The following is a 72,089-nucleotide window of genomic DNA, read 5'->3' on the forward strand; positions in this document are numbered from 1 at the left end:
CATTATAATATAGTCTTTGACTGTATGATAATACAAGTGAGTAATAATAGTTTACGTCTAGGTTCCGTCGCTGACTTATCCAAGTGCCCTCAACGTAGTTGACGTTCCAAGGTATACGCACGGCGGAGCGCGTCCAGGTGTTTAGAACGACGCGCTTCACTTAAGCATTTGTAGCGGCACTACAATATATTTTACACTACCAGGCTGTTAATTCATAACAACGACATATTGAGTATGTAATACATTTATTGTAAAGTAAATCGGAATGAAATATTTACCCATTTCTTCTCGAACTTCTTTCAAATCTGCCATTTTACAATAATATTTTCGCTTGCGAGATGCAATTTTAAACGGACGACTTAATACGGTGACGTCATTCAAAAGGAATATTCCATTATTATCGAGGGTTAATTCCATTATTACTATAACCTAAATTATTTTAAGGCCATTCCAACACGTGCGCTTAACGAATATTTTATTTTTCCTTTCCTTGACATAAAATGGTCGAATCATGAATTTTTAAGGAAAATTCCGCTCAATACGCCAGTTAAAAAATGTAGATCGCTTGACGACCATAGAAAATACATTAATAAATGATGTTTTATCGAATAAAATAATGATTTCGCTTCAATTTATTACCAAATTCGATTTGTTTTGATCATGCGCAGTGGGTCAAAATACAACTTTTTTCACGAAAATTGATATTTTAGACTGATAAACCTGTCCGTACCAGCCTTTTTACGCATCAAATTAAAGCTTATTCAAAATCTGATAACATACAAAAGAAATCACTCCGCTAGCTCTGACGGCCATCAAGCAATCGTGTTTTGAAAACAGGCTAGGGGTTTTCCGAAAATTTTTTATCGCGCAAAAATTCGCCGGTTTGCGTTTTAGACTAATTTTGAAATGATGTTTTCGCTGGAAATACTTAATCAATTTTAATAAATAACACATGTAAGTAAACAATAAAACATACTCTTTCAATATATTTAATTTTTATTAAAATACAATCAAAATTAGTGTAGACATTTTAACATCAAAGTTATATCACTTTATAGGATTTCGTCACTTTTTCAAAACTGTCACAACGCATCGCGCGTTCATTGGGATACCTACTGGTAGCAGAATACAGTTTTGTGCCGCAAAATTTAAGAGGAAATGAACGAACAACTTGAAGTTTTTAAAGCTGATATGGTTTTTCCTCTCCTTCCACCTAGAAATAAATTCAGTAATTTTAAGCATCATAATTGTATTGAAATTATTTTCATTCAAAATAAAACGAAGAACCAAAGAATTGTACACACAAGGAAGAGCTTCTACACCACAGGCATAGGCTCGGTGCTGTGGGGGTGGGGGTTGTGCAAAAATTAACCTCCTGACAAATAGAGCTACTAGGTCCCTGGAAATTGCACTTGTACCTATACATTAAAATATGAAACAAAATTAAAAAATCTATATGGGTTATAGTACTGAAATAAAATCATTATTAAGTGCCAACTGGCCACCAGCCTGTAAAACCATGATTGAAATTTTATCCTCACAAGCAAGTGAATTTTATATAAAAAAATGTTAGATAATTAATTTTTTTCATTTAAAAGGTATAATTACCTGATTTCTTGCGGCAAGGTACAAGGCCATGTGTATTGTACCATTGTTTTAAGTTTTTTAAATTTTCTGCACTAATACCTATTAGATGGAAAAAAGTGAATCAGCATATTCGTTTTCGAAAAAAGTACTATTGTTGTCTGGTTACATAACACAGTAAGTAGGTAGTTTAATAAATTATAATCTTTATTATGAAAAGACATTTTTATTTAAACAAAAACTGTATTTAAATTAGCATCTTGTACCTCTAGTTATAATGTAAATTTAAAACAATTTGTTTTTATATTAATTAAAGTTTTTATATTTTGTATGAACCTTATCTCTTCTTGTTCTTCCAGTGTGAATTGCCTATTGCATTTGTCCCCATTGTTCAGGGAACCGTTGCATTTGCATTCTTTCTTTTGAGGTTCAATGTTCTCCACGTCTTCTGCAATATTGATTGCTTCTTGAAACTCCTCATCTTCACTTTCTTCGTTAATATTAATTTCATCTTCTATGACATTCCTTTCTTCTTCTTCGCCCTCTTCATCTTCCTCTTCATTCTCGTAATCTTCACTTAATAGAGGAGGTAAATTTTCAATTAATGTATATTAAAATTATTTTAAAATTTATTTTGTTTATTTTATTATTAATTAGACCCTGGCCTGTATATTTTGTTAAAACTCTGGAATATCTATTTCTCAAGTGCGTGCTTCGTTTAACATTGTCGATAATTTGTTATCGTCATTTTCAGACATAATTGAGGACTGTGGTACACAACGTCAAACAAAAATAACACAAAATCTAAGTAAGAATTATTGTCTGCAATGATGCTTAAATTTCCTGCAACGCAAATAAAAAACAGTTGCGCGCGGCAAGTCTTGGCAACATACCCAGTTGTCGCCTTCGAAAAAACTTCGGGGCAGATTTTTCCGAATGTGTTTGTCATAGTAAAATGAAATTCCATTGGCCTATTGTCATAGTCTCCGCCCCAGAACTTCTATATTTGGAAAGTCAAATGCTATAAGCTTTATTATGATGTGCGGCTCGTGGTAATGGCGGCTTACATTGTGATGGTAGAATGCAGTAAAAATTTGCATGTTTCAACAGTTTTCACACATATATTAGTATGAAATGAAGAAATGTTATTACTATCAAGTAAACTACATGTTTTAAAACACATTATTTTGACACATTTTTATAAAGATTTCAATGAAGGTAGATGTATTCTTAAATAGTTCAATATTTTGAAAATGAAATATGCCTGGGTAGCCGATTTTGACATATATTGGCTGATAATGTGGTTTTCGAAATGCCGACAACGAGAGGGTTTTGCCAGATCGGGTCACAATTATTTTTTTTCATATAAAACGATTTTATTAGGCCAGTTAGTGCCACATCCATTTTTAAAAATTGATTATATTTATTATGTTTTATTTATAGTGGGGCTCCTAGACCCAAATTACTTCAAATTTGGGTAGAAGCATGACATTTGGTATGACTCGTAAACCGTACATCCTAGAACTACGAAAATAATGGCAAATGATGCAGAAGTACTACTTTCTATTCATTTTTAATATAAACATATGCATTTAATTCATTATGTGAGTTAATAACAAATAATAGATCTGGGCCTATCGGGTAAACATTCAAAATGGTAAAAAGATGCACTAATGTGATATTTGACCGTGTTGACACCGTATTGGTGAATGGTCATAGAAATATTAAAAAGGAAACTTTTTCATTAATATGTTGTTGGTTTAACGCTCCGGCACAAAAGAAATAACAATTAAAATAGATACTGTATAAAACATTTGGTACCCAAATCAAATATGTGTAATGAAAATTATGCTTCCATACCTATTTGATCCGAAAAAATTACTAGGGTAATAATGTGCAATAAGCGCTATATAAGAATGAATATTATTATTTATTATTAACTTTAAATTACAGCTATATGTTAATTACTGGTTGCTGGTCATAATCTATACCATACCATGCTTGGGCAACTGCATAGGTGACTACATGGTAACTTTGACCCAATACACTTGCACCGACCATGACAGTATTACAACCACATTTTGCACATTGAAGCTAGAAGTAAATGATCAGACCAATGTATGACCCATTTATTGTCTACTTCTTTGTTGAGAAAGGTGCAGGATTGGTCAAATGGGCAGTGGGTCTACTTTTAGCAGTGTTGTAGGATGGGTGTTTTTTTGCTTATTTGCTGCTTTTTTTATGAAAAAAAAAACAAGCTAATTTGCTTATTTGCAGTTATACTGTGTAAGTATGCTGTTTTTGAGCTGGTATTGTTGTGCAAGGCCTTGGTTAGGATAGGTCGGAAATGTGGTGGGGCGCTTCCTTCTGTTTGGTGTTGTTTTCCGGCCCTCTGTAACCTTTTCATAACTGAACATCTTTCTTAAGCTGCTATTCCTGCTTATTTTCCTGTAAACGCTACGATCTTTTCATTGTTGAACTTGTTGTTTTAGCTGTTAATTCCGCTTAAGCACTAACAACACACCTGATTGCTGTCTTGGTGCTGTAAATGCTATTATCTTTTCATTTCTGAACTAATTTGGTGGTGACGTATTGCTGGTGTCTGAGTACCACCAAGGTCACCAATGCTTTAGAGTAGATTTATTAAAGTCGTTATTTTGAAACTTATTAATTTTCAATAAAAACAATTATGTGGAGAAAGAACTGCAACTCTTTCATGCCCTACATTACTTTACTTCACTTTACAAATCATCAAAATAATGACACATTAACTACAGAAGTCATTTATCATTCAATGCATTTCACATTAATCTTTAAAACAAATTTGAATTACAAACATACAAATTTAAAAAAATCAACAGTCATGCAAAAGAAAAAGACCAAAATGCTGTTCCATTGTGTTGTAGTATTTACTAATTTGAACAGTTGTCGGTGTCGTCTATTCAGAGGTAGTTGGGAGCTTCCTTTTTTTGGAAGAGCATGTGTTGTAATCTTCCTCAGTGATGTTGAGGGACAGAAAAACCTGTCTGGTAAATCAGTAAAGGTACATTTAACAAAACGCTGCACACCATTGTCACTTAAGGAAATTCGGCCAAATCCAATTTCTGACAATTTCCTCTGGCATTCCACTGTGCTAGACGTGGGATACGCATTCCATTTAGCGGATTTGTCCGAACTGTGGGCTACATCTGGTCTTGCTGTAGGTGGCATCAAATTTACCAGCAACCAGCTTTATATTCTCGCTCAGGGATGAATTTGGTCAACAATTTGGCAACTTTACAGGGGTGTTTCTTGGTGATATTACCGAAAATTCCTTTATGTTTCTCTTCTTCTGCTGCAAGTGCTACTCCTGCAGTTGGCGCCATATTTTTGAATTTATGCTCAATGCACAATTCGACTGTTGCAATGGCATACTTCATTGTGGATTCTTTAATTTCTGTACATGACTGTGTGTCTTCGCTCACCCAAGGCTGACTCGGTGTAGGAGTCGACTGTACATCGTCCACTTCATTTTCTATGTCCAGTATTGAATTGAACAATGCTTCTAACACCATGGCTAGTCTTGCTACCTGGCCCGTGAGATTTTGCTAAAACCCCTTTGTGGTCGTCACAAAATTCTAACTGCAAAACAGAAAAAATGAAATGCAATTTATTTACAGACTGAGAAAGGTGGAGGAAGATTACCTTGTTCAAAAAATATTATATTGGTCACTAGTGAATGTTCAGAGGAATTACATTGGTCATACATTATATGGGTATTGCTAAACTTTGAAAAACTTGCTAATCAAGTTAGTTTTTTTATTTGGTGTTACATTGACTAAACTTTGCCTACCCAAGATTTCCATCAATAAACAACACTGGGGTTCATTAAATAATTTAAATATCTTTATTTTTAATGTTTTTTGTACATGAAATCTGATCCATTAAAAAAATATTTGAACACAGTTTGTTGTTGCTGTTATCTTTAACATTGGTTGAATATAAAAATAAACGTATTGCGTATTACTATGTAACAATAACCAAAATGGACCAAAAATAATGCTCTTACTAAAGAAATTATTTCAGAGGACATACAATCATGTAATACACTCTCTACTTTCAAATTAACCTTTTCTTTAGAATTACTTATGAAATCAATTATATCTTTATTATGAAAATAAATAGTACCAGCACGATAACAATTTTTAATAAACTTCATTCGAAATGAAGAAATGACAGATTTTATTTTCCTTTTAAAACAATATCCCTCCCATTCTTGCCTAACCCAATTCTTTTGATCCCCTTGGCCCTAAAACTTCATAAGCTGTTCTGATTACCCTAGATGTTGCTGATTTCCCACCTGATTGAAACCTTGCAAACTTCCCAAAAGCATCCCAACCCAATCCTACGTCTAATGAATCAATTAATTCTTTTTCAGAATTTTTAAAAATAAAATCTGATTTATTTGTTCTTGTTTAAGACAAAAAATGAGCATTACAAAAAATATCAAATCAGTGCATTTGATTTTTTTAAATTTTCTTAAATTATAATATATTTGCTCAAGATTTGTTACAGATTTATCCCTCTTCAATAACCTTTTTTCCATAATGGAAATATGTCGTTGCTTTCTTGTTAAGGCTTTCCAACCCTTCCTACTTTTTATTCCTTTTAATGTTGTATTTTAAATTTTAACTACTTCACACAAGATATTACAATCGTCATTTTTATGCTTTAGTTCTTTTTCTTGGTTTACCTCTTCCAACTTACATTCCATGTCTTAAAATGTCACATCTATTACTTTAAATTCTCAAGCATAATTTTCTGTTCTTTATTTAATCTGTACTCTACTTTTGGCTTTTCTAATTTACTTGTTCTGTTTCGTTCTACCACACTCTAACGTTTGCCTCTTGGTCTCCGTTACTCCCCTCTTTATACCAGACTTTGTAAATCTCTCTGGCCACAAGTTGACTCGGCTGAATAGAGTAAACCTATGAAAGTTCATAAAGAACTCCCTCGTTATTGGAAGAAACTGATTTTCTGGTTGTTTTTTTAAACGACTGATGATCTGAGATTAGTATGAAAGGAAGAACAAACTCAAAATGTTTAACCACAGTAGGCCTATCTACATACCCAAAAACAAGAGATCATGTTCTAATACTCTTGGCGCTTTTCTGCTGAATTTGGAATCTTTGAAAGCATCCTAACGATCATGCTCTTCCAGCTAATAAACTCATTTTCTGGTTACATTTTATACAAAATGTCTTCAATCTATAATATAAAAATATTTCAATGCTACAGTGTACGTTTTTAAATAGAACAATGAGTTTATAGTAATATTAATAAAAAATATACTGGTTAGGCCTAGTTTTCATCTACTTTATTTATTTATTTTATTCAATTTTTAGGCACAAAAATACATGACAGCAAGATAGCGGTGCAGCACCCTGAGGATTGCCATGAGTGCAAAGCACTCTCGAGATGGCTCTCCATATACTGCACTTGAACATATAAACAATAAAAATACAAAGATATAAAAATTTAAAAATTGCAAGGCATCAAATTGAACAATCATTAAAATTGAATCTAAAAATATATAAATATTATGTACAGATATGAAATGAAATATTATTATTATTATTTACCCTTTGCCATGGCTTTCCAGATGCATCTTTTGCAAAATGAATGAATAATTTCTTTAAACGTAACTGTTGCCTTCCTCGATACCATTGGCCTGCCACTGCCCCTTTAAAAGTGTGTGTTAAAAAACACCAAACCATCATCATCTGTGTAGGTGTTTAATAAAGTATGTCTATTTAAAACAAATAATTAGAGGAAACGTATAGAGACCAGGCATCAAGTAGTAGTACTTAAACCAATGCTTCTGGAGTTTTTTTCCTTTCCTAAAATATTGGAATGATTATTCTTTTGTATCATTCATCAAGTATACCTGCAATAGTACCCGTCATCAGGATTTACTTCTTTAAATTCTTTTTCTCATCCTCACTCTCTAAATCAGATAAATCATCCTGAAAGTGACATTTTGAAGAATCATCGCTTACATTTTGTGTAAACCGCCTGAACTAAATTATTGTCAAAATTGAATTGCTTTCTCCAACATTTCATTAGCCCCTTTGATGTCTATGAAGATCAGTTATATGAATAAATTTCTTTTTTGATACTGATGTCTTTTCTAATTTAACTTGCCCGGTCTGCCACTGCCTTTGTTAAAAAAAATCCCATTATCTGTATTGTTTTTTTTAAAGTAGTCTTACTATCTATTAAATAAAAATTAACCACTACCCCTGAATGGAGCTACTACTAGGCCTAAGGTTGAAGTCATTTATTAGCTCTACCAGAATCAAAGAATTATTTCCAGATGAAAAATATTGTCGTCTTTTCCACTTAATTGTTAGTAATTGAGGTTGCAAAGTTACAAATATATCAGAACCTTTCAAACCATACCTTCATATAATTTTCTGTATTCTTTTGCCTCTGTAGTTCTGTTTTTTTGTTTGTCCCTTTTGGCCTTGTATTGCAATGATCGCATAAAAGTATGCCTCAAAAATGTTAGTTTGCAGTTAGGGTGTACAGATAATAAATTTCTTTTTGTGTTAACATAGAAACATAGTAGAAGCAGCAGAGATAATATTTTTTAATGAACAACATTATATTTAGATTTGAAATTTGTTGGAGTGCAATTGTTTTATATGGTTTTATATTTGATGGCATTGCTCTTGAATCCCATTATCTCACAGATTTTCAAAATACCAAACTTACCAGCTCTGTGGAATGAGTTGCAATCCCAAACAAGAAATTCAACTAATTAAGTGAAGGACTGCATTTCAACATGAGATGAAAATGACTGTTTAAAGGCAATTATTTGATCCTAACCAGAGTCTTCTCAATATGTGATGGTTTCTGAGATTTTGACTACTGTATAATATAAAGAACAGAAGAAAGAGGTCGACTTAAATGTTCTACAACGATACATACGAATATGAATTTCAAACCAAAAAGTATCAACTGAAAAAAAAAGGAATACAAAATGTAACAAATTCAATTTGTGCTATAAAATACAGTCGTTATGTGTTCTTCAATCAATTAATCAAGGACATGCATCTTCATCAATTGAGGTATGAAATAGCATGTGCCAAAGAGCTTAATAATAAAAAGACTCTAGCATAAACTTCTATATGGTATCTGAAGGACTTAAAAAGTACACATATGTATTCTCTCAAGTTATGTTGCACAATAGAAGAAAAAAAAGAGGTTGGCTTAATACAGAAATGCATAGCAATTTATAATTTAGATGGTTTCACAGAGTGGAAGTTGTTATTGAAAAGAGCTGACATTGTCCCTTTATAAACACTACTCAATCACAGCCATGCTGTCTCCAGTATTGAAATGGAAAGTTACCACATTATATACAAATACATACAATTTGAGATGGTCTTAAAAAAGTGGAAGTTGAGTTTAAAAAAGAGCCAACATGTTTCTCTCGCAAGTGCACTTCACCAAAGTCTAATCAAATCATTACAAGTTGTAAAAAAGATGAGATATTGGGGTCTTAAGAGCTTTGCTTAAAATTAACCATTTATTACAATACATATAAGAAAGTATTAAATACAAATTATGCTATGGAAAAATAATAAATATACAGCTATGTAATAACATAATTATCTGAAAATGTGATTTTACTTAATGAAAAAAGGAATTTTAGCATAACATTGTACATAAAGAAATTTCAAAACAAGAGGCAAAAATATAAAATGTAATAATCATTGCAATACTGGCTGAAATTTAACAACACCTTCTGTTGAATCCTTTCAGATACTTTCCCACTTTCTTTTCATGTTTTCTTTGGGAGTGAAATTCGAATTTTTGTTTTCTTTTAATCGGTGCCTTAAGATTGATCTTTAATTGGTTATCACCTAAGATGACACCACACTATGCTTATCCTGACAAATTCAGATAAGTTAAATATTATTTTTGGATTTAAGAACAAACCCACAAGTTTTGTTTTCATTTTATTAAATTTTGTATATATACAAAGCAAAAATGTGTAAGAACCCAAACGTAACCGAGTTAAAATGGGAACTTAAGAAACGAATTAATGTTAAAACATACTCTTGTACTATAAATCAAAATAAGACATCCGTTTTAAACAAGAGTATTTTTAAATATTCTTTGTGGCTTTCGGAGGCAGAATTATTAAATGATATTTTACTGTATTATCCATGCCAAAGTGTACATTCATTCTTTGTTTCCTATGTATACTTTTTAATATTTTTCTTCTTGTCTTTCAAATGATTCATATTAATCATTCTTTCTTCTTCAACTTTTTTTTCATTTTACTTGTTAATATCTCAACCTTGCTCATTTTCTTTGTATAGCCCAGTGAACTTTCCTGGGCATAGTGTAGCATAGTCATCTCTTGTATAAAAGTAAAACGCTGGTTGGCTTTAAAAAAAGAATAATAATCTCTTCTAACCAATTTTGCTATAGAGAAATTTATTACTGTGTTGTTGATCAACGTTTATTCACCATTTATTCTGCAGATAGTGTGGCTCCTTGTTTTTCACGTTGTAATAAGATACAATTTTGTCTGATAATTTACTGTTTATCACTGCAATGATGGTGCACATACTTTAGCCACAACTTTTTATCTATGAATTTATAAACTCGCATTCTTTCTTTATTTCTTGCTCACAATAAGCTGCAATAAAACAATATTGAACCAAGGGGCTAAAAGTACAGTTCATATGAATCTCTTGAGCAACGAAATAGCAAATTGCATCAACACACTCCACTGGGACATGAATACCACTGATTTCGCATCGTGATATTCTACAAAACACTTGATTTTCATGTTCCCACCTAAATATCTCGGCTATTATAAATCGGATTCTTTTGGTTAGTAGCTCAAAATAAACTGTAGACAATACTGAACATTATTATATATGTTTGAAATTGTAAAGTTACAAAAAGTACGTGTCATTTTACGTTTTAAAACTTGCCATCCATTGCCCGCTGACAGTGTGAGGTCAATTTTTTACCTATTTTCTAAAGCACCATAGTGTTTTATTTGCAATTTAAGATCACTTGTATGTCATCAATCATTTTGGTTAGTTTCTTAAAAGGAAGCTGAATATTCATAGATTCCTTACATACTTTTCTTATGAGCATTGGCTTAAAATAGACTGTGTCAAAATAGCAAAATCTATTTTGAACAAATCTAAAAAATCCTCAAAAACGTGGCAAAATTCAAATAGGGTTTGCCTGTGTTATCAAGCCTTCACTTGACAGACCGTTGGATTGTAGCTAAGTTTGGGGTTAACTTTTCATTATATAATTTGTAAGTAGCATTTTAATTTTTATATCATTCTAATGTTTGATATATAAAGAACAATTATTAGGTGTTATTTAGTTCTATATATCGTGTTTTATAATCACAATTGCAAAATTAAGATACCTATTTTTTAATGCCAGCGAGCTCGTGTAGATATCTCGACATCCTTTGGGCTCAACATATGTCTACCTGGATGATCAAATATGATATGAACTTCTAAAGCTCTATATTTATCAAATGGTTTTTTAACCCATTGCCTGAAAATGAAATTGAAATAATCAATTCATTTGTCATGGGTTGGTAGGTAGAGGCTTGTGAGTATGAATGACAATCATACCTTATGCTATGTAAGCTGTTTCTGTATCTGTGCTAACATATGTATCTGCAAAAGATTCTCGATATACATATTATTTTTTCAGGGGGACAGTATATCTCCTAATTTTTGTCTGCTCGTTGAATTTTTCTTTTTGTTCTATGCTTGATAGAACGGCTGGGATTTTCTTGGATAAAGACAGAATTTTGTCCTTTCCTGATATAAAAATCTTACAATCTGGCAATATGAGTAAGATTAAGTATGGTGGAAATTAGGCTAAGTTTTTTTTTCTTATTCAGCAGTCTGGTTTAGTGGCCGACTGTTTGTAAAATAAAATCTTCAATATCACCTTTAAATGCTTTTCTTACACGGCAGCATCAGTTGGTGTCCATCTTGTATTGCACAATTTGTTAAAAACCTCATTTTGGTCTGCTTGTTGAATATCACTGAAAAAAGTTTTATCTTGTGTTTTGATAGCCTTTGTTATTTCTAAAATTAAAATATCAACAAAATAATTGTTTAACTTTTGTGAGTGATAACAATAATATCGACTCCATATGCAATAATAATTTCCAGTTACATACTTACAGTTTTGCTATTTAATTAAGGTATATAAATGAATTTTATGTAAAATGCCACCTAAAAAACAGTATCGAGCTCTGCTTAGGAAATGGTCAACTACCCAGTCTCCCTTTGGGTGATATTTAGATTCCCTCGACCATAGCAACTGTTGTAGATAACCAAGATAACTTCATCCGTAAAGTTTACCCATCTCTTCATACCAACTATAAAATCAAGTGTTGCAGGCCAAAGAGCAGTACTTGAACCAAGAAATGATGCTGGATGATATGAATTTTCAGCTTTTACAGGAAATCCTATTTTTCTATTGACACTGCACCTGAACTCTCTTTCCTTGCCAGGTGTACCACAACACAAACTTACTTTACGAGTTGGTGCTCCCATTATGCTGCTTAGAAATTTAGATCCACCGAAAATAACTATGTAACGGCACAAGACTTTCAGTAAAAGCACCCGCTGAAAAAAAGTTCGACGTCGAACTTGCAGTTAGTTACCGACAGTAATTCGATAGTATTTAGACAATGCGTCGATACTAAATCGACAGTATTTTAAGGATCTTTAAACAATAGAAGGAAGCAAAAACTAATTGGATTTACTATAAATAAACAGTTGGCACGCGCTATCCTAATTAAGGCGGTTTATTCAAAAGCAGTGTTTTCTTTGAAGAATGACAATACGCCGTCACATCGGTGACTTCCCTTACCCGCCTGATAAGATGATCCGCCCACACCATGTGCCGCATGTTGACCGACTATTAGCGTCCGATGTTTACAATTACAATCTTTGTGCGAGAAAATAAAACTTGGACCGTTCGACGAGCCTGTACAGAGCTGACGTCTTTTTTGTATATATACAATACACGTATAGGCCTAGCTTGCCGAGTACCTAGCCTACACTAGTATTAATAATATATTTATATAATGTATATTAATAAAAAATATAAAAAAATATATCAAATACTGTACATCACAGGACACGGTACAGAATTCCATTACGTTCTGTATAACTCCCAACCCAACACGTTTTATTAGCAAGGGCATGCCACGTTTGCATTAGCCTGTCCAGGGAGTTACAACTCCCTGGCCTGTCTATTTGCATGTTTCCTCGATTTTCAACTTAACCACCGGCAATTACAGTATTGTGAAAAAATATATATACCCGATAACGTATACATAGTCTTACGGTTCTTTTGAAAATGTATTCATAAACACGCCCCATATCATTATCATAACAACCCATCCTCTTTATAGTTTCGTAAAATAGTATAGTCCATTTTATAGACCTAACATGTTCCTAGCGCAGCACATGGTTTAACAGCAACGCATAGACTTCTCCCTTTTTAGCGGCGGCGTGTTAAAGACATTTTTGGCATTCCAGGAAATAGCCTATCCACTACTGCAACGTCATACTTCGTCACTAAATTTCTGTGTTTTTTTTATATTTTGAGTTCGTTTGGCTCAATCTCACTCAGACCAGGGAGTTGTAAAATAAGACAATATTTTTATTGTTAACAACAAACAGTAACGTAGGCCTATGTATGATTATGAAACTAATTTTAAATACATTTTGGTAATTAAACATTTATTAATTAAGTATATTTCTTCTATCCAGAGAATTCGACTAGAGCGCAAAACACATGTGATCGCCGCTGAGCTAGCGCGAAACTATAGCCTACTGCTGACACTGTTGATGAAAAAATGTTAATGTTTTGCCAATTTTGTCAGCAGAAACGGACAGGTACTATACAGGCATGAACACACATGTTAATTTTTTAGGGTGCGTGTGTGTACGTCAAATGGAATGTCCACAATAATCGTTCGTTCGGCGGCGAAACTCGCATGATGAACACACGTGGTAATTTCTTACCAGAGGGGCGCGTGTACATCAAGTGGAATTTTCACAGCACTCGTTGGTTCGGGCAACAAACTCGCATGGTGAACACACGTGGTAATTTCTTAAGCGTGGTTCCCACTGGAACGCAACGCAGCGACGTATTTGCGTAATCACAAGTGGGAACAAAATACAACAGTGCTGGAAACATCGCAGGTTTGATTTCATGCAGACGGGGCAAACACAATTATTAGAAGGGCATTTGCTTACGTTGCGCAAATTGCGTTACATTGCTTCGCCAGTGGGAACCAACCTATACCAGAGGGGTACGTTTACATCAAATGGAATTTCACAAGTCGTTTTATTTGGCGTTCGGATAACAAACTTGTTACTTGCATGATGAATATACATGTGGTAAATTCTTAACAGAGGGGTACATGTACATCAAATGGAATTTCACAACAGTCGTTCGGCGTTCGGGCAACAAACTCGCATGATGAATATACACGTGGTAATTTCTTACCATATGAGTGCGTGTACATCAAATGGAATTTCTACAACAATCGTTCGGCTCGCTCGGATTTGTTTTTCTAACGATTGGTGCGGCTCACGAACAGTAACACACATGGTAGTTTCTTACTTATGGAATTGTTTTTCTACAAAGATTCGCATTAAATACACGTACACTATTCTATACCATGATGATAGGGTTATTTTAAATAAAAAAACAATAGCCTACATTTATAAGTATAAAGCGTGAGAAAATTGTGATTTTTTATTGTAAATATTTAGATCAGACCAAAAAAAAATTTACAATGAAAATATGATAAAATATGTAAAACTATCATTACTGCACTTTACTATACTAAAAATAACATTGTATACAAAAACAGTATGTATGTACGTATGCATTTGTTTGTTTATTCATTTCAATGAGCATTAGCGAATTTACACAAATGTCACAGATCGTTAAGCTCATACCATTTATAAAAATGTTTTACTAAAAAGCTCACTCAATATTAAAATTGATTTTCAGTTATAATATCTCTATGGATGCAGATAATGATTAAAAACGTAATTAAGTCACATTACTACCGACAAACAGCGATCGGAAAAACATCCATTTCTTATTCGCCTTCCTACCAGTATACCAGCAACATTTGTGAATACAATTAATTGATTGGATCATTATAAACATTGTGCAAATGTCACGCATCGTCAAGCTCATTCATTCATAAAACGAATGCAGTGTTTTATTTTACTCACTAAAAGCTAATTGAATATTAAAGTTGGTTTTCAATTTCCACTGCAGTAATGACTATTAATTATTGATTTTTAAATCGGGTTTTTTTTTTTCGAAAAAGTATTTTTTAAATATTGGAATAAATTATATATTTATGAACAAATTCTTCTAAATTTTATATTATATATAATAAATATTAAGTGAGACCTATCGGTTAAATTGATTGTATTGGTTTTATTATTATACTATTAATTATTGATTTTTAAACCGGTTTTTATTAAGTATGACTCAAATTTATTTTGACCCCCAAAAACCTGCTTGCGCTATACATTAAGTCACACAGTGTTACGTCACATTACTAACGACAAACAGCGATCGGAAATCCATTCAAATTTCTTATTTGTCTTTCTATCTACCAGAATGTATACCAGCAACATTTGTAAATACAATTAATTGATTGAATCATTATAAACATCGTGCAAATGTCACGCATCGTCAAGCTTCATAAAACAAATGCAGTGTTTTATTTCACTCACTAAAATCTAATTGAATATTAAAGTTGGTTTTTAATTTTCACTGCAGTAATGACTATTAATTATTGATTATCATACCGGGGGGTTTTTTTTCAAAAAAGTATTTTTTAAATATTGGAATACAATTATATATATATAAACAAATTCTTCTAAATTTGTTTAATTTTCTGTTTAAAAAATATTAAGTGAGACCTATCGGTTAAATTGATTGTATTGGTTTTATTATTACTATTAGGCCTATAATTATTGATTTTTATGTCGGTTTTTTTTTTAAAGTATTTAATAAATATTGGAATAAAATTATATAGGCCTATATTTCAACAAAATTATTCTAAATTTGGACAAATAGTTTTAATTTTCTGTTTAAAACAAATATTAAGTATGACTCAAATTTATTTTGACCCCCAAAAACCTGCTTGCACTATACATTAAGTCACACAGTGTTACGTCACATTACTAACGACAAACAGCGATCGGAAATCCATTCAAATTTCTTATTCGCCTTCCTACCAGTATACCAGCAACATTTGTAAATACAATTAATTGATTGAATCATATAAACATCGTGCAAATGTCACGCATCGTCAAGCTTCATAAAACAAATTCAGTGTTTTATTTCACTTACTAAAATCTAATTGAATATTAAAGTTGGTTTTTAATTTTCACTGCAGTAATGACTATTAATTATTTATTATCATACGGGGGGGTTTTTTTTTCGAAAAAGTATTTTGTAAATATTGGAATACAATTATATATATATAAACAAATTCTTCTAAATTTGTATAATTTTCTGTTTAAAAAATATTAAGTGAGACCTATCGGTTAAATTGATTGTATTGGTTTTATTATTACTACAGTATTAGGCCTAATTATTGATTTTTATGTCGGTTTTTTTAAGTATTTTATAAATATTGGAATAAAATTATATAGGCCTATATTTCAACAAAACTATTCTAAATTTGGATAAATAGTTTTAATTTTCTATTTAAAACAAATATTAAGTATGACTCAAATTTATTTTGACCCCCAAAAACCTGCTTGCGATTAAGTCACACAGTGTTACGTCACATTACTAACGACAAACAGCGATCGGAAATCCATTCAAATTTCTTATTCGCCTTTCTACCAGAATGTATACCAGCAACATTTGTAAATACAATTAATTGATTGAATCATATAAACATCGTGCAAATGTCACGCATCGTCAAGCTTCATAAAACAAATGCAGTGTTTTATTTCACTCACTAAAATCTAATTGAATATTAAAGTTGGTTTTTAATTTTCACTGCAGTAATGACTATTAATTTGATTATCATACCGGGGGTTTTTTTTTTCGAAAAAGTATTTTATAAATATTGGAATACAATTATATATAATTTAATAAACAAATTCTTCTAAATTTGTGTAATTTTCTGTTTAAAACAAATATTAAGTATGACTCAAATTTATTTTGACCCCCAAAAACCTACTTGCACTATACATTAAGTCACACAGTGTTACGTCACATTACTAACGACAAACAGCGATCGGAAATCCATTCAAATTTCTTATTTGTCTTTCTATCTACCAGAATGTATACCAGCAACATATTTTGTAACAATTAATTGATTGAATCATTATAAACATCTTGCAAATGTCACGCATCGTCAAGCTCATTCATTATGATTGAATATTAAAGTTGGGTTTCAATTTTTTACTGCAGTAATGACTATTAATTATTGATTTTTATATCGTTTTTTTTTTTAAAGTAGTTGGAATTAAATTATATATATATATGAACAAATTCTTTCTAAATTTTGTAATTTTCTATTAAGTGAGACCTATCGGTTAAATTTTTCACATTGACAACATGGTATTTTTTAAGTGGTCATGTTTTAACATGACAAAAAGTATTTGATAAGTTAGAAATAAAGAAACATTCAAAATGAATTAAAATAACAATTTTGAAACAACGTTCAAGTAATTTCCTTAGAAAGGAAGTTATACAATAGACCCATCTATCAGCCAAATGTGCAAAATACAATTAATCACATAAACATTTTGCTAATGCCACGCATCGTTAAGCTCATGGCTGTTACGATACCCCTTCATGGTGACTTCTTTTCACTACTCCAATTTTTTTTAAATTTTTGTATCATGTCATGTGAATAAATCGATTGGTCAAACTTGCTTGATCAATATAATAAAGCATCATGAGTGTTTTATTTCACTAAAATGTTAGATTTATAAACACGAATGTCAATAATTCAAAATGAAATTTTTTTAAAGCAAAATAAATTCTTTTCAAGCCCGGTAAAGGTTAACGTTTGCATGGGGTTGTGTTTAAAATGTATTTAAAACATGTTTTTAACATGACAAAAAAAATGTAAAAAATAAAACAAAATTCAAAATGAATTCAAATGATAATTTGAAAACAACGTTAAAAAGAAAATTGAAAAAAAAAAAATGAAACAATTAAGGTTATTATCATATCGTACATGTGACCCTACCATGGAGTAATCACTCCATGGTACAAAATAGTCGATAACATTTCGACATCGAATTGCTATCGTCTGGCTTTACGTAATGATCCATGACGCTCATTCAGGGTACAATTTAAAAGTAAAAATGAATCGCTTGCTTTTACCAAACCCATCCCGAAATGTGTGTCCTGTATAAATAAAACAAGTATTAGGATTAATAATAATCTTAAGTTAACTCGTCGTAGAACTGTGATCCTGTTCTACTATGGAGTAATAGAACACAATGTCGATAACATTTCGACATCGAATTGCTATCGTCTGGCTTACGTAACAGAATCCACGACGCTCATTCAGGGTACAATATAAAAGTAAAAATGAGATCAGTTGCTTTTACCAAACCCATCCCGAAATGTGTGTCGTGTATATATAAATAAAACAATTATTAAGATTAATACTAATCTTTAGTTAACTCGTCGTAGAACTGTGATCCTGTTCTACCATGGAGTAATAACTCCATGGTAGAACACAATGTCGATAACATTTCGACATCGAATTGCTATCGTCTGGCTTACTTTTAACTATCTTCGAAATGCGTGCCGCGTATAAAAAAAATTAAAGGAATAATTAAGAATAATAACCTTCAGTTAACTCGTCGTTAAATCAGAAAAAAAAAGAAACAAAAAATCATTAAGATGAATAATCTTCAGTTAACTGTGACCCTGTACTACCATAAGTATAATAACTCCATGGTAGAACACAATGTCGATAACTTTTCGATATCGAATTGCTATCTGAATCCTTAGCTCTAGTACAATACAAAAGTCAAAATTAATGAGATCGCTTGCTTTTATTATACCCAACTATCCTCGAAATACATCGGAACAAAATGAAACTTAGTTAAACAGTTAACTTAGAATTGCGACCGTGTTCTTCAATAAAGTCATCACTGACTCCATTGTAGAACACATTATCGATAACTTTTCGACATCGAACTGCTATCGGCTAATCTAGCTAACGAAATCGTACTACACGACGCTTCTGGTCAGGGTAGATACACGTCAATGAGAGCATGTTTTATCACCCATCCTAGAAATGGATATGGGGTAAACTATATAAAAAAAATATTACAATAAATTGTAGGTTAACTCATCATTAGTTGCTATTAATAACTTAACAGTTCAACAACAATGTCGATCAATTTCCGACATCGAATTGCTATCGTTTATTAAATGGAATAACCAGGGCAGGGAGGTATAACAATAATATGGAAGGAGCTAATTTTGTATGTGTTTGTTATCGAAATGTGTAGTATGGAATACACAAAATAAAATTTTATTAAGGCTGTTTCAGTGTGCGGTTACATTAAAAATTGTACTCATTTTCGAGGTACTGTAGGCGCGCCTATGTTACAGCCACCACGCGTCGATACGTTCGTATTCGTAGACTACACTACTGACTGCACTCTGGCCACCGCCGCCGTGGCGACATCGGCCGTGGCGACATCGAACTGTCATCGTTTTGCTAACGAATCTGCTTAACAGTGCTTACCAATACCAGTAAAATACTGCTTTTTTTCATTATTTAATTAACTATTTTGAACTAAAAACATTTAAATAGCTAAAATCTAGTCTTATTCTTAGGCCATGGCCAGGTTTATAATACACACAGACCTAGGCCTAGCCTTGATTAAGTTTTCTTCCAAGCCTAACGTCGTGGGCCTGAGGAGGCTTAAAAGATAGCCTGATAATATTTGCGTAGCCTATAATTTTCGTTGTTAAACAAATATAGGGGGCACAATTGATGGAAAATAACTATGTTTAAGTCTTGTAAATGAAAATCTGTCAATCAAAACATAACACACCCAACAATTCGAAGGGAGATAAACAACTTATCAGCTCTTATCGGGTGTGAAGTGTGCCTGTATCGGAGCTTCCTGGCAACATATATTTGGTGATTTCCCTAATCTACAAAAAGACGTCGACGCGGTAGCGCGTTTGTGTCGAAACTGTCGAACTTTTTTCCAGCGGGCATCTCATGACAAATGATATTGAGGCTAAAACAAAACAACAAACATAGCATATAAAAAAAAACTGTACCATCAGAAAGTTTGAATCTATAATGTATATTTAATACATTGTTTCTTTTTTAATACATTTAAAAACTTTTATCATGCCAATATATATATATACGTATTTACCATTATCATTGTTTTCGTTCATTACTACTGGTAGGTCTTTGTTTGGCAAGATGGAAATGTGGATTGCCATTATTGTTTGGCAGCAACGTTTTGGCCTGTACTAGAGAGTACCACCACTGCGATGAACGCATCTAAAGCAACTTTTTATTACGCTGAAACACCTTTCTATAACGTTTCTTGCCTGTGCATGTCTGTTATAATTCATTCTCTGTATTGGGATTATTAATTGGTGTCATCAACCACTCACTAAAAGAATAAAGCATTACCTTAATAATTGATTGTGAAATTTAAAACATTTTAAATATATTTAATTTGTTATTAGTAGGCCTATTATATTATTATTTACATTAAATTCTAAACCACCTGGTAATAATGAAAATTAATTTGGAAACGAGGAAAATGAGGTGAGGTGCAAAAAAAAACTTTCTGTTTAACAAATTTCTACTTTTTTTTTCTTTTTGTATTTTCTCTTCCAGTTCTATCTTTTCTGTCTTTCTTTTCTCTCTTCCTTTTTACCTTTCAAAATAGGATGGGGTGCGGAGCCTGCTTTGCCCCTTGATATGCCTATGAATAATAATATACATCATGCATGATGCAAATGCATACGGGAAAACACTACCCAAAATAATTGTTGAGTTTATAGTGTGGTGGCTAACTTTGCACTTGATTTGTAGGACTTTTTTTTTTTGTCTTACGTGGGTTCCTCCCACTTTTAATTCCATAAATACATACTGTATATATATACATTAATACATAACATGTATATTCCGTCTATTAACATTTGTTTTAATCATGCATATTTGCTTTCTTTTTGAGTTCATCTTTTTCATTATTATCTCTTAACACTTATGTTCGTCTTGTTGTGTTTCCCTATAGTTACAGGGTTCGTACGCGTCCTTAAATTCCTTGAAAGTCATGGAAAAATAAATCTCTTTTTTCAAGTACTGGAAAGTCCTTGAAATTGGCATTTGTCCTTGAATGTCCTGAAAATTTTTAAAATACAATAAAGTTATATGAATTCTTTTTAATAAAGTTTTGAAAACACTGAACAATAAAAGTATTAAGTATGAAAGTACATGGAAGATAACAACGTTTGTACGTGCCGACTTTTCCGCCGCCGATAAATGCTCGTACATGAAATAGGCTTTCTTATCAGGTTGGTTGTTGACTGCAGAACGCCACTGGCCAGTGATGTTCAGATGACAATCACCTTGAAAAAACTTTGCCCAACTATTCTTTTGTTCCCCCACAGTACATTATTGCATAATAGCTATTACTATTGAAATAAATACTTGGCCCTTTTTGTGTTCCGATTTTGTTTAAACATTAATTTAACGAATGTAATATTGCAAACATGCATAGCATTTTAGCATTACACTTTAATTAGTGACTATACTCGCATTCTATTTATAGCCTCTGATAAGCTATAAATAGAATGCGAGTATAGTGACCTCTCTCAGCGAGGCTCTCTCACACCGCAAGCGCGTATATTAGCGGTCTCTATATGGCTGCCGATGAGTTTTTTATCGTGCGTTTCTCGTCAGTGGAAATCTATCCAACATGCCGCGTACATGCTTTTTTCAAGAGTCCTGGCTTTTTGATAGCAAATTTTCCCCGTGGATTAACCGTGCGTCAATAAAAACGGAGGCAAAGTGTAAACTATGTAGAAAAACATTAGATACTGTATCTCCAACATGGGACGGTCGGCGTTAATATCTCATCAAAACGGAAAAAAAGCATAAACAACAAATGGAGTTGAGGTTTAACAATACGACGCAAGAAGTTAATCAATTTTTTAGTAAGTCCAACCCAACAACATCCACCAGTAAATCTAATAGTACCATCACCAGTATTGAACAACAAGACATACCAGGAACTAGTGTTGATAATAGTATACCGAAACGTACGAACCCAAGTGGCCCGGCGACGATGCAGTATTTCAGTAGTAGTGAGGAGATTCGTAAAGCAGAAATATTGTGGGCCTTATTCATGACTAACCGGCACTATTCGAACAAGTCGATGGATGAAATAAATGAAGTATTCCAGGCAATGTTTCCAGATAGTGGAATAGCTGCAAAATTTAGTTGTGGTGAAAAAAAGTCTGCTTATGTTGTTAATTATGGGTTAGCGCCATATTTTAGGTAAGTTTTGTTTGATATTGATTGATATAGGCCTACAATTTAGATTAAATAAATAATTGTAATAGGCATTTCTGTATTGAGTAATAGCCTGGTGAGTATGAAAAACAAATGTTTTTAGTCTAAGTTTTGTTCATTTTAGGTCATTACTTCTGAAACGTGTTACGGATGAGTCAGATTACGTTCTACTATTTGATGAAAGTCTAAACAAAGGTACACAACTAAAGCAAATGGATATCCATGTCCGATTTTGGGCTAACAACCACGTGGAAACTAGATTCTTTGATAGTACATTCATGGGTTATGCTACTGCTGAGAAAGTCGTCACCGATTTTAAGATATGTGCAGACAAACTAAATCTCGCAAAATTACTTCAAATCGGTATGGATGGTCCAAACGTCAATTGGAAGTTTTATAAACTTCTCTCTGCCGATATAAAGACGAATTACAATACATCAGTTCTCAACATTGGGTCGTGTGGCCTTCATGTAATGCACAATGGGTTTCAAAGTGGTGTGCAGTCAATTGATTGGAAGGTCTACGACATACTGTCTAGTTTACAAATACTGTTCAAAGACACCCCTGCTCGTCGGGAAGATTTTGAGAACGCTACTGGCACACATGTGTTTGGCCTTAAGTTTTGTAAACACAGATGGGTGGAGAATGCTGCAGTTGCGAAGCGGTTTCTCAGTGTTTTTCCGCACCTTAAAACGTACATCAAGCAGGTGACCGAAATGAAAATAAATGACTCAAAAACAAAGTCGTATGACACTCTGAAGGCTGCTTCAGTAGACTTATTTACGGTGCCCAGAATGCACTTTTTTGTGATGGTGGCCACACAAATGGAAACGTTTCTTAAAAAATATCAAACAGATCAACCAATGATACCGTTTCTTGAGAAAGATCTAGTGGCATGTTTGAGAGGGCTATTGAGATTGGTCATTAAACCAGACGTCCTTTCCGGGCTCGTGAATGGCCAAAGTTTCACTAACTTTAATATAGATGAAACGAAAAACCATTTACTTGCTAACAAAGTAGACTGTGGAATATTAGCTTCAGAGCATATAAAGGAGTTGATCAAGAAAAAGAAGGTGTCTGAGTTACAAGAACTCAGGTTTAAAAATGAGTGCAAGACCATGGTTCTTACAATTGTTAAGAAAGTGCTATCTAAATGCCCACTTGGTTTCAGAATCGTTCAAAAAGCGAAATTTCTCGATCCAAGAAATTTTTGTTTAAGTGGTAATGCGCGATCTCTTAATGTTGGTAGACTAAAGGCTGTATTAAAAATATTAGCAGACAACCAAAAAATCAACCATGACATGTGTGATGAAATTGTTAATCAGGCAAACGAATTCTATGATTTTGTTGTGTTAAATAATTTATCAGATTTCACTGAATACGATCCTAAATGTAGAATTGACGAATTTTACTATGACCGCCTTAGCAAAACCACTAAGTATCACGCATTCTGGGGGGTAGTAAAATTGATTCTAATGCTTTCCCATGGCCAGGCGACTGTTGAGAGAGGTTTTAGTGTAAACAAGGAGGTAGCGGCTGTCAATATGTCAGAGAGTACATATGTTTCGAAGCGCGTTGTATGCGGTCACATAGCTTCAGTTGGTGGTGTTTTGTCTGTAAAGATAACGCCCCAATTAATTACTTCTGTGAGTGGGGCTAGGCAACGCTATAATCTCCATCTTGATAATGAAAAACGTAAAGCGGCAGAATCTTCAAAGGCTATTAAGAGAAAATCGACGATCGATGAGTTAGATAACTTAAAGAAAGCCAAAAAAAGATGTATTGCTGATATTATGGGTTTAGAAAAATCGTCTGCAAAGTTTTCCGATCAAGCTGAAAGTAAAGGTAGTCTTACCCTCATTGCCAAAGCTAATAGCTTGCGTAGAACCGCTTCTGAAAAAAAAGAGCAATTAGCTCAACTAGAGGAAGACATTAGACATAAATTAGAGGAAATCAAAAATAGCTAGGCTATTGTGTAGATTAAATTAGCAGAAATTGCTAAGTTGTAAAAAATAAACAATGTAAAAATCTCATGTGTTTATGATCGTTTTGAATAAAGTTCAGAGTGAATTAGAATATGGTTTGATTTCTTTTATTTATACCTTCTAAAAAAAACATACGATATACAGAAACGGCATTTAAACTCCGAATTCCGAACGAATTGTAGAACGTCATCCTATAGTAGTATCAAATTACCAAATATCGTCGACAGTGCAGTGACTATGGAAACATCAGCCTTTGTTCAATACACACCGTGACTACCCTCGATAGGCGCGGAAGTCTGGCGCGGTTCCACAAAGGCTTTACCAGGGAGTTGTTACAACTCTTTACGCTTTACTACCGTTACGTGTCATTTTACTCGATTTCCCACGCCTATGTTTTCAGTACTGTATGTTTTTTTAGTGGCTACAGTTAGTACTTGAATTTCTGAAAAACATCGTAACTACGAATTCATTTTTTTTTATTAATCTGTTGAACTTAATATTTAGGTATAATAATGTCCTTGAAATTTTAAAATGTTGACATTGAATGTCCTTGAAATGTCCTGGAATTTTACTAGCTCACAGGTGTACGAACCCTGTAGTTATTATACAATCCCTTTTGTTCTCATTTAATTTACATAGCCTTGATATCCTTTGATAACTTTGATACTCAATACTTACATAACACATAAATAATATTGTATCTTGTAGCTACTGATTGATTGACTTTTTTTTATGGAAATTTTTTGCATAGTAATATTAAACTAAATTACCGTAATGTTATTATATATTATATGTTATATTATTACTGGCTACGTAATTTTGGCCCTCCTACCTAACAAAAATCCTCATCCTTAAAAATCAATCCATCCTGAAAGCGACGTCCAATGTTTAGTATGTGCGCACGTTGGAATGTAGAATCATAGCCAATATAATAATGTGGTGGGCCCGGCTTTTTTTTTGCACCTACACAAATTTTGCAACTAACCAATATTTCCAATTCTTTACTGATGCCAAGTAGGACACAGTGCATCCAATTTATTGGAAAAGGTGTCGTCATGTCCTGCAATTTAGATAGCATGGTACGGTAAGGAAAGCAATCAATAATTTTATTTTTTCTTACCAACAAAATTGGGGATGGTAACCAAATGAGAACTTAACGTACCGCTTCTCCCTTTATGACTGCCATTTGTGAATTTTCCTTAAAGCCATCATTTGTTCGTAGCAACGATGTTCCTCCCATACAACCTTAGGCATATTTTGCACCCAAATGTTGTACTGCTTCATTTTTCAAAATAGCCGCCTATAAATAACAACACATTCACATATATCTCAGTAAAGATAGAGATGTATATTTGGTTCAAAATGTTCATAATCTATTTACTCTAATGGATCATTTTTTCCTAAAATGACAGGAAATATCGTTTTATGACCAATTGACCATTAACCTGAACTCATCAGTATTTTGCTAACTACTGGTCATGGATACCTCAAACTGGTCTCAATTTGTTCAGAATATTTATTTTTATATTTGCATATAACAATAGAACTTTTTCTCCAGCTGTTTTTTCAGCCCAGAAAATAAAGCCAACTCAATCAAGTCTGTTATACAAAATAAAAGATGGTATCATTAATATTGCATTATAAATAAATGAGTGAAAGCTTGGACATAAAAGCTCATCATTGATTTAATAAAATATGTTTTATGTGAAGATTTAATTTAATACCTGTGAGGCATAAAGTGCATTGGTATAATGTGTATAATTTAATACTCAACCTCTCTTTCCAAGATTAACACTTGCACCATCTGCTCCAAACCTACTACTTTCGACTTCCATCTTTCACCACAGCCTGTAGTAGAGTAGATTAATATAATAGAATATAATACTGTTCTGTGATTACTATCCAGGCCCAGGCTAAAGAATTTAATTAAACTTACCAGCTGCATGAGCATGTTCTACTTCTGTTCAACCAAACGATTTACAGGCAAAAATTACTATGAACCATCATAAAAATTTGATAGTGAAAAAGTTAATTTGCAGCCCTGCCACTTGACTGGGTTGGTCCAACTTTGTCCTGGTCCACATCGGGCTGCAATTACCATACGCTTGAATATGACAACCAGAGATAACCTCACAATTTCGTATTTTAGCCTATGATCAGGACCTCCGTATACAGAATCAAGACTGGTTTAGATAAATGTAATTCTCTTGTCAATGATGCTGCATGGCGGAATGGTTAAGATGCCTGAAAGACAGCATCATTCAAAACAACAGCGCACTGTAACAGCAATAATACACGAGGATGTGTGAGTGTGATGGCGCAGAAACTTGGCCAGTGTAAAAACTCTCATCGACTGTTTTTGGAATGTCCACCTGAAACGAAACTGATGTTGTTAAATTTCCTTCGCTGTTATGATCATTGGCAGCCAGAGTTGTGTTGATCCAGGCAAAAAGGCTGTATAATGGTTCCTCAATTCCTCAAGATTGTATACTTGTACAGTGCTGCACAGGAGTGATTTTCTGGATGGGTGGTTCTTAACTGTCGCTTTTGAAGATCAGAAATATTAAAATGAACACAGAAATATTGGGAGGGAGAAAATGTCACAAATTGCAATAAAATCAGTAGTAGAGTACAGAAATTATAACAAATTGTCTTACCCGTATCTTATACTGTACAGAAAATCTATTAGTAAAACTCATGGCAGTATGACTGAGAGTGTTGCGGGGCATAAACTGATAGATGGCACTGCTGTTCCCTCTTGGTATTTTTAAATTATCCTTTTCATCAGATCTGCCATTGCCATGAAGAGACAAATATATTACTTTTTTGTTAAACCAGTTTCCAAGTACTTACTTGCTACGTTTTGGCTATTTTCAGTAGCCTTGGTCACGCAAATGACGTTGAAATTTTTCGTCATTCGTCATGGTTGGGTGAATTGCGCTATCTCTCGTCTGATGTTCAGCTTTCTGCTGGTGTCCCCCTTTGGATGCTCGTGTGTCTCTTTTTATTATATCATTGTAGATATGGCTCAGTTGAATTATACCTCCACAAATCAGCAATGATGCCCATTTGCCCCTCAAGTATCACCTAACACACTCATCCATCACCGGGTTTTGGTCTGTTGAGGCATCAAGTGTTTGGTCACTGTATATAGCACGCATCAGATGTGATGGAATGTTTGCTAAGCGCGAAAATCTGCAAAGTATTGAAGAAAAAATAAATGTTTCATTAATATTTCATTCCAACCACCATTTATCATCGTTTCAAATGTATACTTTATATATACCAAAATATTAAAAAATTGGCCCTACAGTTTATTTTTTTAATGAAAACCTTTGCCTAAACTGCCTTTTCATCTTAAAGGAATAAAATTCTGGCAATTTTGAACACACAGATATACCATTTTACTCCATCCTGTGTTACTTCAGTTTGGGTTCAGTTTCTCTTACATGTTCAAACACAATTGTTGTGTGGCTGCCACAGTATCTAAAAACTCTGGAGCACTATTTTTACTCATTTTAAGCTGTACGTCAAAACTACAAAAAGAGGTGCAGTTTGTATTCATATTATTTATTAACATCTAACTTTATATCTAAAACGAAAAATATGGCAAGGTAATAAATATTCTTTTTAGGAATTAAAAAATATAAATTTTCAAAAGTCATTTTCTAGTTTAATGAATGCCATTGAAAACTGAATTTAATCATAACCTGTACGAACCTTGTTTATACTTTACATTGTAAATAAATAAAATATGTTTTTTTAAACTGCATCCTTCGTGGATTAGCTGACTAAAGAATTGACTGCCTCTGAGACATCGATATCAATGTTGAAGTGGATAATGCCGTCAATCAATCCTTATTCATGGTACCTGCATTAAGTTTAAACTGAAGTACACGCCAGTTTTAAAAGAACAAAGATGTTCAGGAACATTTCACTATTGAAATAGCATAAGAGGATGGTATGGCCGCTTTCTCCATGAACTTAGCCCTCCACCTGATCATTTCTGCAGAGACCAGTTCCGGTGATGGCAGATCATCCTCGTAAAGAGCTACCGTTGCAGAAATATCCACTTGCCTCTCTATTATTACTGACGGAATTAAACCAAGCAGCTTTGAACTATTTCCAGGTCAGTAAAAATTATCATATTGAGTGACAATGTACAGCAAGAAGATTATCTTAAAAGCTACTGTTTACTGTAATAAATTACCTTTCTTTTAAATGTGAAGTCTGCAGTGTTTCTTTGAATTTGCTGACTTGGCTTTGATAATATCAACAAACAGATCTTTCGCGTATAAATCCAATCCAACGGCAAGGCTCTAGGCTCAGTATAGCACAATACTATAGGTTATCTTAATACAATAGGTTCTATTGTTCTCTAGTTCTTCCAAAGTTGTGTAACTGGTTGGTTGGTTTGGTGCATTCAACTACAGTTCGACAACATTTACATGTCACATTTAAAGACAGATAACATTGGGCAAATATTGGTTGTACAGCAGTAATAGAGGAAAATGGCCAGGAGTGTAACAAACAAAACACTGAACTGTGTCAGTATCCTCATAAAGAGGCTGACACAGGTTTGTAAGAAGTTTACAAATATTACATTTAAAAGAATTCATAGTATTACTTGGCACAAATGATGATGGTACTGGAATGAAAATGGGTGGATGCAAGTTATTGAAATGTTTTGTTGTGTTTTATTTATTGGGCGATGTCTGTTTGTGGAAGGTCTTGCTTCTTTTTCGGGGGTCTTCCTTCCTTTTTTGGTCCTCCAACAAAACACACGCTTCACATGATATTCTTTTGTGTGGTGCCCACTCAGCTAATCTTCTCAATGATGTATTATTGTCTATTTTTTGGAACAGAACCTACACATGTATCAACATCAAGTGACACATCCAATCCGCTTGTCTTTATTTTATTTAATTTATCACCTACATAAAAAATTAATACAATTAAACCCGTTTTTATACAAGGACAAACATTTAAAATGAATATTTATCAACAAAATAGAATATGTGATTTTTTCTTGAAAACTAGAGAAACTCTGTGCGACTTGTGTCAAATATGTGCGTATGAGCTACCAATACATTTCTACGGGAGCCGCTGATAATGTCCTCTATTTTATCGAAATCTAAATTTCCAAACAATCGCACTTAACATGACTTGCGTGTTGATGAAAATGTTGACGATATCAATAAACAACAAGAAAAGTAAGTAAGAAGCGTCCGTACAGTTACTACTTCCATTGACTGTTAACTTAATTATAATTGTATAATTAAAACTACAGTAAAAAGACAACCATGCCTAATCAACTTGGTTATTCGTAAGGTTATACATAATTTAATTTTTAAAAAAAGCCACAAACATAAATTCATTTAAATAAATAATGTTAATTTTAGTTTCAGCAGGGAAAATTGAAAGCTGTTTCTTTACCTCATTGAATACGTTTATGAATTCTTTAATGGAATTCATCATTAAATATGTGGATATAGTACTGTAGAAGTAATTGCACATAACTAAACGGTAAGTTAAACTTTTTAGAAATCACGCAGAAAAGTTGATAATTAATGCCAATTAAGACTTTTTTCCTGAAGCTTAATTTATTATTATCTATGAGTTAATCCCATATTGCCAAAATATTGTCGATATCCTAATATCTTTCAAAAATGTTTAATTTAATTCAGATCTAATTTTATGCATGCAGGAATCGGGAGAAACATCGCAAATTCGGAATCTCACCAGCGCATTGGTGCGATTTGTTAACCTTTTTTTTAATTCCTCAGTGTATTAATTTCATGGAGATCTTCAGGATGTACAGTAATTTGTAACTCTTGTTGAGGGTATTACGCTATTGATTTCCTAGCTGATGAGTGCAATAATAGTTTTTATGCAGGAGATCCTATCAATAGTCACTGCCTATTTATAACAGTAAGGATCGAAATAGCCATTGCATCATCGATATTATAGTAAATGGCCTAGTCCATTTCAATTCAATTAATACAAATCGGCTTGGATACTATAGAAATGAAGCCCTGTTGGCTAAATATGATTCCTTGGAACAGAAACAATAATGTCACCCGATATGTGCATAAATATACCATGATTTTGGATATGATTAACTGGTATCAACAAAATCCCTGACGGCTTAACTACTACAATCATACAAAGTTATGAATGCTCTACTGTAGATGTTTGATTGACAATTGTTTAACTGACTGCGGTAGTGAATGCCATTCCGATAGCAAACAATATCTGAAAACAATTATTTAAACATATTCCTATGTAATGGTCATATTACTAGGCCAACAATGCAACTCGACAGATAATGTATTTATAAAGCTCATGCATATACTATGTCGGCGTCGCTAACAAATGCTTGTGTCATTAGGCATATCCTTGATACGAACATACAAAAGTGGTAAAAAATAACCTCTTAAAACCAGTACTAAGAAATTCTCTGTACTCTGAAGCTGTGACACAAAGTAGAATAAGGCACCCACATACGGGCCAAGTTATAGATTTTTAATAGATTACTATGTTTACGTTTCCAATGCTGGCAATCATCTAAAGTTGTCTGACGCCATGCAATAAAAAAAGGAAGTTTACTATTTAGAAACCGCCTATTCAAAAGAGCAATCTGAATAAAAGCGAACAAGTTAATGTGCATAGTTTAGTTACAAGTTTTTAACGGTGTTATTTGCCTATTAATAATCCGCTAATTTCTATGCTAACAAATTTTTGTAGTAATTTGGGTCTACCAGACCTCTTTCAAGATATGCCTACCTTTGATCCCATATAAAATTGTTTTCTTTTTGAGTCCTTACTAAACCAAAGATTTACCTTTCCCTTAGCTCCAAGAAGAACACAATGCATCTAGTCGACTAGAAATATGGTCACCTCGCACCTGCATAGATAAATAAGTAGTATATAAAAGTGTAATTATGTTTTATATACTACAGTATTGCTCTACTTTATACTATATTGTACGGACTACGTTTGTCTGCAAGCCCTAGCTTCATGGTTAGTTCATACAACTCTCTTTTAAGTTAGGCCGATAAGATTAATGCGTATGCATGTTGAGGAGAAGATACAGAGTTCCAGTCCTGGATGGGTGCTTTTTTTTTAATTCTCACCACATGTTTTCATATTTCGTATAAATTAAGTTCGTTCTTTCATTTATAGCTCATAAATTACGGTATGAATATAAAAATAACTTACAGAATCTCTTGATTACGACTTGTCTCGCATCGCACTATGAAGATAATATCGATGCAACAGACAATTTGTTGCCGTGGCTCCCTCAGCAAAGCACACATGGCAGCCAAACTTGCCATTGTACTGTTTCATATTGCAACAATTGCCTTTGCTGGTAAGTCTACTGCCACAGCCAATAGCCTCGTCTTTTCTACCATAGAATGTCATCATCTCAATGCCTAATAATATGATATTGTACCATTCATGATTCAATATACTATATAAGGTACTGTAATGTAATTGTGTTGCGTTGTTAAGTGTTTATCAAACAAAAATTGCTATTTTTCAATAAATAAAAAAAATCTCGTTTTTAATCTATGATTAATCAATATATGGTTGAGCGTTTAGTCATGCTCCAATAGATTTCTTGGAACAGAAACATTAATGTCACCTGATATGTGCATAAATATCCAATGATTTTGGTACTAACACAATTCCTGACGGCTTAACTACTTGAATATGGTTGACAATTGCATGACAAGATTTAAATTTCTCAATTAATCCAAATGGAGACGTCATTGTAAATAGAAAAAGGAGAATTTTTCCGGTGTCACATTGATCCTCATAATGAAATACAATCACCGTATTGCTACGAGTTTTGTTTTCGCCTCCTTCCCTCTGCATGTCAACACGGAATTTCCTTAGGTGAATCTGTAAAATTTTCCTGTATATTGATAATATTGATTTAATATGTCCATATGTGTATCATCTTCTTTGATGGAATGTATATTGCTTGTATTTCTCATTCTCTTCTCTTGTTCATTTGATATAGTAGTATGCATTCATGTATACCATTACTTAAATTATGCATGGCATTCACACATGCTACTCTAATATATATATAATATATATATATTAGAGTATATTATATATAAATATATATTATAAAATTAATACAGAATGTACACTATCATACAAAATTACAAATGTTCTACCGTAGAAGTTTGGGTGACAACTGTTTGGTGAGTGCTGTGACGGTTACTTCCTTAACTGACTGTAGTAGTGACCTCAGATTTTGTATAATTGACGGTATTTTCCAAGGCTGCACCAATTTTTTTAGTAGCACCTGATCTTCCCCCAACCCCATCCCCAACAGCGCAGATCCGTTTCTAATAGTAGGGGGGGGGGGGGGGGAGACACGTATAAAAATGAAATACTTTGCGATTTTACTTACAATTAGCTACTGTTAGCCCATATATGCGTGTTAGATATTCATAGTCTCCGAATATGAAAACAGTAATTTGTTTGTCTCTATAAAATGAAACGAAGTGACAAATTTAGTTTTATCTTATTTAATATATTTAATATGGGTCACATGTTGTAAAAGAATAATTATACAACTATGTACTAACCTTATTACTGCATGTTGCAAATGTTTAATTTGATTCAAATGCCTTTGTAGGCCTGTCCTCAGGTTTTGTGTAGTGTGTTGCCTCAAAACAATCCACAACAACAGTATTTTGGAGTGAGTTTGGGTGGTCAACATTTGCAATTTGAATCATTTGTTTAAAATTCCCACCCCACCTTATCACCGCCAACTTTTATCCAAAATTGAGAGATGGGAATTTTTCCGTTGTGCCATGTAAGTAGGTTAAGCCTATACAATAATTATTTTTATATTAATTACCACCTTTTTCCAGCCTCAGATAAATATATAATGTAATGTTAATTTTTTAGTGTTAATTGTTTTTTACAATATTCACTTACTTATCCAATTCATTAATTTGTTGTTCCATTAATTCGTCTGTGTGGATTATTGACAAGTATTCAGAAATTAAGTTTCCACTGATAATATGTTCTTGCTGTCCACTCATATTGGCCTCGCATTCTGTTTGTATGCCATAATTCAACCTGTTAGTGGCGGTTTCATCACTGTTGGTTGAATCTAGCCAGCACTCTCAGATATGACATGGTCCCAGCTGTATTGTAAATGAGAGTTCTCTGTTTCGTTTCCAGGTCAAACACAGGATAGTTTGAATAGCCAATAAGTCGCCGATTGGTAATTTGAAAGGTGTAGATAAGAGTTTTTGCAATTCTTTTGGCATGGATTTGATCTCGTCTGCCTGTTGAATATTGGTCTCTTCACCATTGACCTGACCCGATTAACAAATTTGGTTGTGTTTCGAATGGTCCTTTTACCAGCAAGTGAAGAATCTATCCTAGCCTTTGGAACATTGAACTGTCTGGATTGTCTGAAATGATGATTTACACTACTGTAGCCAAAATTGCATTTTTTAAAAATAAGGTGGGGTGGGGGTTGGCAAAAATAATTTTATGCTGGTAAGTTAATAGTAAGAACGCTAAATTAAGATCATGTACATTTGGAAGACACACATTTCCCTTTACACAAAAGTTGGCAGTTGTCTTGTCGTTTGATTGGGCCAACTTGGTTTTTATAATGTGTTGACCTAGTTCCTCCATTATTGGTGTTAGTGGAATGTGTGGAGGATGATGTAATGTCATCAATTGTAGTATTGTTTGAAAGGCTGGTGATATGTTGATGCATTGTGATGTAGACGGGCTAAAGTAATCGTGGTCCAGAATACAAACATGACTGGATTCGTCCCAACATTTAACAACAGTTCGACAACATTGGCATTGTGACAACAGACGACAAATAACACTCTGCAAATATTGGCTGAGCTTCAGTAATAGATTCAAAGTGCACAGGAACATTATATACAGCACATTGCACTGAATCGGCCTCGTCATAGAGAGGCTGAACACAGCTTTTACAAACAATATGTTGACATGGTGGAACAACAGCACATTACAATTACAATTTTAAACTAATTAAATACTGTAGTTCATTTGTACATTAAAAAAATAAATTAACATGTTGAACATACATGTCATACTCTGTTAGGTAGCTAAAAACATGATCTTTTATGTTTGTCAATCTGACAACAGCAACTTCTTCTAGAGACAATCCTTCGATTGAAGAAGCCCCTTCACATTTCACGATTATGTATTTATGCGTTTAGACCAAATGGTCCTTAATTATGTCCTTTTGCTCAACCCGCATGACCCGAACATTATATACAGCACATTGCACTGAATCGGCCTCGTCATAGAGAGGCTGAACACAGCTTTTACAAACAATATGTTGACATGGTGGAACAACAGCACATTACAATTACAATTTTAAACTAATTAAATACTGTAGTTCATTTGTACATTAAAAAAATAAATTAACATGTTGAACATACATGTCATACTCTGTTAGGTAGCTAAAAACATGATCTTTTATGTTTGTCAATCTGACAACAGCAACTTCTTCTAGAGACAATCCTTCGATTGAAGAAGCCCCTTCACATTTCACGATTATGTATTTATGCGTTTAGACCAAATGGTCCTTAATTATGTCCTTTTGCTCAACCCGCATGACCTTTTCAGAGGCAAATAACCCAGGACAGAATCTAAATGTTAGAGAATAGTATGTTATTTGTTTTGCAAAATCTTTTATTTATGATCAAAAGCTTCAGTATATCAAATTGAGCACTAATTTAATGTGTTAATGTTATTGATTATTTATGCTATTATTAATAATTACTAAGCAAATGAATTACAACAATTTGTCATAATTAAAACAATAATATGATTAACATACCTTCGCAAATTGCGTTGCTGATTCCAATTAATGTGGCATCCGTTCATTATTGCAATTCAAGGCATTTTGTTTTTTGCATCCATCCGGCTGTTGTGTAGGGCAGACTTCAGTAAAGTGACTAGGTATTCACAATTTCTCTAACTACACTTTGTATTGTCATAAAGGCGCGTTCTTATGAAAGCCCATTAATGCCATTTTAAGTATATGTTTTTCGAATCAATCCGTTCTAACGAATTAGTAATTTGTAAAAAATGTCCATGGTTAATGTTTACTGCTGAGTTAGAAGGTATAATCAAATTGTGAGTTTCTAATAAATAAAGAAAAGGCAAAAAAAATGTGGTCAGATATGGGCCGTAAAAATTTAGCAAGGTATAAAATTAACGTTTATATATTGATATTTAGGTAAAGTAAAATATAACTATTTTTTGATTGCCTAAAAGAGATAAAAAGAGTTATAAAATAAAGAATTCTGTGGTGAATTATACTTACATTGTAAGGATTGAAAAATGTGCAAGAGTGTATAACATCAAGAGAGCGTACAAAACTTTGCAAGTATGTGGCTGTTGAACTCTCATTTACCAAAATCAGATCTTGGAATTTCATCAATGAAACAACTTTTTTGGTGTTTGGCCAAAGGTCTTCATACATTTTGAACAAAGATTCCTTTGTGAAGTTATCCTTTAAAGGAGAAAGAGCGGGACGCATAGCATCAGCTATAAACATTGGTTTCTGTATTATCTCTTTGTGGCCCAACTCGTTTACTATTCTAAATATGTTTTCTTTTGACACTATCTTTCTGCAATCATGCCTGATTACAGAGACTTTAAATGTGTCGCCAATTGTCAGTCGGTGAAAAAAATCTTGCCAGAACTGTGTAAGAGCATCTTTAAATACACCACTCCCAGAACCTGCCTCGATATCTCCGTTTGGTAAAATCATGTGAAAGGCCGAGTGCATATTCATAATGTTTTCATTTGTGAAAACGTTTATCATGTCTTCTATAACAAAGCTTCTCCGGATAAGAACTACTTCAACAACTTCATTAGGAATTGTATCATCTAAGTGAATTGTGTTATCATCTTAGTTGGGGTGTCTGGTTGCTGAAGACGAGACTGTGGAGATTGTGGAATTTCAATGTTAGTGGCAATATCAATAAATGGAAAGTCAAACAAATTACTAATCCGCTTGAACGGATTCCTAATTTATTTGAACAGATTATTAATCTGTTTAAACAAATTAGTATTTCGAAACGGATTAGTAATCCGTTCAAACAAATCACAACATATACTTTAAATGGCACTTGTTGTATATGTTGCAATTCGTTTGAACGGATTACTAATTCTTTAGAACGGATTACGTTTGAAAAAAATATACTTAAAATGGCATTGTAGTACAGATGTGTTTTTTAGTAATTGCACTTTATTGGCACATTGCTTCAACCACAAGTAACCATAAAGGTGATTACATTGAGTTGCTATGCTTGTTAAGGCACATAACTTTGTAACAGATGTTGCGTTGGTAAATATTAAACATGTCTTCATTTTCCAAGGAGAAGTTGTTGGTCAATGCCGTGCTCTGTGTTACTTTTTTATTGACAAATTGCCCCCAATTTTTCTTTTCATTTTATTTTGTTTTGATCTTGGCCTAGTTAATAAGAGAGATTTAGGAGATAACACGTCAAACATTTGAATGTATGTAGATTGAAAACATACGCTGTTTGTTTGACTATGTCCAAGGGAACCTCTTGAATGGCAGCTATTGTTATATGTTCTCTGGATGAATGTTTCCCTTCTCTTCTCGTACATTGATAGATAATAATTTTTTAAAAGTTGTACTCTAAATTTGCAACCTTGTACTTTTTGTCTTTTTCCTTTATCTTTTTGCCGCATATAGGCGACATAACTCCAAAATTGCATGTTTGTGAAATTCCATAGTTACTGAGGGTGAAAAAATATGAATACAGAATAGTTTGTGAAGCTGCAGTAATATTACACTACAACAACCAAAATAATTGTGCTTAAATTGAGGCTTAGGTAATATATATAGGTAAAATATTTCTTACAAAAAACGCTGCTCGACATTTTAAAATTAATCATTGTTCTTTCTTCAGATATATTTATGATTAATTATTAAAATAATGTCCTTTAATCGCAAAAATACATACAAATCAAAGATAGTTCTTTAATTATGATTCACATGACCATTTAAAATTGTCAATTTTAAACTTTAGTGTGCTGTGTGTGTGTGACCTCAACCTGTTGGCATGCAACTGAATACCCTCTAGAGACAACGTGACTTCACGTAAATTCTTCCCAGTCTGTTGATTCGCGTCGACCAATCAAAGGGCAAGAATCCAAAATCGTTCAACCGTGAGCCCTTATATACTCTCTTTTTCCAGACGTTTTTTGGGTCCAGCAGCTGGGATCTATAAATTATAGTCAAGTTTACAAAGTCGCAAAACTGTTTCCGTTTTTTAGTTTTTATATTACCTTGTTTTGTTTATTATCTTCATGAAACACATGTGTGTAAAAACATGGTTCTACAACAATAGACTTCACGAACCTTCGGCGAAAGTACAAGAAGTGAATTCAAAGTTCGCGCGACCTGCGAGCTCGCGACGTCTGCTATCAAAGTGCGGTAAAAGAAAATTAAGGCCGTGCTAGTTCTTGGAAATTTAACCATTATCGGAAACCGATGTGTCCACTAGAACCCGCCACAACAAATACCACAGCATGAATTTATTCTTGTTCTGTCCTGAACAAATGAAAATGATGGATATAACTAATGACAGCATTACTGCCTTTAGCTATTGACATTCCTTCGTCAATCAAGTAATTAACTTGCTGGGGAATACTCTAACAAGCTACTCCAAATAAGCCACACTTCCGGGGAAAAAGAAAATACATTGGGCCAGGTTGCATGAGGTTACAGGGTAATGCATCTGTTGTGCGAAATCAAATAAGTAGTGTATACTTACCTGTCTGCTGCAATGTGGAGTCTTACCTACGTTTACATTACCACCCACCATCTGTTTTGCATCTGCAATCATCTGGTTGTACATGGTTCTCTCCTGTTGAACCTGCTTCAGATGATCCTCTTGTAATTTAAGCTTTTGTGCATCGGGTAAATTAGCAGACTTTATGATTAAATTGTTGTCCAGCAGAGGTCTGTCATTGGTTTGGCACGTACGATATGGGGGCACAGCTGATTCCAGAGCTTTCTAAAAGTACTGCATTTTGCCTTTCTGCATCCTGGATATCAAAATAATATTTTATATAATAGAAAATTGCAATTTTAATATGATAACAAGATATTTTGGATCACTAATGTTGGGATGGATCAGTCATTGACTGATATATTTTGCTAAAAATTTGTGTTGCACTTACCTTGACTCTTTCATTTTTGCTCCAAACACTACTTTTAGTTTCAGTACACGTATCCGCGACTACAGACACAGGTAATATAGGATTACTGCGCGTTCGTGACACGCTTGGCTACGCTCTGTTATGAAATGTATTTTTTGCCGGAATTTTTGCACGGAATAACCCTATTTAAAGCACTGATTTCACTCCAATTAGATTTCCCGAGATAAAAGTAAGTAACTGAATTTATTTATTATAACCTATTTTCAAAAATGTGCATGAAAAATGAATTATATTTAATTTAAATCTAAATACCTTACTTAAAAGAAAAATTCCTGATCAGAAATTATAAACATTACTTTTCGTATTTCAAGTAAGGTTTATATTAAATTTCAATGCCTACCACTTCAAAATTGCTACGTTAGGAATGTGCAATAATTATATATATATTTATTTATTTACGTTTCTTCCGATGTATAATGTGAGTTCATATGCCTATATGATTAACATGTTTAATGGCATATTATGCATTAGACTTTTTTTAGATACAAAATGTTTTTGTTGACATTTATTTTTAACATGGTATAATAGATAACAATTTTTAAAATAATTGCTAAATTTAATTTTACAGATATGGAAAAACATAAAACAATCTTAAAAACTCTCTGCATGGTGTGCAGGACAAAAATGAGTAAGGATGATGCATGTGCCAAATTAGTGGAGCAGTACTCTGAACAACTTGGTGTTGACAGAGATGATATTGATAAAAATATACATCCAACTTCTTTTTGTCATCTCTGCTTCACCAAGTATGTTTCACAGAAAAAAAACTGCTCCACTAAACCCATGGCTTCCAAACAAGCGAACTGGAACTTGTGAGATTTGCAAGTTAATTTTTAACATTGTTGTTTAGATAAAACAATTATATTTATATTTTTATAGTTTGTAAATTTAATATTGTGTTTATCGACCTAAATTGTTTAATCATCGACCTAAATTGTTTAATCTATTGCGAGAATGCCAATGGGGATATTTCATCAATGAAAACGCATCTTGGCTTGAGTGGGTTGAGGACACGGTACGGTTACAGTATGTAATATAAAATAATTAATTACAGTTGCACTGCTTTAAGAGAACAGTATTATTAATTTCTTTTTTCAAAAATATTGAAATCCCGCAAAAATCCCGCCCAATATTCCGATCTTTAAACGGGATTCTAATCAGGATTATCGGCAAAACAAACTTGATATTTAGCGGGATTTTAGCCGGGATCCGCCAAGAATCAGGATCGGGAACGGGATTTTTTAAAGTGAAGTTTAGACGGGATTTCAGCCGGTATCCGGTCCCGGTGGGGAAAAATGTTCGGTATTTCCGTTCCCGACCGGGATCATGTCAAGAATCCTGCTCATGAGCGGGATTTTTTTTAGTTATATATAGACGGGATTTTAGTAGGATTTCAGCCGGGATCCCGTTCCGACGGGATGTATGGATTTCCGCTGTCAACTGGGATCCCGGCAAATGGCCGAGACTTTTAATTGGTTATTATGAAAGGACTAGATGCAAAAAAAACCAATTCAATTAATTAACAAACAAAAAGTGATCACACTGAAATATCATAAACAAACAAAGTTTATTATCTTTCTTTTTTTTTTTTCAGATTTTATATTTTTTGTTACGAATTGCCCGAATCTTATCATTTAATTTTTTTACTACTTGGTCCCAGACTTTTTCAACTTCTTCGACAAGATAGACGTTGAACAGGTAGCCTGAAAATAAAATATAGACAAATTTAGTTTATTTGAATAATAATAACAGCATCACATTAAAAAATATATATATATAAATATATATATACGCCTACGGTGGTACGATATTTTTTATAGAATGTTTGTTTTTATTTTTGTATCATTATTCTATTTCACAATACCATTATTCAGTTGTTTTAGCAATGTTAAAGTTGACTAACAAAGTTAATTGATTAATAATGTTGATTTTACTAACAATCGTACGTTTCTATTGTAAATAAAAATTAGAACTATATGCTTATTAATATTTTTAAATAGTATAATTTAATTTGTAAAAACAATAACATTCAATACTGGCGATGATGATAACTGTCCTGGGATAAACCCAGTTGTTTTTTATGTGATCTTTTGATGACTTCTTTCATTTTAGCAAATGCATTATATGAACAAAATTTGGGTATGTATTTCATTGCATAACAAACGTACTCACTTTGTAATGCCTTTCTTTTTGCTTCGTCCATCTGTATGTTTCCCTTCCCGTGACCATAAATTGTTAACTTGTTGTAGCATTGATCTTTAGTAATTACTAATTCAAGTGTGGATAACGCCAGTTTTTCAATGTTGTTTGCAAACATTTCGCATCGTTTAAGCGATTCCCTCTCAACCTTAACCCCATACTTGGCGTTACCCAAATATGTCATATCTGTTAATAGTAAAAACCAACATTCTCAAGGTTTATAGAGGAACACACAATAAGAAATAATATTGATATTGCCATTGACTGTATCCGCCAACATGCACATGTGCTCATAACTTTGAAGACAAGAATGTAAATTGTATAGTGAATTATCTTTGCGCACACATATTATAGATGTAGCGAACTGGATGTAATTTTTTTTTTAAATACACTTACCATCTAAAGAGTTTTCGTTCTCCATGGCACTTTTGATGAGCAGAAGAGTAGGAGTTGATGGCAGATGAAGAGTAGGAGGTGGTGATGGCGGAAGAAGAGAAGAAGGAGATTGTTGGGGCAGAAGGGGAGCATGAGGTGGTGGTGGAATTAGAGAGGGTAGGAGGGAAGAGGCGATGTCGGAGGGAAGAGGCGATGTCGGAGATTTTATGCCTTGAAATAAATAGAAAGAATAAATATAAATTATGTAAAAACTACTCGATCCTTCAGTATTATCCAATTTTGTGAAAAGAAAGTTGCAGTTAAAAATAAAATAATCAGACCTATGCGGAACCAAGGTTGCAAAGATACAAAGATGCAAAGAATTTTACCGATTATATATAAGTCTCCAGTTGGGTGCTGTTTGGTGAATTATTATTATTATTATATTTCATAAATTAAATATATAAAACCCCTATACATGGAATGTACCATTTTCCGGAATATAGTTTTTTTTTGACAGTTTAAATTTAACTATAATATAAATGAATTCTAGAGATATTTCACACATGTTTCTGTAGGCTAGGCGCATATCTCTCTATCCGACGCCGCAGTGTATATGATGAAGGCACCGTTATTAAAACGTTTGTATACACAATGTTTAGGCTGATACAATCATCGAAATTACGATGTGGTGGTAACATTTTTCCTATTAATAATAATGATATTAATAATAATAGATATTAAATAATATTAAATAATAATAATAATAATACTTCATCTCTACACATCTTCTTGTTTTTGTTGCGGATTTTCTCCAACAACTCCTTGCGTCTTTCCCATGTATGTTCTTTGTCGGAGACCTGAAACTGTTTAAGCCTGTATGTAAATAATTTGACTAGGCCTACATGTATATTAATATGGGCTTTGCTATTACCGTATTTATTTGAATAAACGCCCCGCTTTGAATAAACGATGTTAATTATTATAATTTGTCCATATCTAGGAGGTATTTATTTGATTACACTATACTTTTGCCATATTACACCCACACAAATAAACTCCTCCCAAACAATAAACTCCCCGGTATTTATTTGATTACACTATACATGTTCCATTACACCCAAACAAATAAACGCCTCCCACAAATTTTTCGGAGACCCAAAATTGTGTACATACTACATGCTTGAGCAGTCGCAGCCAATCAGCGTTGAGTAATTTAATGACGTCATTATTTTTTCTGAGTTGAGCCTCTATCCTTTTTCCAAACTAATTGCCAATCAGCGTCGAGCATTTCACTGACTTATTATTAGTTTTTAAAACTTTTCTCAAAAAACAACTTACCATCACATTTTTGACCAACTTCTCAAATTCTGAGCCGCTTTATATGTCTAAAAATGCTTTTTTCATTGTTGAGTCTAAATATAAAATAAATATAATGTTGAATACATCAGAATCGTATAAAAGCCAATATATGTCACACTGAAAACATATTTGATTAATTATATTGTTAAAACTACAATCACGGTCGGGATACCGGTCATCCCGACCGGGATTGCCAAACTAGCTTAAGTATTATTTAATATTATCAAAAAAAAGGAAGAATAGCCTCTAGGTCTAGCTAGGCTAAGGCCTATTTATTTTAAATCGATAATAAAATATTTTGGTCCATAAACAGAGCATGTAGCCAAGGCTAACCTACATAATAGGCCTAGTCTGGGGAACTAGAACTCCTACCTCCAGTTCTTCCAATCACACCTTCCTGGATCCCAAATCCAGGGCATCTCGCTTTAACAATAGTGCCGACAGTTAATGGCACTTTACTGATGATAGCTGACAGCAGCTAATCGGTGGGATTCAAAACAAATCTCATCGTGATGTCGCTAAATATAAAAAATACAATTTCGAGAAAAAATCCATAATTTCCATGAATTTATTATTTATGGGGGAGTGAATTATAAAAAGGAGACGGGAAGATACTGACGATGGAAACCGGTTAAAGCATAAACAAACAAAGAATAACCAAAGAACATGTATTTTCTGTTCAGCGGTTGGAACAAGTAAACTACATGAATGTGCAACTTTGAACATGGACATCAATTTAAGAAAGATTGTGTGTCATTGAGTCCTTTTGCCAAGATATCTGAAGGCAATGTCATAGCAATAGAAGCCAAGTATCACCTTGAATGTCAACAACTTACAGAAACCTCTACAGTCTACAGAAGTTTAAACATTTCTAGTACAACACGTACATGTACTGAGCAAGAAATACTTGAAGCCTAAGCATTTACAGAACTAGTTTTTCATATTGAAAATTGTGTAGTTACCTTAATACTCGTTTTTAATGAAGTTATGAGAAAGCTGTGGAAGCTCGAGATATTAAGGACGATGTTTTGTCAATGGCAAAGGCTGCAAAAATTAGAAATGAATACACTGAACCCCCCCCCCCCCCCTTTTACATTTGAAGTTTCTTGTGTCAATGCTGCTTTACGGACACCACTGTTTCAGTCTATGCAATCACGATTAACTAAGTAGGACGCCCTCAGTTTTCAAATCGTGATTTAAGTAAACATGCTTGTTTACCTTTAACTTTAAAATGACCAATGATAGGGGTTATTCTCGAAAAATAATTTATTATTCATGAGTTATGTTCCAAGGATATTTAAATTTCACGAGAAACCCGTCACATTTTAATAAACGTATTACAAGCATGGGTTTTTCGGTGGAGAAGGTAGGAGCATATTTTTTCACTGAAATTCAGAAAATTTTCATCTGCAATTTTAATTAAGGACATTAAAATAATCCGAAATAATTAAGGGGGCTGGTGTACATCTTGTATGGAATTAACTCTGATATTTTAACGTTAAAAAAAATGCGATGTAGTGTTCTGTAGTTTTCGAGCTATGACATTATTTGCATTGCTACCAGGTAGAGGCCCATTTGGGTTTTATGATATAAAATGTACTACTGTACTTGGTAACATTTTATATCATAAAATTAAAACCCTACCACAACCTGGCGATACCGGGCGTAGATGACCGACCACACTGATCATTTTAATTCTACATGTATGTTATATATTTTATGTTTATGTACATGTATGACTAACAATTTCTTACCAAATGTTGTTTTTCTACGCTTTGGCTGCCTGGCCTCATTCTGGATAATTGGAATTGTTCAAGTGAAGCGACTCTTCATTATGGACCGGTTCTTTTTCACCTTATACACTGACAAACCTTCTACGTTTATTGAAAACCGCATGAATGCCTTCTCCACCCTGCTCTCCTAAGAGGCCCAGACCATAATTCCACCTGCAGAGTTGTTCTACTACATGGAATTTCAACAAGTGGAGTTTTAGTGAAACCAGAGTGGATACTGATCTGTAAGCCGTCATGAATTTCTTGATCTGATGTCTGTATATGGTAACAGTTTATTCAATCATTCAGTCCTACATATTGTTGGAAGATCGTAGATTGTATATTATGCGATAAATATTATTTAATAAATTTTTGATATAATATTATTATTATTATATTAATAAAAATATATTTGTTAGTATAAATTATAAAAATATAGATATAAGGAAGAAAAGCAAAGAGAATATACTAAAGGAAATTTAGGCGATCTTGTCAAAGATCAAGCGCCTTCAGCCTTCCACGTTTTGATATTCAATACTTGACCTGACGTGGTTCCACAATATCTTTATATGAAAATGGTAGAGTGGATAGAAATATTAATTAATTTAAATTTAAAATGTTTACCTTAAACTGGTTTTGAACTGAATCGGTTGATGTCTTATCGTTGTATGTATGATTTGGTTTGGTTTAAATTATGTTCAATAAAAGTGCGTATGCGTATAGAATGAAATGCTCGCGTTACGACGCGTGTAATGTTGTTTATATCGTATAATAGATAAAGGATGAAAAATAGAAGGTATGATGGTAGAAAAATAAAAAAGTAGTTTAGGATGTAGAAATAGGAAATCATTTGCCATCAACAAGTTTGATTTTTGCAATCCCAACTCTGTTTTGCAGTTGACTTTCCCCAAGAACTTTTTTCGGAATAAACTCTTCAATGACTGGGACCTATAAAGAAACAAAAATAGAATTTGTTGGTAATCCTGATATTTTGTTGTGATTACTTAAAGATGTATTGTCCCCCTGAAAAAATGGGATTGAAAAAAAAATTTATTTACTTGAAAAAATGTAATTTAAAGCAAAAAATGGTCAAATTGGCTGCAGCCAATGGATGGAAAAATCATGAAGACATGGGTTTTTTTATGTTTTTTTCTCCTACAAAATAACATATTCAAAGTCTGATTTAATTAATCTTCATTTTTCATGTTTTTTAGGGAACAATACATCTTTAACCTTGAAATAACAAAACTAAACAAAATATACCTGTAGGCCTTTATGCACATGGTTGCCATTAAAGGCCATGAAATTGCTGTCTTTGGATTTTGTTTTCCTTAAGATAGTTATCAAGAGCGGTAACAATAGGTCCCGTTTCAAAAGCTAATTCTGTTGTCATCTGCTGTTTCTATTGGAGGAAAAACTATTCAGTTTTTATGTTTATTAATTTCAATATTGTATTTGATATAAAAATATATATCAATAAACCTAAATATTTTGTTATTTTTGTAGTGCAGTATCATACTGTACATACAATATTGACAATAGTTTCATTGGCTTTCATTATTTTCTTTATGTCTTTATCAATTTCAGCCCGGCCACCTCCATTGTAAAAGCCTAATGAGAGTTGGTCTTCCATTTCCTCGATTTTTTCTTCTACTTTTTGTTTTTTTCTTTCTTAGTTCTGTAATAGAATTTTTAAATTGGTAAAGTGTAAAATTATGAAACATAAATGTTGGCATCAAACAAATTACAGGACCCACTACTTGCCTGCTTGTTCTTCTTTTATTATTTTTCCAAATTCAGATTCTTTGAATCATCGTCGTCATTGGATTCTGCAATCTGTAGTTGCGACTTAAAGATAATGGAGTCAATTTCATGCGTAGCATTTTATAAAGTTTCTTAAAAACACCCAGTGATATGTGCAATGATGAAACAGATACCTATATAAAATCATAAAGCATTTGTAAATAAAGCTGTCCTTGTATTCAAATAAAAAAAGTTGGCCAAACAATAAAATCTTACATGGTCAATGGGTATTTCCATCAATGGTGCCATAACAATACACCTTGATGTTTCTTTAGCCCTCTCTCTTCTCATGCCAACTTTCTATGGGATGTTTTCCTTCTGTGATTTCATCGTTTTTTTTAATGTACAGAATAAGCATTGATAGCGACCTAGAAAAATGCAATATTTATATTTTTTTTATTATCTTTTTGTGTGTGTTACGGGAGACTGTTTTTTGGTTGGCAATTTGTAAGTAACAATGAAACTCAATTATAAAACGAGCATTATGTACCTCTATTTAAGCCATTCATCTCTAGTACTGCATGTGACACATTTGGTAAAGTTTCCTGTATGTTGAACATGCAGTCGGGACCTTCAAATATGAGGACTACAATTACATTTCTTGTAGCATTTGGATTTCGGACATTTAAAATTTGAACCTCAAATTTAGTTGATCGTCCTCCTTGATCACCCCCAAACTTTAGCCAGATTTTACCATTAAATGTATTAGTACATCACAGCCACTGATCACCAACTGGGCCCTCTGGGAGACCAGTCTTTTGACTGAAGAGGTTACCCAGTATAAATATATATTTCAATTCAATTCAATGGATCAAGGTTATTTAGCCTGTGAAAAAAAAATAATGTGCTTTTTTTTTTACTGTTTCCAGATTGAATGTATGACATTTTCACTAGATGTAATACTTACTCAAGATGCTGTTCCAGATGATTCATGATATGTTAAGCCACACAGTTTGTCAGTTCGTGTGGATTTTGTCATCACCTTTAACGATGTTGCAATGAATCTATCATCTATAAGTTCACCTTGTCTTTTGCGAATTTAATAAGATGTATAAAACAAGTAAGAAGTTGCCTAAATCACAGGCACAGAATGAATTCTCAACCACCCGGTATTTGAAATACATACATACGTACCGGTTAATTTTTCTTAACTGCTCCCACGTAATGTTGCAGTACAAGGGCTTTATCGGTTGACATTGCTGGTAAATCTTGGCCTGCCTGCCTCAATTCGTCTGGAGATGCATCTTGAATGTTTTATGCGATGGATACTTGAGTCGTGATTTTGTTGGTCACGCTGGATTTCAGGCGATTTCTTTTTTGAAAGGTTTTTTAGTAACCTCTGAACTTTTAAAGGTTGAATTTGTGATCAGAGCAATTTAACCTTTGGCTGTTGGAATTGATAACCACAATTTATGTAATGAATATTATTGCAGGAATTCAATTGGAATAACATTACATACAGTTTTATATAAACACCAACATGCACAGAACATTAATTCTAAACCGCCTAAATTAAATAATTTGAAATGGATGTGAGAATGAGAAAAAGTCGTCAAAAAAAAAAACCCTCTACTTGATATGCAGATGTTCTAACCATTTTTCAAGTTAAACTATATAAATATTTGAGATAAATTTATTCTTACCCTTCCTTGTGTGTAGATTTTGTGTTGGCTTGTTCGCTTTAGTATGCAAGTCAATATTAGCCATCTAAAAAATAACATTTTAATTATTACTAACATTTTTAAACGTATTTTCTTAATTTAATTATACATAGTAGTACTGGTAGTAGGCTAGAAAGCCACTCCGAGAGTGCATACCTGGGCCTACTGTAAAATTCTCCTACATAAGATTTCTCCGGTAAAAATATATAAAATAGGTTTTTTTAAACTACTCACATCAAAAAACGTGCACATTAAATAAAATTATGTTTTGAAATTACAAATCATAAATTATAACTCTTGCCTCTTGTACAAAAATGAAGTTTTTTGGACAAGTAGTTTTCGAGAAAATGGAATTACAGATTACTTGTTACTTTAAGACTGCTCGCCGGCTTTTGAAAAAATTTGTCCTATCTTTTAACACTAGCAGGTCTGAAAAGTATACTAAAAAGTGGTCCAGAATTGGGACCGTGGTCCAAAATGGTCCCAATAATCTGATTCTTCAGAGACAAAAAAAAATATGTAAAAATTTAACTTAATATATTTACAAAAATATTGTTGGTGCTGAAAGAAACTCATCAGTTGTTCCACTGGTGTCACCTAATAGCATAAAGACACTTAAGTAAAGACACTTAAGTAATCTTTCAGTTGGTCTATTCCATTGTGTATGTCTTCTGCCTTGTTTTCTAGGTCTTTGATTTCATTTGTCATGGCAACGACTACCAATATCCCCACATTCTTAGTTTTGAAGCAATGCACTATCAGTAGACTTTAAAATGATCCAGTCTGACAAGTTGCCTCAAGACTGGTGAAATGTTTTAAATATAAGCCTAGGCTTATATGTAAGCCAGGAGCATCTATATAAAAATGTGAGGGAACAAAATAATTACCTTGTTTTATGAAATTTAAGAGTCACGCAAGCTCTCTGAACCTGTCAAAGTCTTCCTTCAGAGTGTCCAGTGTCCTTGGAAGTTTTGATTTGGTTTTTTTTTGGTTGCATGGCACCACAAGCAGTAATGTCGTCCTTGAAAACAAAATTTAATACACATTTGCTTTCAAATATCCATCATTTATTAATTGCTAATATTTGCAGTACTGTACCTGTAATACATATATTTTTTGTTTACCGTTTGCACCTGTTAGGCCACATATACGAGCCAAATACTCGTAGTCGCCAAATACGAACACTTTGACTTGTTTTCCCCTATTAAGAAAATGAAGCCAGTTAATAATTTGTCTTAATTCACACAAATATATTTGTAAAATTGTATTTGTGCAATATTTTACTTTGACAGATAAATGGTATATTTACGTTAATGTGGAATTTTGCAGCTCTTCGAGTTGAGGCAAATCCTTGAGACCAGTTCTTAAGTTAAAACTAGAATCGGTTGCCTCAAAGCAATTGATGATGATGGTATTATTTTGGGCATTGGGGCGTAGTACATTGCAAAGCTAAAGCATCTGCTTAAAATGTCCACCACCCTTATCCCCTCTGATCTTTATCCACATTTGATCTGATGGAATGTGGCCATCGTGCCATGTTAGAATATTTAATCTGTAAAAGGTATTGATATTTATTTGATTCATTTTAAAAATTCAGTAACTAAATTAAATCTGTTAATGAAAGCAAATATAAAACCTACTTTTCTAGTTCATCATATTGCTGGCAGATTTTGTTGTTGAGACTTGCAACAGAAACACATGTCGTTGCATGAATATTCCATAGGGACGTATTGAGAAATTAGGTTGTCGTCAATAATGATGTTTTTTTGGTGCCTCATTTTTGCCTCGCATTCTGTGCGGACGCCATAATTTTTTTAGCTACTGTAGCTTTAAAAAAAAAATAAAAATATTAAAAACTATAATGTTGAGGGTGTTCGATTCAGATACTGCAGAATGCAGATACTGCAGAATGTTGATTTGTTATTTACCATTTCAGTTCTCTGCTTTTTTTATGTTAGGCCAAGATTGGTTTTTAAAGATAGCAAACACCAGTTGGAAGATGTGTCGGACTTTTAAATTGAGAAAACTCACCATCTCTTTGAGAACCGAACATCATCGATGAATTTACTTCTGTTGTGAACAGTTCTCCAACCTTTTTCTTGTTGGCATCGCCATTGCTTTTAGTTTCTGGTTTAAAAAAAAATTAATACATTTCTATAGTTGGTGTTATTTTTAGTAATAAATTTAAGTACAGTTGTTAGTTTTTATTAAATTTAAGTTTTAAGTTTTTCTAATACTGTAATTAACAATTTGATTATAAAGTAATAACCATTAAAAAAGTACTTTTCCTTTAACACTAAACTCAGTTGTGTTTGTTCGACTGTTTAAATTTTGCTTTTAGGATGTGTAGACCAACTTATAATAAATACGTTCTCCTTACCATGTATTTCCAATTCAATTGGTAATGCTAAATCCTCTTCATCTAAAAAAAAACCAAACAAATTAGAAAAACAAAAGCATAGCATACAAATAGCATAATTTTGTATTCTTAATTTTTAAGGTACGTCAGGATAAGTCCAGAAAGATTAAATGAACTTCTGAAGATAGTAGCGCCCCACATCAAAGAAAGAAAAATTAGAGGGCGCATACAAATTTCTAAGGAAGAATGACTTGTTATGATGATAAGGTACCTTTCTACTGGTCTTACAATCGTTCAATTTCAGAATGGGGCGATCGACAGTAGCTAACATTATTAAAGAGGTGTGTGATGCTATCTGGTTGGGCCTAAAGTTTAAATACCTACGAATGCCAAACATACAAGAAGAATGGCTTGAAATTGCTCAGAAGTTCGAAAAAGATTGGAATATTAGACAACTAAGATGCTAAGTGAGTGAACAGACGTGGATAGTTTGCTCCGTCTAAATATATAAATAATACATGCTACACTAATACAACGTTGGACAAATAAACCGTAAAAAAACTGTAAGTGCATTTAACTAATTGAATCTGACTTTAATAGAGAAATCAAGCACTCAAAATGGGAAAAAAAAAGCCAACAGACGTAGGCGCAAAATCACAGGAGTCGCCCCCGGTGCTTGAAGCAGCCGAGGCGCCCAGCACGGAAGCACTGAGGCGCGAAATCCAAAAAACAGACGTAGGCCAACAATCACTGGAGTCGCCCCCTGTGCTTGAAGCAGCCGATGCGACCAGCACTGAGGCGCGAAATTCAACAAATAGCAAGAGAATTGTTTGGTATACGTAACCAGCTGGACACGGTCCTAACAAATCAGAATACCATACTTGGAAGGATAGACAAAATTGAAAACAAACAAACTCAACTTGAAACATCAATTGAATTTGTTAGCAGTACGATATCAGAAATGGAAATCAAAATGAAAAATGTAACTACAGAGCTTAGGCGTATCATCTACTGTTGAAGCTGAAAAATCAAAGTGCTTATCGGTACAAAATCAACTGAACAAGTTTGAACGCTATTCAAGGTCTTTTAATTTGCGATTTGGTGGCTTACCGGAAGAAATCAATGAAAATACAGCCCAGAAAATCACAGACCTGATTGAAAATGAGTTATGCATTCCTAATGTTAAAATAGAAAATGTGCACCGGTCCGGTAAGCCGCGAGGACCTAACGACAAGCCCAGGCATATCATCGCCAAGTTCATATATCGTCCCCAGCGACATCAAGTTCTCTCCAAGTTCTCTCTCACCCTAAAAAAGAGTAGCGTTTACTATTACCAACATGTGAAGTGCAGCACGCGGGAATCTGTTACCCTTGACGTATGTTATTCAAACGTAAAACACGCATATTTAGCAAGAAAATTGCCGAAACTTGGTAAATCTGACCATAATTTAATTATACTACAACCCAAGTATCGTCCATTAGTACAACGGCAGAAACCCAGGGTAATTACTGTAAAGAAGTGGACTCAAGATGCAATAGAACAGCTGAAATGCGAATTTGAAACTACGGACTGGAGTGTTTTTACGGAAAATTCAAACGGGTCAGACGAGGTAACGGAAGCGGTCAGTGCATATATTAACTTTTGTACTGAAAATGTAATACCAAAAAGGAAAGTAAAAATCTACGGAAACCGTAAACCATGGATAAGTAGGGAGGTGACAGATGTTATTAAGAAAAAGAGACAGGCCTTCGATCGAGGTGACGTAAATGAACTAAATAAAATCCAAAAGGAACTTAAACGAGTAATACGTAAAAGTAAACTAAAGTACAAACGTGAAATAGAAGAACATTTTGTAGGTAATGATATGAGTAAGGTTTGGAGGGGAATGAGGCAAATGAGCGGATATGCAAAATCGCCACAAGGAAGTGGAATTGTGTCAAATTTGACTAAACAATATGCTAATGAATTAAATACTTTTTTTAATAGGTTCGATCGCTATAATTTTTCTGATGAACAGATCTTAATCAAAAGTAGGTTGGCCTTACCAGATGAAAGTGGTTTTGACCTTAAGACAAATGCGGATGAAGTTACCAGCCACTTTAAAGGTCTGAAAGCATCCAAATCAGCTGGACCAGACCAAATTCTACCCAAAGTTCTTAAATTATGCGCAACCCAATTGGCAGATATTTTTGTATATATTTTTAACTTGATTTTTGAAACACAAACCTTGCCAGAATCCTGGAAAACGTCATGCATCATCCCAATCCCTAAACGACAAAATATACAGTGTTATAACGATCTTAGACCTGTTGCGCTAACATCCGTCCCAATGAAAGTCTGTGAAAAGATTGTTCTAAAAAGCCTGAAACCATTAGTTGCAGATTTTTTGGACCCACATCAGTTCGCTTATCGGAGAAACAGGAACACTGAAGACGCATTAATATACAAAAATGAAAAAATGTATGCCCATCTTGACAATTGGAGAACATCCCCGTCTGTTAGGATTATGTACTTCGACTTTAGTTCAGCTTTTAATACCATCCAACCACACATTTTAATTAATAAGTTGTTCGGCATGAATATCCCCAATTTACTAATTTCGTTCGTTTTTAACTTCCTCGTTGGACGTCTCCAGTTTGTTAGGCTAAATCAAAATGTCAGATCGGACATTATTCGGACAAATACGGGAGCACCACAAGGTACTGTACTTGCACCGTTTTTGTTCACATTGTATACGTCAGATTTCCAACCTAGATTCCCGGACTGTCCAGTAATTAAATTTGCAGATGATTCTGCTATGATAGGTTTAATAAAAGAGGATGACGATACAAATTTCAAATCTGAAATAGTTAGGTTTACGAAATACTGTGATGAAAATTTCCTGGAACTTAATGTAGCAAAAACCAAAGAAATGCGAATAGATTTCCGCCGTAAAAAAAGAAGGGAAATTGAGCCTGTCCAGATTAAAGGACATGAGGTAGAAATCGTTAAAACATATAAGTATCTTGGGGTAACGTATGACAATAACTTATCATGGGGAGAGCATGTAGATCAACTAATTAAAAAATTAAATACTAGACTGTACTGTTTGAGGAAAATGAACGTTTTTAGGGTAAGGGAAGAGATACTTACTATGTTTTATTCATCTGTTATTTTTTCAATCTGGGATTATTGCCTATTAGGCTGGGGTGGGAACATAAACAAAGGAGATAAGGGCCGCATATGTAAAGTGTTAGAAAGGGCATTAAGAGTGATTGGCTCGTCGGCGCTGACAGCGGACTCAGTCTACAATTGTCACTACGGAGAACGATTGAAAAATGGTTTACAGGCGGTCATGGAGGAGGAAAGCCACCCCCTTCATTCGGATCTTCTTCGCTGCCACATTGGTAGAAGTGGTAGACTGAGGCCGGTGTTGGCGCGGACGGGTCGATACTCAAATTCGTTTCTCCCAGCTGGGATTAAAAAATTTAACGATGACTTTAAGAGGTAACTACAATAATTTTGATAACAATAATAAATAATATAATATAGTAATTAATAATGAAATATAAGATACTTTTTAAACCGTTTTGTAATGATCTGTATTTTTAACTTAAATATTTTTGAGCTGTAATTTTATGATGTACTTTTTTAATCATTGTGTATTTTTATATTGTTATTCTACATTTTATACTTTATTTTTATACGATATTTTTATACGATATTTTTATGTGATAAGTGAGCAAATGCAATTTCCAGTTTATTTGGACAATAAAAGTTATCTGTATCTGTATCTGTATCTGAAGTCATCACTAAAAAGCAGTAACATATATGTCATCGATGATCTCTGTGAGGCGGACCTAATTAAAAAACGAAGCCTGAAAGACACAATGGCCATAGCTTATAGAGAGGGGAAAAGGCCGTCCTTCAGAAATGGCAACTTGTACATAAACGGAAGTTTGCACTCTTAGGCAGGACAGTCAAACCTAACGTTATTATTATTATTTTATAACTAACATTACTTATTTAGTAGCTTTTTCTCCACATAATAATTTAAAAGATATTTTCTTTTATCACATTCGGTTAAACGTAGACGAGAGTAGACTCTGATACCATTGTTTATTAAATAACTGTTTTTTTGTTAACTTTTCCTTGTAGATTACAAATGCAACACTTTAAAAAAATTTACTCCATTAGAAGTTTGGAATATTTTAATTTACATATTAAAGGCATTTTACTTTTTTTTTCTATTTTCGTCGTTTATTTTTATTATATATGTATATATATATTTATTATTATTTGTTGTGCATGGCAATATACTCTTATGAATATATTATGTCCCTTGAGACAAAACGAACACTATATTTTCTAAAAACAATTGCTTATTAATATGATTTGTATTGTATGTAGAAACGCTCTCATGAGTGGCGATATTAATCTAAACAGATGTGCATTATGTAATGGGTACGCACATGCCCAATGTTCTTCCATAGATCCAGAATGGTACTGTACGTCATGTAATATTTCTCTACTTCCGTTTAATCATATACTCAATGATGATGAGTTTTTACATGAAATAAAACAATTTCACGTAAACCAATTTAAATACATCCATTCCTTCTACATGTAGATATCATCTCAGCGATAACTTTAATAGTTCAATTGAAAATATTAATAACAATTTTAGTTTTATTCATTTTAATTCACGTAGCCTGGTAAAAAACTTTACTGAAATAACTGAATATCTTGAAACTCTTAATCACAAATTTAATATATTATGTTTCACTGAGACCTGGTTTAGTTCAAATACTGTACATACTTTATATAACATTCCTGGTTATACATTAATTTATTGTGATAGAGTAGATAAGAAAGGTGGTGGCGTCTGTCTTTATATTATGGACGATATTAATTTTAGAATGAGAGATGATTTGAGTTCTTTAATTAATAATGAAGCTGAAAATATCTGCATTGAAATAGAATTAAAACCAAAAAATTATATTTTCTCAGTAATATACCGACCACCAGAAAAATCCATAAAAACTTTTAATTTTTTAAATTGTATATATTCAGCTAATTTATTTCCCGTAATAGACAGACCCACCCGTCTCACCCGTACATCTGCTACGTTAATTGACCATATCTACTCTAACAATTTTCATGAAAATATTTTTTCAGGATTACTGTATTGTGACATTACTGACCATTTACCTATATTTTTTATTTCTCATACATCCAAAATTTCTGGTCAGAAATAATTTCGATTACAGATGACCTGGATAAAGCTTATAATTCTTTTCACACTAAATTTATGAACATTTATGATAAACACATTAGAATATGTAAAAAAAAAAAAAAAATTTCGCAAGCAAAACAAACCATGGATAACAAATGGCATTATATACAATCTGGCAAAGCCACTGATAAAACTAAATATACTGATTATAGAAACAAATTAACTAATCTAATAAGAATAGCACGTAGTATACATTACAAAAAGCAATTTGACACACATAAAAATGATATTAAGAAAACATGGCAAACTATAAATTCAGCTCTTGGCAGAAATATAAAAAGTAAACTTCCAACATATTTTTTAGTAAACAACATAAAAATTGATGACGAAATTCAAATTGCTAATAAATTTAATAAATATTTTGTTGATACTGGCCATACACTTTCACAATCAATTAACTCATCTCATTCAAACTTTTCAACATTTTTAAACCAACCCAACAATCACTCCATGTTCCTTTCACCAATCACTGAAAGAGACATAATTAATGCAACCGAAGAGCTCAAAAATAATAAAAGTCCTGGTGTAGATGAAATACATTCCAACGTTATCATTATCATTTCGCCAACAATATACATCAATAAACTCAACCAATTCTCAACTCTTGCATGTTACCTGTGGGGTACCACAAGGGTCAATCCTTGGCCCACTACTCTTTTTAATTTACGTTAATGATCTTCCAAATGTTTCAAAATTATTTAATTTTATCTTATTTGCAGATGACACAAATGTTATTATTTCTCACGAAAACAAAAATAATCTTGTATCTATAATTAATAATGAACTTAACAAAGTGTCTCTTTGGTTTAAAGCAAATAAGTTATCATTGAATATTTCAAAAACAAATTATATTTATTTTAATATTAATAAAAAAAGTAACAAACAGCTAACAGAGCAATTATATATCAATGGCAACCAAATAAAGAGAACAGAAAACTTAAAATTTCTTGGAGTCACTATTGACTCGGAACTAAATTGGAAACCTCACATAACATATTTAACTAAAATAATCTCGAGAAACGTTTGAATTTTAAGTAAATTGAAGTACATACTTCCTTTAAACATCTTATTTTCCCTGTATAATACTCTTATTTTACCCTATTTATCATACTGCAATGTTGCTTGGGCTACAACTGTAGATAAATTTACTGGATGCTGCCCCTGGACAGGTTCTGATAACGCGAAAATTAATTCTCTCTTTAAATTACAAAAAAAGGCTATCAGAATCTGTTCGGGAGCACCTCCAAAATCTCATACTAAACCACTTTTTTATTCTCCCAATACTTTAAATATATTTGATATAAATAAACTCCAAACAGCTTTATTCATGTTCCGCCTAAATCATAATAAATTACCAACTCAATTTTTCGAAATTTTATTCATTCTTACAACACCAGATCTTCAACTGCAAAAAATCTAATATACGAAAAGCATACCATATTACTTAGAAGAACATCTTTTATTTACAATGGACCGTATATATGGAACAACTTACCGCTCAATCTAAAAGCAATAACCATCATAAATACATTTAAAACAAAATACAAACAAACACTTATTTCACAATTGCCTTAAGACTGTTTTTTTTTTTCTTTTTTGTGCCTTTTTGTTTAATTTTATTTGTCAATTTGACGAAAGAAAGAAGTTTGTTTTTGTTCTCTCACTTAAATTAAATAATTAAATATATTAATTATCTGGAGGACCAAACTTAAAGCCTTGGCTTAATGCGTCCTCCTCACACAATTGTATTTATTAATTTATGTTACTGTTCTATTGTATTGTATTGTGTGAAACAATAAACTTGAAACTTGATATTCCAAAAACACAATAGGTGCAGTTGATGGCAAGCATGTAGCGATTGACTGTCCAAAGTACAGTGGGTCTATGTACTATAATTACAAAGGCTTTCACAGCTCTGTGCTTATGGCAATCTGTGATGCCAAAGGTAATGATGCTGCAATTTTTTGGCAGTTTTTAAAGATGCCGAGTTAGGAAAGTTGAAGGTACCTGTTTCATTCCGATGTACACACAACGGTGGGGTTTCCCTAAAGAACATTGGTCAGGAAGGCAACTCTTGTTAATTATGCACTCTAATCTATAATAATGGGATTCGCGTAAATCAAACAAAAATCGGTTAAAAATAAAAATACAAAACTTAAAAATAGTATGTTACATTGAACATACCTCAATCAAATCGTGCGACAACTCATCGCGTTCTAATGGCCTTCGAACATAAATCAATCAAATCAAAGCATAAAACTTAAGTAAACTGTGGCTGATTAGCCTAAATCAATAGTTGACTCAAAATATCAAAACTCAATCACTTAAAACTTAAAAGAACCAAATGTGTGTCCCGTTGACACAAACTTATCCACAATATATCGTTATCATCACAACTTTATCGATTTAAGCATTTTTATTCACAGGTAATTACGATTTCAATCAATCGACAAATTCGACTTTTGTGTTCAATGTCAAAAAAAATTACAATTAAAAGTACTAAGAAAATCTCCTGTTTTTGTATATCAATTAATTAATGCTTGAGATTAACGACTCAAAGGTTAAACAAAATATTTTTTACAAAATGATTGTCGTTCTTTTCAATATCTCAATATATCGATCATCAAAATTCAAAATTAATCTTTATCAAAAAAACTTGTTACAAAATCAATACTTAAACATAAATTCAATTCTCTTTTATTATTAAAAAAAATTCTTGCAAAAAATTAAGTCAGTAACTCGTATTATACAAACGTTTTATGAATCGTTTTGGTGATCCACTTATCGGTATCTGTTTATCATTAATAATCTCTTTAATCAATTTATCTGTATCATTATATCTGTCAATATTCCACCAAAATTTGCGATCATTGGATTCGTGTTTTGTTTTATCAGTGTTGCGTTTGGCTAAAGTCGGTTTAGAATACGAAACTAAAACTTAGAAATGTCCTGCTTTAAATCTACCGCGGTTTAATGTCATATTTGAATCAATAGGTGCTGTCATGATTAAATTAGTTTGTTCCTTAATTTGTTCTTCTTTCATTACTTTAGTTGGATGTGTAAGGATATCGGATTGCAATTGGGCTGGTGTCCTATCATGTTCGTCGACAAATTCAACATTGGTTTCGTCATTTACTACATTAATGGTGTTTTGGATTTTCTCATTATTATCATCAGTGGGTTCATTCAACAATTGTTTAAGTTTTGGGAGACGTGTAAAATGTTTGCGTTCTTTGGGCGTTCTCATAAAAAAAGGTTTCAGTCTGTTATAATTGAATACGTCTCGAAGTATTTCTCCTTTAATCGTTGCTAGGATGTAGTGTGTTCTGTCTAATACTTCATGAATTACTAATGGTCCGACCCATTCTGCGGCGATTTTCTTTGAATTTGCCGTTAGTGATGATGATGTTGGCTTGTATATATATACGAGTTGTCCTACTGAGTAAATTGGGCTTTTTTCTAAGCGTTGGGAAATTTTTGAGTTTTGGACGTTTTGTTGTGTTCGCTGTAATTGTAGCATTGTCTGTGAAATGTTTTGAAATTTCTTCTTGAGGTGTTCAAAGTATTCTTCATAGGAATGAGACAATCCTGAAATAGGGTTAAATGCTAATAAGGTCAAACTTGGAGGTTGACGGCCAAAAACTAATTCGTAAGGGGAGTGGTTTCCTTGATGTGGGAATGAGAAAGAATTATAAGCATAACATGTTGTTGATACAAATCTAACCCAATCTGTTCCGAATTGGTTAAGGTTGACCTTCAACAGGTCCGATATGGTGCGGATATGACGTTCAACTTGTAAACTACCGTGATTATGGACACTGATGATTTTCCTATCAATGTTAAGGGTGTTAATAATTTTCCTGTAAGGGAGGTTGCTGCATCTGAAATAAGACGAGATGGGGGTACAAAAATACTGATTACCTTTTGAATTAGTGCTTCACAAATAGTTTCGGCATCAATGGATTTCAAAGGTACACAAATCAAAAATCTAGTAATTTCATCACATACTACCAAAATATGTTTAAAACCTGAAGGCGATGTTGGCATACTCTTGAAATCTAGACTGAGTGTATGAAAGGGACGGTAAGTTGCTGGTACTTGATCGTGTAAAGGACGTAATTTATCGGTTTTGGGGCGAAATTGTTGACATCTAAGACACGCTTGAGTATAATTGTTGACTTTCTCGAACATGTAAAATAATTTCCTAATAGTTAGATAAGTACGCATCGTACCTTGGTGACTACTTAACAAATTGTTGTGATACTGAGAAATAATAGACTCGGCTAAGTTTTCAGGAACAGCTAATTGCAATACAAATTCTTGGAAAAATAAACGGAATAGTAAACCGTTGCACAATATGTACTGCTCCGACTTATTCTGAACTGCACGAGCTGCTTTCTTATCAGCTGGAAGGATATCATGAGCTAAATAGTCGTAAACTGGCTTAAAAAATGGTGAAGTTTCTTGTTCAACACGTAATTGTCTAACATCTACTGGGAGGTTGTAATCTCTAATTATCTTTCTTTGAATAACATCCATTAATCTATCTAAGTCTTGTTGTTTTGGGATGTGTGCTGATTTGGGATGTGTGCTGATTTAAATTCAGTTATGTTGGGTACTAGTTGTTTGGGCGATATATACAATTCAACTGGTACATTTCGATGTGTAGTATCTTTGCTTTGCTTATTTTTGTCTACTAGTCGTTCCTCTGGAGGTTGTCGAATGTTTACATTACGTATTGGGGGTGGTGTTACGATAGGTGGCGTTATGACAGGCGGTGATCGATGTGCATTTGAAGGTCAGGTATATTTATTTTCATTTTCCTGATATCGTCTTCTGTCGTGATAAGAGAACGGTATTCATTTGTTGTGTTTAATTGAATGTAGCTGAAAAACAGGTAACCACAGGTAACGGTGAAATATGTCAAACAGTGGAAAGCATGACGTTATTGTTACTGGAGCTGGCATAAGTGGCTTAGCTGCTGCCAAATTTCTTCATGAGCAAGGGTTAAATGTTCTGTACATACACCCTGAAGGAATCCAAAACGAAGTATGTCGATGTAGGTGGGTCCTACATTGGCCTAACACAGAACAGAATCATACGTCTCGGTAAGGAACTTGGGGTTGGTAACTACAAGGTAAACGAAGAAGAAAAAAGTATATTGCTGCTGAAGGACAAAGTACGGACCTTTCGAGGGTCTTTGCCAAGTATCCACAACCCATTTTTGGTCATGGACTACATCAGTAACTGGAGGTTATTTGATAAACTTGCAAAAGAGATTCCATTGGAGACACCATGGAAGTGTGAACATGCACTGGAATATGATAATCTGAGTGTAGAGAATTGGATGGATAAAAACTGTTGGTGTAGCTTTACTAAGGAAGTGACGACGATGTTTGTACGATTGGCCTTTGCAACAGAGCCTAGGGACCTGTCATTTCTGTGGTATATTAAGTGTGGTGGAGGTCTTCTTCGCTTCATCAGTAGGTTTATGTAGGTCAGGTATATTTATTTTCATTTTCCTGATATCGTCTTCTGTCGTGATAAGAGAACGGTATTCATTTGTTGTGTTTAATTGAATGTAGCTGTAAAACAGGTAAAAACAGGTAACGGTGAAATATGTCAAACAGTGGAAAGCGGACAAGAAAGGAAAATGATTGGAGGATCACAACTAATTAGTCAAAAGATTGTCAAAACATTAGGCAATCGTGTTCTTTTATACTGTAAAGCGTTCAATTCTGAGTTGATTACATTGAACAACTGGATGGAGGAGGAGTTTTCAGGAGGCTGTTACATGGGTGCCACGCCACCAGGGGTTCTAACTTCATACGGAAAGGTTTGACACAAGCCTGTTGATAGGGTATATTTTGCTGGAACAGAAACCGCCACTGCATGGTCAGGCTACATAAAGGGTGCTGTTCAAGCAGGTGAACGTGCAGCTCGTGAGATCTTACATGCTGTTGGTAAGATAAAAGCTGACCAAATATGGGTAGATGAACCGCAGTCAAAGGAGATTCCAGCTTTACCTTTTGAAACAAGTGTCGTAGAGAACATGATTCCATCTATTCCGGGTTTTCTGAAGTTCTGTACTGCGACAACTTCCGTGGCTATATTTACCGAGACAAGATAATTGATGCTTTTAAATAAAGCATAGAGATAATTTCTCTTTGAGTGAAGTAGGAAATAGAAATAGATAGAAATTTATTAGAAATCGAACTTGGTATATTAGGTATGTGATAATACAGTAATTTTAACATATGCCCGGGTCTTCCACCATGTAATATATTGTGTGTTGTGAGGTTTCTGACTTGTAATGAAGACTCTATTCGCTTGACTGTAGTAACACATATATTGTTTATTCAATAATACTTGATGATACAATAATAATACAGTACAATATACAACTATAAGGAACAGAGGATCAGTGATGCTGTCGGTGAGATGCGAGTGTAGGTGTTCTTCTGGAGAAGTGGCTGTGAGGTGTGTCTGGGCTCTTCTGAAACTTGGGGGTATATTGGCTCAGTTCATTAGCATATGTCAATTACGTAATCTTAGAGGTTACTGATTGGTCCTAAGTTGATCCAGGTGTATTTAAGTGGGAGTGATTGATCTTATCTGGGGAGGTTACAATGATAAATTGGCCCTGTCGAATCTTTTACTTTTACTTACTTTTACTTTTGGTATTTAATTATGAACTAAATAGATTAAATGTACTTTTGAAACATCTGGACAAACTCTCCTCGGGACTTTCTGGGCCAAGTTTGTGAACTTATTTGAATTCTAATACAAAGGTTGATTTCTTAATTATAAAGGTATATCATTATATAAACAATCAACATTTCAAAGAAACCAACATTCTTTTGTTCGCGTCGCGAAAATTAACTTTTGCAACAAGATGTACAAAGTTTCTTTGTAAGCAATTAATATTATTATGTAACTCATTCAACATGCCTTCCAAGGTGGAGCTGGAGATCTGATGGAGGCTGTCCAAAGCTATAGATACAAAAACATAAAGTCTTACAGAAATTGAAAGAGAGAAAAAAAATGCATGATGCATTAAAGAAAAGCCAGGGTGGAATTGGCTTCCTCCTTCAACAAAGCATCAAAATTATTAATGATAACCTATTTGACTCAAAGTCAGATGATCTAGAAAGACTTTGGATTAAAGTTCAATTAACCAGTAATACCGATTCTATATATTCCTTATGTGTAGTATACTTTCCTTGTGAAGGTACAAATAGACAATTATCATCTGAGCTCTATTCGCAACTACTATCAGAGATACTTTCAATCCAAAACCAAGACCAAAATTCAAAATTAATTGTACTAGGAATCCTTCAATGGTAAAATTGGCAATAACATTTTACAAGGAGATGTGTTACTAAACAATAATGGTAAAGGCCTGTTGAATTTAAGCGAGGACAGTAATCTTATTATATTAAACAGTAGCACAAAATGTAGTGGTAAATTTACCTGGGTAAACGGTAACTCATGCAGCATTTTAGACTACATTCTAGTATCAGAAAGAAACTTAGGAAGTGACCACAATGTACTATTGTTAGAACTAATTGGTGATAGTAATTTAGAAATAAACAATAAGAAACAAAAGGTGATTAAAAACAATAAAGTTACTTGGAATATAGATAAAAATACTGACTGGGAACCTTTCAGGAAAGAAATTAAAACAAATTTGAAAACTGGGACACCTCAAATTTAAACGCAAATGAAGCATGGAGGATATGGAAAAATAATTTAATTACGGTAGCAGAAACCACATTGGGTCATAAGAATAATAATAAAAAACGTAATTGTTGGTATGATGAAGAAATTGACAGTTGTATCAAAAAAAGGAAAGATGCTTGTAGATCCCATAGAATCTACCAAAAAACGAAAAATAATAATACATTTAAACAAGAGGTATGCGATTCTCTATGGGATGATTACCAAGAAATAAGAAAACAATGCAAATCACTAACAAAACAAAAAATATTACAAAAGAAAGTACATAGATGTTCCGAAATTATGAATAAAGGGGGGTCTCAATGCAAAGATTTTTGGTCCGAGCTGAAAGATAAAACACCCGTAGTCACACCTAATTCTATCTTTATTCCAGGTACAAAAAATGTTACTTTTGATAGAAATTGTATTAAAGACTCATTAAAAACTTACTTTAGTAGTATTAATAAACATAAATTAAGTACTAACAATAATTACCTTTATCATGAACCTCTATTACGACATACCATTGGTATATGCTATATCAAAATGTAAAAATAATAAGAGTCCTGGTGATGACTCAATAACCAATGAGCTATTGAAAAATGGAGGTTCAGAAATTGTAGAAGCATTATATAAGTTATTTAAGAAATTATCTACACTTGAAACTATACCCGAGGAATGGAACATTGGTAAGATTATACCAATACATAAAAAGGGTGATCGCAAAGAGTTAAGTAATTACAGAGGCATAACCTTAAACTCTACTGTATCTAAAATATATAATAAACTTATTTCTCAAGCAGTGTCAAACTTCATTGAAGAACATAATTTGTTATCGGAAGTTCAGGGTGGGTTTAGGAAAGATAAAAGGTGTGAAGACCATATTTTTATATTAAAAATTATAATTGCTTGTCGCCAAGCGGAAGGGAAAAAGACATTTCTTGCATTTATGGACTTCAGCAAAGCGTTTGACACTGTTTGGCGAGATGGGTTGTTTTATGCATGTAAAAACATGGGTATTAATGGAAAAATCTCCTTTGGTGAATATGAAACTGACATCTTCAACATTGATGAAGGTGTCAAACAAGGCTGTCCACTCTCTCCTATTCTATTTAATATATACATAAATGAACTTAACAAAATTATTAAGGACAGAGATTTAGGCATTAATATATTTGATAAAAATACCTAGGCATGCACATATCAAGACATTTAAAAGATACATGCCATATAGATGAAACGATGAAAAAAGGAAGCAGAATTATTGCATATATAAAATCAATCATAAATGAACAAAATGATTTCAATAGAATTATGTATGGTAATATACTTTGGAAAGGCATTGGAATACCAAGTATAATGCATGCAGTATTTGGTTTTGTGAAAGCAAAACATCTATCCAAAAAATTGAAAATATGCAATATCAAATGGCTAAATATCTTTTAAAAGCACCAAGGTATGTTGCAAAGGAAGCCCTTTATGGTGAACTTGGATGGCAATCGATTGAGTCCATACTATCGGATAGAGGAATATCCTACTTCAAAAGATTGAAAAACATGGACGAAGGTCGTTTACCAAAAGTTCTGCTAAGAGCGCTCTTTGCACTTGAAAACACTTTAAATTGGAATTGGCTACATAATATAAAATCTATTTTAATCAACTGTGATATACAAAAACATTTTAACTTAGAATATGCTAATAATTGGCTTAAAGGTTTCAAAGAAAAAAACACTATAAGAGATAAGATGAAATGGCTTGAGAATGCTAAGAATAAACCATCACTAAGTAATTATATAAGGTATAAAAATGAACCAAAACTAGAAAAATACTTATTAGATAAGTGTAACTACCATGCTTCAAACCTAAAATTTAAAATTCGCTCCAATTCTCTACCACTTGAAGGTAGAAAAGAAGCATGGTCATCTCAAAATGCAGGTATATGTTTATTGTGCAATTGTAATGAAAAGGAAACTGTATATCATTTCGTATTTGAATGCAAACGACTTGAGTACGTTAGACATCCAATACTCATGAACCTTAAAGATGAGCTAAACAACAATAATCTATCCATGTTCTGGGAATTGTTTACTACTAGCTCTCTAAATCTTAAATACCACTTATTCTTCGACGATCTTGAAATCCATAATGAATTTAAAATTACACCAAATCAATTGACCCATGATGTATACGAATTAGCAAGTATTATTTTCGACAAACATTGTAAAATTTTTCTGACCATGGCTTGGAACACACGAAATGATATATATAATACAATTCCTTCTCAAATTTAATTTATTCATTTTCTTAGTATTTAATCTGTCTCAGTTTTCTTAAATTTTTTGTTGTTGTTATTTTGTTCTTATGTCTAATTTCTTGTTTTGTATTTATATTTAAGTGTGTATGTATTATTTTTCACTGTAAACTTGTTGCACATCTCATTGAGACTGTGCCTCTGATTTAAAAGAGATACAATAAAAGTTCAGTTCAGTTCATGAGCGGCAGTCGCCCTGGCAATAAATAAAACCGCAGAATAATGCCAGCACATATACAACACACCTGAGGACAGTGTTATTTATTTTTATTTGTTTGCACAATAAATATAATAATAATAGGGCTTTAAAAACCTTGGCGACTGCTTTGTTTGGATGTAATCCATTAAAAAATATTCTACTGCAGTAATTGCATTTTTTTACTTTTTTGGTAATCAATATGTATTTATAATGACAGTCTCATAAATTCTAAATTTCTACATTGAAACCGTCGAAGTAATTCTTAACTGCAGTAAATAAATAAACATACTGCAGTTACTGCAGTAGAATAATTTACTATACAGGAAATACCTCAGAAAATTTGATGTTTAAGATCATATTCATAGTAAAAGTACCGGTACTGTATTAACGAAATTAAGATGATTCATTTTGATTGATATACAAACATCAGTTCTACCATTAAGATCATTGCAATTTTAAAAAAAATACTAATTGATTGGAATTACTAATATAAATATAACATATTGCTTTATTATGCCAGGCATTTAAAACAGGCTAGTCTGGGTTCCAGACGGAGTTTTGTCTTAATATTAGTAAAAAGATAAACATTTTTGCACATATGGCATTTCATACATATACTATTTGATTTTGGATACTCCATCTGGGAAAACACGCACAAGTCACATGGTTTGACACCAAGAATTCTTGGTGCATAGATGATCCGGTTGACTAGTTTCAGCTGCATGCGATTGGCTACTCACTCATACATCGTTTCAATATTCATATTTCAGAATTTCAAAGATTCGCATGCGCTATGTTACGTTTAGACAATGTGTACTTGGGTACGTACATTGATGAAAGTTTCTGAAGGCTAGAAATGATTATTGCACGTCCATAAATAAGAGTATTATATTTTAATATGACTTGTACACTCCCTGATTAGAACATTATTATATTGAAACTACTGTGCATTTGTAGAGTATGTACAACATCATAAAGTGGGCTCAAATGACAGTAGTAAATACATACACATTACGTCGTAACTCTTGTCGCTCGTTGTTGTTTGTATAGGTCAAGCAAATGGCAGTCCAACGCTTAAAAGACTCAGTATTACAAATTGTGGAAGACGTCATGACTGACCACTGCGACATAAATAATCCAGAAGGATTGCGTCCCAACGTGCACACGCTTGTGAGAACTGCAAACAGAAAACAGGAATTTTAAGGTAAGGGTACATTAAATAAACGTCATTTTTATATGCAAGTCATAACGTTTGAATACTCGTGACTATTGTCATTAAGTTAAATTTTTTTTTTTTCATTTACAGATCAACTATGAATTTTTGCTGGAGGAATTCATCCAGTCGGACGTCTCTATGGATAACGGTAATCGGCACATTTTAATGGCCACACCACAGCTGGCGTTATTGGCTAGAGCCAAAGTTTGGTACATGGATGCCAGCCACATTTAAGGTATGCATAACGCTGTTTATTTTCAGGTTTACCTCCTGGTTAAGCGATTCTCCACATCATCTCCTCATCATACAAAAACCTGCTTGCAAAGAAGTTTTGTTTCGATTTAATCAAATATTTTACTTATTTTTGCTCATAGGGTTCTTATTAAGACAATACATACATCCGCAAGGTGATGGCTCTATGCTATCTTCCCGCTGAAGAGATTTACTTTACAGACAGTGAAATTAACACTTGCATAAGGAAATATAACCTACTGATATCTGACTACCATAGAAATCAAAAGGAAACAAATGGATATTTCAGCCAAGCTCCAGAAAAAAAGCCAAATAGTAAGGACGCTGAAACACAAACCATGCCATGCTCACTAGAGGAACAAATATCTAATCTTGAGTCCAAAATAAATGTGCTTGTATCAAAATTCCAAGAAAGTACTACTTCTACTACATTTGAGCCTCAAATAAACTCCACAGAAATAATCCAACAATCCACTCCATTGAGAGATGTGCCTGTTATAAACACACAAAATCGCTTTAGTTTTCTTGCAGTAGAAGAAAGTCTAAATGATGACGCTACAGATGAACCAAAATGTGATTACCTAAAAGTAAATAGCTTGGATATAACCTAGTACGACAAAGAACAGTCTATGCCTTTACAAACCCCAAAACCACAAGAACCCAAAGAAACTTTGATCATAGGCGACTCAATGCTGAAACAAGAGGGCTGTGGAATACAAATGTAAAAACACTGCGAGGTTATACAGTAAAAGAATCATCAGCCAGCCCTAAAAGAAATTGATATGAGCCTACTATTATTAAGCCCAATGGAACATGGACCCCAGGACAAGTCCGCCTACTACTGGATATCCGGGGTGAGGCTGCCGTCAATATCATGGTAAATGGTACGAGTAGGGATCGTCGTTCCTACGACAAGGTAGCAGAGAGACTAAAGGTCAGTTTGAAATGCCATAAAGGCCTATGCCTAGGCCTAACTAATTAATACAATAGACCTAGTAAATACTGTAGGTAATAAATAATTACACTGACCTACTTTATTGTTATTCATGCAGCTGATTATACAATATAGTGTATAAACTAACTATGAATATTATGATCAGTGCCAGGCAATGTGGGGAAATTCAGCATTAGCTAAACCTGTAAATATAGTAAGTGCTGTACATAGAGATCAAGAGTCATCATTTGTAAATAAAAAATGCCATTTGGTAAATGATAAAATACAATATTGTTAAAGAGGTACAGTATTGTTCCACAAAAACATGGAAAATGAGGATTAAAAAAAAACTTTGAATAGGCCATTTTGCAGTTTCAATAAAGTAAAATCATTTTTGTAGAAAGAAAATTGGATAAATTCAACAAAAATGTGACTATTTTTTTTTTAAATGACAGATTTTTATGAAAAAAATTTATTTTTCCGATCCGAATTTTTTTTTCAGGGGGAAAATTTATTTTTTAAATAACTATGTTGTATTTTTATAATATTAATATAAAAAAAAAATTTGCATATACCCTTTGGCAGTGAAACTTGATGGGCTAATGCCTATTCCAAACATATTAATTTAATTGGGAATCTTTATTATTCCTGTGTATGACATATAGTAGAATGAAATAAAATATCAATCACTAAAGAGATAGATACAATACAGTATATTCAGTTGGCGTTGCCAACCACCAAAGAGTGATTCCAACTCGTTCATGAAATGGGATTGATCGCTGGTAATTTGTGTTGCTCTTCTTTATCTCGGGCCTCAATAACTCACATAAATTATTAAATTTATCCAGACACAAGCGAAAATGCGAACGAAAAATTTGATTATTATAATGATTGACTTCATAAGTCCAAAATAAACGTCCGTACTCTCTGTTTCGAGCCCATAGGCCTCGCTTGATCGTTGAAGATCTGACGGCCGCCGCGATCAAGTGGCCAGTGATGGTTCGTTGCTGCAGCCTAGAAAATCTCTCACAACGATGGACGCGTCCTCTTCTGAAATTTGAATTGCTTTCATTAGAGAAAAACTTAACTGTTGATTGGCGTTGTTGATTTGTAATAAAAAAAGGTAATTATTTGATAAAATGTGATTAATTAGTAAAATTGATTTTGATCGTCCATCGTCGCGATGTAAACGAACAGAATAGAGGGCGGTATTTATATCTTTATTTAAAAAACTCTGGTGTTGCTAGGTTGGTGTGAAAGGGGCATCTCCGGAGTTTCTAGACGTTTTGAATGGTCAAAACCCCGGGGTGTCTCCGGAGATCAATTAATACGCCATCTCAGCTTATTAAGAATATAGTTACAGAAGACAAAATAAAGAAGAAAAAAATGTCGACAAAACAAAATGTACAAATATTCAAATGTTTTTAGGTCTACGGATCACAAGGATTTAAATGCCCTCATTCAATTAATTGAGAAAATGAACAGGATTGAGACACTCCACAAGACCTGTAAAAGACAATGTCATACCTATGCATGCAGCAGATAATTCATAATCATACCATAGAAAAATTGGATCCCTCAATATTCTGTTTTAATTGTAGTGTAGAGTTTGATTTATGGCTTTATTTTTCAGTATAAAGAATACGGCAAAATACAAAATTAAATACAGAGAGAGTACCATAGTTTCATTAGAGCGTGACTGCTGCGCGTTCTGTAGTTTGCACCGAATTAAATTGCACTAAATATAATATTATATGGACCACTTATATCTCGAAAACGCTTCCTATCCTGATCCATTACCTTCCATATTCGTAATCTACAGAATCTATAGAAGTTGGATGGCAATTTTTCCCTCGTCGGGTGTTGATACTCCCCTTCCTGCCATTGGACTAAGAGGGCTGCAGGGAATTGGCATCAGATGTGCATGGAAGGAGGGCATTATGGTATGCTGGTCATTGCTAACCCAAAATCTGATGATGGTGGGCCTGCGGCTGTTTATCCTATCCAGTACACTACCACATGTCTTTTATGATGTTTGCATGTATTGTATTGTATCATTAATCATGACGTCCTATGAGTAGGCATATAAGTGTCTTTAAAATTTTGAGCATATTGCCCAAATGGTGTAACACTAACACCTGAATATTGTAGCATAGTCACATTGCATGATTGTCAAAGCTATTGATTGAGCTTTCAATATTTCCAAAAAGTTTGTTTTCCCTTTCTGTTATGTACTTCTTACTGTGATCACGTTGCCACAAAGTCAGTCTTCTACTTTTATATGAATTTCCCTTTCTGTCCTATTGGATTTTAAATTTTATGCTTTTGAATTATTCTTAGATTGAACAAAGATACTTTTAAGTATGTTGTCCAGGAACTAAGGCTGTTTATTGACAACAGTGTGACAATTTGTGCGGAGTGGAAGGTGGCCATGACACAATACAGACTTTCATCGGGTATGTCCTTTAAAAGAACAGGAAACCAATTTAGTTGTGCCAAATCAACTGTGGATGCATACTAAACGCCTTCAGTATGCAAGTGCTTTAAAACAATACGGCACGCTGACTTATTATAATAAATTAGAATGTACAGTGATCATATGCAACACTTTTGGTATAAACAAAAAGAATAATTTGCTATTTTTTTTATTGATTACACGGCAGCGACGTTCTAAAAGAAACACAGCACACAGATCTACAACCGGTAATATCAGTATAGAATTGGAGAAAAAACAGTGTCAAATATTATTGATGAGATGACTGAAGCCCTAACAATTGTTAAAGGTAAATATTATGATTTTATAAATATAGGTTGAAAAACATCTTTAAATTAAAAAAAAAGTATTGAACATTGGTTACATCATCAAAGTAGTCCGGATTCCGGTATCAAATGATGTTAAGGAATTAATTGAGGCATGTATCAGTGGTGTTGAGCATGTAATGTGCAATTTTGCACAAAAAAATTGTGTTTATTTGTATTGACGCGCTGTAAAAGTGTGGATGCAAGGGAATTAGCGAAGTGGAATACATAAAATTTCGTAAACGTAATTTAAAAACACAATAAGTCAGAACATTTAAAGTGATGTACAACAGAAATGTGCTGTACAATATATATGTATTATGGAAATAAATGTGGGATGAACCCACGTAAGACAAAAAAATAATATTCATCACTGATATGTTGAACTGTGAAATTTAACATAGCTTGAAATAGTCTATAATTGACTATTTCACTTTAGCTCCACAGTTAGGTAAAACTTTTTACCTTAATGAAAACAAGCCATCATGGTAGCCAATACATGTTAAATTCATGTCACCATGCCATAGTAATAAAGGTAAGTCACTTAATAAATGAATTGTCTAAAAATCATTTCATCGTGACGCCAACTTTTTCAATGTTTTTCCATAAAAATGGAGGAAATGGAATGTATACTTAAAAATATAAACAATGTAAATTAACAAAAACATTTTATATATTTTTTAATGGTGAATATCATTGAAATTAAAATTATATACAGTTAATAATCAATTAATGTCTAAAATGTATTTTTCAGTTTTTTTTGCAAAGATGAAATAAAAATAAAAATAAATTGTCAAGTGGCTCTGAACGGCGAATACCATTGAAACGTTCGGTATGGCTATCTGAGAAGATGAGGTTCATGGCACCATATGTTGCTCAACGACCAACAATGTCAAATTTGGAAATGGTAAGATTAGTATATTGCCGTGACACTGACCCATTTAAGGTAAAAAAAAATTAGCTAGATTTTGTTTTTGGACTTTAGCCTGTTGACTAATAGAACTGGTTCTTGTTGCAATTCACCAGCTATAATGCCTAACACATTTTCTTCTACCTCTATACAATTGGTGTTTATAATTTTCCACTAAAACAATTATGCAGGCAGCATGTAGCACAAAATGATAGTGCTGACCTTATCAGGTTGTAAATGAATGTTAGTTAAGAATACTCTGAATCTGTTGGCAAGTATACCAAAGGCATTTTCCCACCCCTTATTTTAATTTACGGCGCCTATCCGATGCTACCAAAATTTATTAAGGCCGTTTTCTGGACGAAATTTAACAAGCTTTCAGACTGTAGGGTCATTGTAGAACATGCCTTTATGCGTATAATACCAAATAAGGCCAAGGT

The 72,089-nt window shown here is 33.2% G+C and overlaps 2 protein-coding genes, 1 long non-coding RNA gene and 1 pseudogene across 3 annotated transcripts; 1 reads left to right on the forward strand and 3 right to left on the reverse strand.

Annotated features, from left to right (window-relative positions):
• Positions 1 to 27,087: 27,087 nt before the first annotated feature.
• LOC140046702 (uncharacterized) lies at positions 27,088 to 33,772 on the reverse strand. Its single transcript, XM_072091410.1, has 5 exons — positions 33,175 to 33,772; positions 32,642 to 32,718; positions 31,432 to 31,646; positions 30,997 to 31,117; positions 27,088 to 27,405 (listed from the first exon to the last, which is right to left on the reverse strand). The coding sequence occupies exons 1-3, from the start codon at positions 33,279 to 33,281 to the stop codon at positions 31,444 to 31,446; spliced, it is 387 nt and encodes a 128-aa protein (XP_071947511.1). The 5' UTR covers positions 33,282 to 33,772; the 3' UTR covers positions 27,088 to 27,405; positions 30,997 to 31,117; positions 31,432 to 31,443.
• A 6,306-nt stretch (positions 33,773 to 40,078) lies between these two features.
• Positions 40,079 to 43,084, reverse strand: LOC140046703 (uncharacterized). The gene is made up of 6 exons (XM_072091411.1): positions 42,811 to 43,084; positions 42,418 to 42,491; positions 41,850 to 41,942; positions 41,098 to 41,307; positions 40,675 to 40,887; positions 40,079 to 40,205 (listed from the first exon to the last, which is right to left on the reverse strand). Exons 4-6 carry the CDS (start codon positions 41,120 to 41,122, stop codon positions 40,093 to 40,095), a joined length of 351 nt encoding a protein of 116 aa, XP_071947512.1. The 5' UTR covers positions 41,123 to 41,307; positions 41,850 to 41,942; positions 42,418 to 42,491; positions 42,811 to 43,084; the 3' UTR covers positions 40,079 to 40,092.
• Positions 43,085 to 48,611: 5,527 nt separating this feature from the next.
• LOC140046705 (uncharacterized) lies at positions 48,612 to 49,067 on the reverse strand. Its single transcript, XR_011844824.1, has 3 exons — positions 48,984 to 49,067; positions 48,799 to 48,875; positions 48,612 to 48,695 (listed from the first exon to the last, which is right to left on the reverse strand). It is a non-coding gene; the product is annotated as an uncharacterized lncRNA (long non-coding RNA).
• Positions 49,068 to 60,115: 11,048 nt separating this feature from the next.
• Positions 60,116 to 61,439, forward strand: LOC140046591 (amine oxidase [flavin-containing] B pseudogene; annotated as a pseudogene).
• Positions 61,440 to 72,089: the final 10,650 nt, after the last annotated feature.

Source organism: Antedon mediterranea, chromosome 4 (assembly GCF_964355755.1).
Source record: "Antedon mediterranea chromosome 4, ecAntMedi1.1, whole genome shotgun sequence".
Classification (NCBI taxonomy): Eukaryota; Metazoa; Echinodermata; class Crinoidea; order Comatulida; family Antedonidae; genus Antedon; species Antedon mediterranea.

What these genes read in the sequence shown, in the direction of transcription:
- LOC140046703 (XM_072091411.1), bottom strand. Translation starts at nt 41,122, where the DNA reads ATGGAGAACGAAAACTCTTTAGATG. An exon ending in GAACGAAAACTCTTTAGATG is followed by an intron (nt 40,888 to 41,097) that starts GTAAGTGTATTT and finishes TACTATTAACAG; the next exon opens with ATATGACATATTTGGGTAAC. An exon ending in AAAAAGAAAGGCATTACAAA is followed by an intron (nt 40,206 to 40,674) that starts GTGAGTACGTTT and finishes TTTTATTTTCAG; the next exon opens with GCTACCTGTTCAACGTCTAT.
- LOC140046702 (XM_072091410.1), bottom strand. Translation starts at nt 33,281, where the DNA reads ATGAGTGGACAGCAAGAACATATTATCAGTGGAAACTTAATTTCTGAA. An exon ending in CAAATTAATGAATTGGATAA is followed by an intron (nt 32,719 to 33,174) that starts GTAAGTGAATAT and finishes TTCATTTTATAG; the next exon opens with AGACAAACAAATTACTGTTT. An exon ending in TGGGCTAACAGTAGCTAATT is followed by an intron (nt 31,647 to 32,641) that starts GTAAGTAAAATC and finishes TCATATTATTAG; the next exon opens with GCATTGAGATGATGACATTC.